Source organism: Notolepis coatsorum (assembly GCF_963971535.1).
Source record: "Notolepis coatsorum genome assembly, chromosome: 18".
Lineage (NCBI taxonomy): Eukaryota > Metazoa > Chordata > Actinopteri > Aulopiformes > Paralepididae > Notolepis > Notolepis coatsorum.
In genome coordinates this window covers 10,814,897-10,886,985 of record NC_140182.1, presented here as the reverse complement: position 1 = coordinate 10,886,985, position 72,089 = coordinate 10,814,897, and the positions used below count along the sequence as shown (strand labels likewise).

Here is a 72,089-nt window from a genome sequence, read left to right as displayed (position 1 = left end):
ACACCACATGTAAAATTGGATTGTTATTAACTTTGCAAAACATAGGTCTCCCGCAGCATTTGGCAGTAAAAAGGTTTAAAAGGACAAGACAGATGTTTGGCTAAAAACACTTTGACTCAGAACAACTTCCTTTACATCAAATGCCCATTGGGCCGTGGTCCTTAGAGATTAAATAAAGCTTGAATGAAGGTCACATAACCAAAGTACAAGTTCGGCTTCAAGGCATAGTGGCCTATGGGCTTTAGGAAGCGTACTGATCCTACTTTATTGGTGAAAAGGTTCCTTATCTTTCTTGGTCTAAAACATAAATAATAGTGTCATTAAAATGGGAAGAGGAATTTTTATGACTAGGAAATGTTCTGCTTTTATCACTCCCTCCATAATGAAATCTGTTATTCATTCTTTAGTTTTGCCTCATTTAGAATACTGCCCGCCTGTTATCTGGTCGTCGGCTACAAAATCGAATTTTAAAAAGTTGCAGGTTGCTCAGAATAAAGCCGCTCGTCTGGCACTAGGCTGTTCATACAGGACAAGTATTGGTTTTATGCATGAACATCTGGCATGGCTGATGGTTAAAAATAAAGTATCGATGAGTCCCCTTTTCCACTGCATGGTACCTACTCGACTCTACCCTACTCGCTTTAGGTACCTGGTACTTCGTTCCTTTTCCACTGCAGGTACTAAGTACTCAGTTTGTCTCCGTGTGGGGAGGCGGGGCCGCTGGTGTACAGCTGAGAGCTCCAGCATAGCTATGTCCGTGAGCTAGGCGCAAGCCAGAGTAAAACACTGTTTTCAATCAATCAACACAATAGTTGTGTCTATTCTGCTAACACTAACGTTACCTCTCATTGTGTCTATTCAACAAGCTTTAACGTTACCTAGGCTCTCGTGTCTATCTGCTAACGTTAACGTTAGCATTAGCATTAGGCTAACAACAAGCTGTAACGTTACCAGTCTCGCGTCTATCTGCTAACGTTAGCATTAGGTAATAACCGGTTTAAAATGGATGGTGATTACCTCACGTTGTGTCTATTCTACTAGCATTAACGTTACTAGTACAAACAATCAATAGAGAGTTATATTGATCACGCTATGTACGATAGCCATGCTAAAACGCTAGCATAACATTAGCACCTAACCTAACAACAAGCTTAACAAGTCAGCGATCTTTTTGTGAGACTAAACTCTCCGCTCGGTGGCAAATTGTGTTGATGTCGGTTTTGTTTCATCAATAAATGAGGCAGAATACACAGTGACTGTATCCTTTTTTGTTTATTGCACTTGTTCCTGCTGCAAATGAAATCCTACGCGAGACATTAAAGATGGCGGCTTTCTGTTTTTGTGGAGATGCTCCAACGAGTGACGCGTCTCTCTTCTGACCAATCAGTGGTCTGCAGTGTTTCACATGACTTTTCTGGTACCACTTCTACCCGCTTGGAACCTCGACAGAGCAGGGACTAAAAAAGTACCCAAAAAGTACCTGGTACCAGGTATTTTTGTAATGGAAAACCGAAAATGCCGAGTAGAGTCGAGTAGGTACCATGCAGTGGAAAAGGGGCATTATGCTACTGTGGAATATTATTAGCACTGGTAAGCCATCTAGCTTGGCTCATCAGTTAGAAATTACTTCTGAACATGGTTACAACACTAGAGGGGCCGCTTCTGGTAACATCAGAACAAAAACAGCACCAAAATCAAATTTTCTCAAACTCACTGGCATATATAGGTCAATAGTACTCTGGAATGCTCTGCCGAAAAACATCTCATCCACAATACATAATAAAATTACTTTAAAAAAAAATATTAAGAGATATCTTGCAAACTTGTCAATTATGTAACTGTTATCTGTGTATATATTTTTTTTGTTTGACTGGAATGTTAGATTTTATAATGTGAATTTGTATATTTGTATTAATTCTTCATTTATGTGTTTTGTTTTATTTTTTATTCGTATATATTTTTTTTTATCTACTTTTTCTCCCATTTTCTATTTTTCTCCCATCCCAATTTTGTATCGTCCAATTCTACCCTCCCCTGTCTCGAACGCTGTTAGGCCATGCCTCCCACAAGCCGGCTGCAATGTGGACGAAGCCTTACATCACGTGTCCCCTCCGGTAGTCGACTAGCAGCAGTCGCATCTTTTCACCTGCACAGCGCAATCTCTCAGCGTCGGGGGTCTGCGTGGGAGGGACACGCCGCCCCCGTCGCTTCCTGATTCTGCTGCGCAGGCGCACCAACCGACCTGTAGGAGTCGCTGTCCACAACGTCCGATCCCCACCCATCAGCTTCCCACCCCCTAACACTGCCAATTGTATTAGTATGAACGACCAGCCAAGCTGATAGCAATGCGGAGAGCTGGGCTCGAACCCAGCGTCTCCTGCATTGGTGGCGAGCGCCTTGCCCACTACACCACCTAGCCGCCCTCTTATTCGTATTTTTTGTTGTACATTTGTATTGTATTTGTTTTGTCCAGGACCCCAGGAAGACTAGAGGCTCTTTCATGTGTCTCTAAAGGGGAACCTTTAATAAACATAAACATAAAAGGAACGCTGTGTGGCACAGAGTACAGCCATCAGCCGCCCTGTACAATGCCTCACTGTGCCTCACTGAGAGTAAATCCCTGTATATCTTCCTGTACATTTACATTTTTCTATAGGCGTATACTTTCCTGGACATTTTAATTTGACATTTTACTGTATATTAGTGTATATTTTCAGACTGTATATTTCCGAATTTTAGAATGTATACATATTTTAGAATGTATATCTCTGACTGTGTATTATTATTTGTATTCTTATTCCTATTTGTGACTTTTGACTTCCTGAATGTTCATTGTGAGCGATCTGTGGTTCTGATGAATTTCCCTCGGGATCAATAAAGTACTTCTATTCTATTCTAGTGCAGCGCAGGGGTCGAGTCAAGTGCACGTGCTGCGACTCCATTGTCCAGCAGTCTCCTGGAGGATTAATGCTCCTCCTTACATTAGTCAAGTCAATTCAAGTCAGTTTTATTTGTATAGCACATTTCCAGGCAGCGGCAGCTGACACCAAAGTGCTTCACAAGCAAGTTGATAAAAACAAAATAGTGTGAGGCAAGGTATAAGATTAAAAGAAAGAAAAAAAACATAGCAAAGCAATGAAAGCAACAAAAACAAAACAATATGGTGCAAGATATAGGATTAAAAACATAATAAAGCAATGAAAGTAATAAAAACTGGTAGGACACAGTAAAACAAAGAGGATAGAAGGGCCAGGGGTCTAGTGGTGGTTAAGTAGGGGGGAAGGCCAAGGAGAACAGGTAGGTTTTCAAGAGTGATTTAAAAGCCTGTACGGTCTGGGCAGTCCGTACGCTGGGGGGGAGGCTGTTCCACAATCTAGGCGCTGCGGTGGAGAAAGCTCTGTCTCCCCTAGTCTTGAGCCTGGTTCTGGGTACCACCAATAGCATCTGGTCAGCTGATCTGAGGGATCGGTGGGGGGTGTGGCGGTGCAGGAGCTCGGACAGATAGGAGGGAGCCGTGCCATTTAGTGATTTAAAAACATTTAGTGCTAATTTAAAAATCGATCCTGAAGCTAACAGGCAGCCAGTGGAGCGAGGCCAAAACTGGGCTGATGTGTTCGTGTTTTCTTGTTTTGGTGAGGAGGAGGCGCGCGGCTGCGTTCTGCACCAGTTGTAGGCGGCGGAGGAGGGACTTGTCGATGCCCGTGTACAGAGCATTGCAGTAGTCGAGGCGGGTGGTGACAAAGGCATGTATCACCGTCTCTAGGTTACTTTGGGAGAGGTATGCATCTCTGCATTAACGCTCCTCCTTACATTAGACATCATGCCCTGTACAATCCCAGGATTAATGCTCCTCCTTACATTAGACATCATGCCCTGTACAATCCCAGGATTAATGCTCCTCCTTACATTAGACATCATGCCCTGTGTACAATCCCAGGATTAATGCTCCTCCTTACATTAGACATGCCCTGTACAATCCCAGGATTAATGCTCCTCCTTACATTAGACATCATGCCCTGTACAATCCCAGGATTAACGCTCCTCCTTACATTAGACATGCCCTGTACAATCCCAGGATTAATGCTCCTCCTTACATTAGACATCATGCCCTGTACAATCCCAGGATTAATGCCCCTCCTTACATTAGACATCATGCCCTGTACAATCCCAGGATTAATGCCCCTCCTTACAGTAGACCTGCCCTGTACAATCCCAGGATTAATGCTCCTCCTTACATTAGACATCATGCCCTGTACAACCCCAGGATTAATGCTCCTCCTTACATTAGACATCATGCCCTGTACAATCCCAGGATTAATGCTCCTCCTTACATTAGACATGCCCTGTACAATCCCAGGATTAATGCCCCTCCTTACAGTAGACATCATGCCCTGTACAATCCCAGGATTAATGCTCCTCCTTACATTAGACATCATGCCCTGTACAATCCCAGGATTAATGCTCCTCCTTACATTAGACATGCCCTGTACAATCCCAGGATTAATGCTCCTCCTTACAGTAGACATCATGCCCTGTACAATCCCAGGATTAATGCCCCTCCTTACAGTAGACATCATGCCCTGTACAATCCCAGGATTAATGCTCCTCTTACAGTAGACATGCCCTGTACAATCCCAGGATTAACGCTCCTCCTTACATTAGACATGCCCTGTACAATCCCAGGATTAATGCTCCTCCTTACATTAGACATCATGCCCTGTGTGCAATCCCAGGATTAATGCTCCTCCTTACAGTAGACATCATGCCCTGTACAATCCCAGGATTAATGCTCCTCCTTACAGTAGACATGCCCTGTACAACCCCAGGATTAATGCTCCTCCTTACAGTAGACATCATGCCCTGTACAACCCCAGGATTAATGCTCCTCCTTACATTAGACATCATGCCCTGTACAACCCCAGGATTAATGCTCCTCCTTACAGTAGACATCATGCCCTGTACAATCCCAGGAGTAACGCTCCTCCTTACATTAGACATGCCCTGTACAATCCCAGGCATACAGTCTGTTATAAATAGAGTTGTTCCGATACCGATACCAGTATCGGAAATGCCGCCGATACTGCCTAAAATGCTGGTATCGGTATCTGCGAGTACCCTCTAATGTTGCGCTCCGATACCATGACGTAATTTATCAACAACACTGCGGACGTTGGGCTCTGTAGATACTTTATATACTCATACTTCGCTGGGTGAGCATTATAAAACAAACGTGTGCTTAATCGACCGTGAATTAAAGTGTCAATTGCCATTAACAGCAGAGCAGATACTTTCTTAAAATGCCATTGTCCCGACAGCGCTGTTGACGGGGAGCTCTGATGAGTTCGCTTGGTGGCTGGTGTTATTAGCATTGAACAGCTAACCGAAAGCTAGCTTTGACGTTACCTTGGCTAAAGTTGGGGCTATTCACATAATCCAGCAATAATGGCTGCAGATCTGCAAGCAAAGTACAGCAAGTTGGCAAAGGAGTATTCCAAGTTAAATCACAATGTCACCGGCAGTAACGTTACAGTCTTTCCATATAGCGGTAGCTCATGCTAGCTAACATAGCTCACGGTAACGTTGTCATTGCACAATTGCACGTCGCGTACACAATTAATGACATGTTGCGGACAGCCATATCGGCGACAATGTTTAGCTTTTAGTGCCAAATGATAAGAGTCTGAGGCGGAGTCTCAAAAGAGAATGTTGAATATTTATTGTGCAAAAATCACAACAACAGAGCCTCTGGTACTAAACGGAGCCTTCTTGTGGAAGCAAGTGCAGCAACGAATAATGTCTGTGTGGAACTAATGTGCCAACAACCTTTCCGTGGGTGAACTCATTGAGATAGTTTTCAATTACTGATACTAATACTAATCTATACAATCACCTGTTGTTGAATAAATACCATAACTTTATAGTTATTACTAAAAAACAGTATATATAAAACAGTAGCTGTATTAAAAAAAAAAAACGTTTTATAATTTATATAATATTTTTTTATTTTTTTAATGTATGCACTGGTATCGGATAAGTATCGGTATCGGCCGATACCCAAAGCTTAGGTATCGGAATCGGATCGGAAAGGAAAAAATGGTATCGGAACATCTCTAGTTATAAAGCACCAGATCGGCATAGCATGGGTTTGTCGTCACCAAGGTAACCGTCAGCCAAACATCCCTCCTCTAGGCCAGTGGCTCTCAACCTTATTCCCGCCAAGGAGGACCCCCAAATAGGTATGTAATAGGTCATGGACCATCTGAGAAGATATTGTCTCGGGGACCCCCACCTGAGAGGATATTGTCTCGGGGACCCCCACCTGAGAGGATATGGTCTGAGGGACCCCCACCTGAGAGGATATGGTCTGAGGGACCCCCACCTGAGAGGATATTGTCTGAGGGACCCCCACCTGAGAGGATATTGTCTGAGGGACCCCCACCTGAGAAGATATGGTCTGAGGGACCCCCACCTGAGAGGATATGGTCTGAGGGACCCCCACCTGAGAGGATATTGTCTGAGGGACCCCCACCTGAGAGGATATTGTCTGAGGGACCCCCACCTGAGAAGATATTGTCTGAGGGACCCCCACCTGAGAGGATATTGTCTCTGGGACCCCCACCTGAGAAGATATTGTCTCGGGGACCCCCACCTGAGAGGATATTGTCTCGGGGACCCCCACCTGAGAGGATATGGTCTGAGGGACCCCCACCTGAGAGGATATTGTCTGAGGGACCCCCACCTGAGAGGATATTGTCTGAGGGACCCCCACCTGAGAGGATATTGTCTCTGGGACCCCCACCTGAGAAGATATTGTCTCGGGACCCCCACCTGAGAAGATATTGTCTCGGGGACCCCCACCTGAGAAGATATGGTCTCGGGGACCCCCACCTGAGAAGATATTGTCTCGGGACCCCCACCTGAGAGGATATTGTCTCGGGGACCCCCACCTGAGAAGATATTGTCTCGGGGACCCCCACCTGAGAGGATATTGTCTGAGGGACCCCCACCTGAGAAGATATGGTCTCGGGGACCCCCACCTGAGAGGATATTGTCTCTGGGACCCCCACCTGAGAGGATATGGTCTCAGGGACCCCCACCTGAGAGGATATTGTCTCTGGGACCCCCACCTGAGAGGATATGGTCTCAGGGACCCCCACCTGAGAGGATATTGTCTCTGGGACCCCCACCTGAGAGGATATTGTCTCTGGGACCCCCACCTGAGAAGATATGGTCTCGGGGACCCCCACCTGAGAAGATATTGTCTGAGGGACCCCCACCTGAGAAGATATTGTCTCTGGGACCCCCACCTGAGAAGATATGGTCTCGGGGACCCCCACCTGAGAAGATATTGTCTCTGGGACCCCCACCTGAGAGGATATTGTCTCTGGGACCCCCACCTGAGAGGATATTGTCTCGGGGACCCCCACCTGAGAAGATATTGTCTCGGGGACCCCCACCTGAGAAGATATTGTCTCTGGGACCCCCACCTGAGAAGATATTGTCTCTGGGACCCCCACCTGAGAGGATATTGTCTCGGGGACCCCCACCTGAGAAGATATTGTCTCTGGGACCCCCACCTGAGAAGATATTGTCTCGGGGACCCCCACCTGAGAGGATATTGTCTGAGGGGACCCCCACCTGAGAAGATATTGTCCCAGGGACCTCATGTAGGGCTGCAACAGTTAATCGAACTAATCAACAACTAATTCATTATAGAAATAGTTGGCAACCATTTTTTATTTTTTTTTACAATAGATTAGTTGGGTCTATAATTATGCTGCACCTCCATGGACTGTTGTTGAAGCCATTTGATGAAAAGCCTGTTAACACTTGTGTTTTTCTTTATTATTATTATTATTATTATTATTATTATTATTATTATTATTATTATTATTATTATTATTTAAACCATTCAGCTCCTTTCAAACTGAAGACTTAAACTGTTTGTTTTGAGAACAAATGTAAAAACACTTGCTGTGTGTGAACTCTATGTGCAACACACATTTGATTGCTTTTTGTTTTATAACCATCGATTTGCAAGTTGTTTGAACGAATGTACAAGAAGCTTTTATTTCTTTTTATCCGATTAGTCAAAGTAATAATCAGCAGATGAAGCGTTTGTGAAAAGAGTTGTTATGGTTGTTACTTTTTATGGGCGCCCTAGATCCATCGTCCTCAACGACCCCCTGGGGAGTCCCCGCACCGCACTTTGAGAACCACCACAAAGTAATCACAGAAATATAATTCCAAAGTTACACCGTCCACCACCAACTGTTAATATGGTACAACGTCCTTGCAGCCTTGCAACATTAAGATAATAATGTAAACTGTATTATACAACGGCATGCAAATTTCTCTATTCTGATTGGCTGAAACAGTCCATTTACACGTATGTATCCTTCATAATCCACGCTCCTGGTCCCAGGACCCGCCCACCACCGAATCACATCACTCCGCCGGATCACTCCGTCGGAAAAAACAAGATGGCGGACAATAATCTTTAACAAATGGATATGTTGATAGCGTCATAACGACTAAATATAAAGCGATTCTGTCAAGGGGAACGTGTTAGTATTTTAAACAATGTTGGATGATGTAATTGATGGGTCTTGACTCAATCTAGAACAAAAGAAAAATCGCGGATTGATTGATAGATTAATTGATTGATTTAAATTTCTTCCTTCCTACTTTCCGACTGCAGCGTTCTCTCTCACACTGTCCGACGCTGGCGTACCCACAAACACACACATACACACACACACACACACACACACACACACACACACACATACACACACACGCACACACACACTGTGACACACACACACACACACACACACACACACACGCACACACACACACACACACTCCTGTCTGCAACAGCGGGGGAGTCAGACTGAGAGAGAAGCAGCGCTGTTTTAAGTGAGCATGGTCTATTGAATTGATTGATTGGTTGATTGCTAATTTTATTACTGTACCCCTGGTTTCCAACTGGTTAAGTTTAGGCTAAAAGAAATAAATAAAAAAATAGGGCGAAGAAAACGTTTTTTTCCTATAGGGCAAAGAAAACGTTTTAATACATTTTCAATCAATCATTCCAATAATACACAGTTGGATGTGTTAGTTGGTTGGATGCACTTCAAGCTGCTTCCACATGAGGCAACTTCTCTCAATCATTCCAATAATACACAGTTGGATGTGTTAGTTTGGTTGGATGCACTTCAAGCTGCTTCCACATGGAGTTGTGGGAACTACTTTTTCTGGCGGATGGTTTTTTCAATAAATCTTCGATTAATGTGTGTTTATTGTATAGAAATAAGGTTGGATGAATCTGGCAGTTGTATAAAAGCTTTACACCACGTGCAGTCGTGATTTGTGACCAATAAACCATGCCTAGGGGGGTCTAACGACCCTCGGCTGCGCCTCGGGCCTAACAACCACCCCTAGGCATGGTTTATTGGTCACAAACCACTCCTGCGTGTGATGTAATGCTTAAATAATGTACAGTTTCTTCATCAAATGATACTATCTTTTTTAGACTCTTTGTATCACAAACAGTACTGTATTTGTAGATCTGGTATGTCATAAATGTCTCTAGATGCAACAGTACTGTCTATCTGTATGTCATGTGTGTCATATATGTTATGATGAATTGAAAATGGGGGACCCTGATGTAAACAAGACGAAAGTCTTTCTCTGGTCTGCATCCCCTTAACAATTGTGTGTATTGAGCCATACTGTATTGTACCCATTCTGAAATCTGGTAATAAAGTTTTCAATCAATCAATCAAAAGAAGCCAAGCACCTCGCATGTGTTACTGGAGGGTACAGTACAGGGGGGGGGGTGAAAAAGACAAAAAGCGTCACGTGACAGGTTTTCTTTTTGTTAGGGACTGCATGCTTTTGGAAATCTGTAGAAGGATCCGACTAGTCTAGTAGCACACAGTGAGATTCGAGAAGGAAGGAATGGTTGTATTGTGCGCCTGTGTCAAAGAATTAAGCCTATAATGATTACCCAAAACAAAAAAACAAGTTCTCATTTGTCCCACAAATGTATATAGGCTATGATGGTATTATTTACATGGTGCCAGTCATGGAGCGAGAGATGCGTGGGTGGGCTGTGTGACATCATCACCAGGTTGAGGAGACAGACATTCTTTATTCAGTGTTTACTTTATCTAATGGAAATGTGATTATTATTCCCTCGTGGACACGAGTTTGTAACCTGTCCAATATTATACTACAGGAAAACAATGAACACATCGCGTCAAGGCTCATGTGTCATGTGTCATAAATAATCACAGACACTAAACGTGAGGTTAGCGAGTTACCTAACAGTAGAACCTATTCGGACGAGATTCTGTCTTGAAAAAAAGCATTATAGTTTTGAGTCAGAAGAACACATCGTTAATAAACAGGTCGGCGTGTCTCTCTACTCACCACTGTCACCGGCGACACCATGTTTCCGAGCAGGTCTTGCTGACACCTGGGTTCTGCTACTGATGCTTTCTTGTTGTTGTTATATATTTATTATGTGTCTGTGATGTGGATTGTTTTTCTCCCTCAAACGCAGACGACAGTCTGAAAACACTACCATGATGTGGGCGGGGCCGCGAACCTTTTTGACCAATGAACGGGGCGGTTCGTGTTGATTGGGGGCGGGGCTCGGCGACAGGAACGCCCAGACGGGAGGAGGCCACGCCCACACAGGAGGAGGCCGCTGTGTTTACATGTCGGAGCAGATGGCTTCTATTTACATTCGAGAAAATTTGCTTTACTCTTTTTGTGTCACAAACAGTACTGTATTATTTGTAAATCTGGTATGTCGTAAATTTCTAGATGCAACAGTACTGTCTATCTGTATGTCATGTATGTCATATATGTTAAAGATTAATTGAAAATGGGGGACCCTGATGTAAACAAGACGAAAGTCTTTCTAGTGGTCTGCATAAAGTGTTAACAATTGTGTGTATTGAGCTGTACTGTACTGTACCCATTCTGCAATCTGTTAATAAAGTTTTCAATCAATCAATCAATAGTCGGTTATCATTTGAGCCGACGGATGATCGATGTATCGATCTTAGATTATTAGATTAAAATGTATTGTCACCATACAGCGCAAATACAATGCAAATGAGTTAAACCAGAGTGCAAATGTAACAGTAAAATGCAATAGTAATATTGATTGATTGATTGATTGATTGATTGATTGATTGATTGATTGATTGATTGATTGATTGAAAATTGTATTAACAGATTGCAGAATGGGTACAATACAGTACAGCTCAATACACACAATTGTTAAGGGGATGCAGACCAGAGAAAGACTTTCGTCTTGTTTACATCAGGGTCCCCCATTTTCAATTCATCAGTCATCATTCATCATAACATAACATATATGACATACATGACATATACAATGTTCAGGTGATTAAACTGGGTATAACATTAATTAGTACTACTGAGTAATAGTGCTAATCAGATGTATACAGAGTTGTAGTATTAATATGTACAGTGATACAGGTATAAAGACACTATGGTAGTAAGTCATACTGGTAGTATTAATATGTACAGTGATACAGGTATAAAGACACTATGGTAGTAAGTCATACTCATAGTATTAATATGTACAGTGATACAGGTATAAAGACTAGTGTCTGCTTTTAAATCACTGCTTCACTTGTGGCGTTTGTCTCAAAATGATTATAGTGGATGGTCCTGGGGGGTTCGGGGGTCCGAGTGGGGGAGGAATTGTTTTTTGTGGTGTCTATTGTGATGTATAAGTTGATTTTTCATGTTTTGTTCTGTGTTTATTATTTTTTGTTATTGCTAATGTCTTGTTTACATCAGGGTCCCCCATTTTCAATTCATCAAGACATTTATGACATACATGACATACAGATATACAGTACTGTTTCATCCTGACATTTATGACATACAAGATATACAAATATACAGTACTGTTTCATCCTGACATTTATGACATACAAGATATACAAATATACAGTACTGTTTATGAGAAAAAATATATATATACATTCGAGGGGGAAGAAACTGTACATTGGAGGGGGTTGGGTGGGGGGGGGGGGGGGTTGGACATTTACCGGGGCCAGTTTCTAAATGCAGCCACCCGTAGGTGCTCTTTGAGAGCGGTTTTGAAGGAGGGTAGGGATTCACATTACTTCATGGTTGTGGGTAGGGCGTTCCACATTGTTGTGGCATAGTTGCGAAACGTGTTTAGTCCCTTGTTTGAGCCGAATCTGGGTTGAACATGATTTGTGGAACTCCCTCTGGTGTTGTGATCGTGGTATTCACTGACCTTTGGGGAGTATTTCGACATGTACATGGGTATCTTAGTGGTGTAGTGTATCTTGTAGACCAGGCCCATTGCAAGTTGCTGTACTCTGTCGTCTACTCTAAGCCACCCTAGGTTGTCAAAATGGGCAGGGGTGAGGTGGGTTAGGAGTAAGGTCAAGCAGTAGTCTGGAAGCATACTAGGAGGACTGTTACTGTTCCTAATTTATGCAAATGACATGTCATCAGCTTGTGACTGCAACTTGTTCCTGTTCGAGGACGACTCAGCCCTGCTGGTCTCTGACAGGGACTTCACCAATGGATGCAAAGTAGGTATTGAATTTATCATAGAGATCCTGCTAAGACATAATTTGCAGGGTCAGGGAGCACTGATGGTATATTTATTTTTTATTGGAATACTGGTGAATTTGTGAAACTCGGTTTATTGGGAATTAACTATATGTTCTTGTGTATACTGTTTATTTTGGTTTTTATATTCAGAGTTAATTATATTGTGTTGTGGAAAATTATATTATCAAGTCCAGTGAGTTTACAGAAATTGAGATCGAGTCAAAGCTATTCCAAAGAAAGTAGTTTATTTCTGTGATCACAGAAGTTCAAAGTCAGAGAGCCCACATACAGAAGCGAGACAGAGAGTTGTGGTCAAGGACCGCTACTGTTCCTAATTTATGCAAATGACATGTCGTCAGCTTGTGACTGCAACTTGTTCCTGTTCGCGGACGACTCAGCCCTGCTGGTCTCTGACAAGAACAAGTTGCAGATTGAAAAAGCCCTCAGCTCAGAACTCGGCAGAATCTGCACCTGGCTCGTTGATAACAAACTATCATTACACCTGGGTAAAACAGAGTCCATTCTCTTTGGATCAAATAACAAACTCAGCAAGACCGACGGCTTCTCAGTTACAGTGGGTGACAATATTGTCACCAGGAAAGATGAAATTACATACCTGGGCTCCATCCTAGAGGCAAATCTGTCCTCTGACAAAATGGCAACCAATGTAATCAAAAAAGTCAACCAACAAACAAGATTCTTGTATCTCCTCTCTGGTAAACAAGAATACCCTAACAGGAGCACTCATTCAAGGGTACTGTGACTATGCTTGCACCTCATGGTACCAAAGCACCTCAAAGGCACTAAAAACAAGACTACAAACATCACAAAACAAACTGGTCAGACTACTGCTTGACCTTACTCCTAGAACCCACCTCACCCCTGCCCATCTTGACATCCTAGGAATCGCTTAGAGTAGACGACAGAGTACAGCAACTTGCAATGGGCCTGGTCTACAAGATACACTACTACACCATTAAGATACAAGATACAAGATACAAGAGTTTTATTTGTCACGGCATACAGGTATACAGTGAAATGCGGGGGGTCTCGCCCGCAACGATGTGCATAATACAAGTAATAATATAATATAAGAGTCCAACCAATAGAGCGACATAGTGCAATAACAAGTAAACAAAGTAGGCATATCGGTATCTGTACATTCTTAAAGTGATCTTTCCTTCTGTAAAGTGTCCGTAGTGTGAGCGTGTGCAGCATGAGTGTGTGTGTGCTCATACCCATGTACATGTCGAAATACTTCCCAAAGGTCAGTGATTTCCATGACCACAACACCAGAGGGAGTTCCACAAATCATGTTCAACCCAGATTCGGCTCAAACAAGGGACTAAACACGTTTAGCAATTATGCCACAACAATGTGGAACACCCTACCCACAGCAGTAAAATAATGTGAAACCCTACACACCTTCAAAACCGATCTTAAAGAGCACCTACGGGAGGCTGCAATTCGAAACTGGCCCCCGTAAATGTCCAACCCCCCCCCCCCCCCCCCCCCCCCCCCCCCCCCCATGTACAGTTTCCTCCCCCTCTAATGTATATATTTTCTGTTAGGATCTCTTGATTGATTGAAATTTGTATTAAGATTGCAGAATGGGTACAATACAGTACAGCTCAATACACACAATTGTTAAGGGGATGCAGACCAGAGAAAGACTTTCGTCTTGTTTACATCGGGTCCCCCATTTTCAATTCATCATTTTCAGTACTGTACATTTGTATATCTTGTATGTCATAAATGTAACAGTACTGTATATCTGTATGTCATGATATATATCTGTATATCTGTATGTCATAAATGTCATCATGAATTGAAAATGGGGGACCCCTGATGTAAACAAGACAAAAGTCTTTCTCTGGTCTGCATCCCCTTAACAATTGTGTGTATTGAGCCGTACTGTATTGTACCCATTCTGCAATCTGTTAATAACATTTTAACCATCCAATCAATCAATCAATCAATCAATCAATCAATCAATCAATCAATCAATCAATCAATCAATCAAACTTCAATGTGAATTCTACGTGGCTGTGGTCTGAGAGTAAAGGGCATCGCGCGACATCTCGTGGCAGAAGCTTCTCAGAGAAAATAAAGGAGCGGACGAAAAAAAGCAGAGGTTTTGCCTGCAGGATATGACGTTTACAAACAGGATGCCACGAGGGTTGACTCATCAATGCCGCGTGTGATGTCGGGAAAAACAGGAATGGAGCAGCAGAGAGGATTGGGACGCGACGCCAACTGATTTGACAGCTGCATTTGGAATTGATTGATTGATTGAAAAGTTTATTAACAGATTGCAGAATGGGTACAGTACAGTACAGCTCAATACATACAATTGTTAAGAGGATGCAGACCTGAGAAAGACTTTCGTCTTGTTTCCATCAGGGTCCCCCATTTTCAATTCATCATAAAGAGGAAGATAAGATCAGATATTCCTTTATTGATCCCCTGGGGGGAATTCGGGCATGGAGGAGGGAGAGGTGAGGTACAGGTATGGGCAGGGACCGCAGGGTAATAGTAGAAGTACATAAATATTGGCAAAATTAGATCTGAATATTAAAAAGAACACACACAATTTTTTTTTTAAATATGTATTATTGAAAAATCATATGTCCACCTTCTTACATTCTTTGTGCGTTATTTCTTGTACTATTAATTTACTCCAAAAACTGTTTACTGGGTATACATTCTCACAGAGCATGTTTTGTCTCCAACCAACTCACAAAACAATATATTATTAGCTAGCATCTTATCAGTATTTCCTCCCACGCTGCATCCTGTTCCATCCTATTGTATACATGTGGGTGTGGGCTCTCTGACTTTGAACTTCTGTGATCACAGAAATAAACGACTTTCTTTGGAATAGCTTTGACTCTATCTCAATTTCTGTAAACTCACTGGACTTGATAATAGAATTTTCCACAACACAATATAATTAACTCTGAATATAAAAACATGAGAAAAAATAAACTGTGTAAACTATATAATTAACTCTGAATATAAAAACCAAAAATAAACAGTAAAGGACATATAGTTAATTCCCAATAAACCGAGTTTCACAAATTCACCAGTATTCCAATGTATTAAATTAAATATACCATCAGTGCTCCCTGACCCTGCAAATATGTCTTAGCAGGATCTCTCTGATAAATGCAATACCTCCATTGGTGAAGACCTGGCGAATAAAATCAGCCATTCAGTGGTGGTGAAGGAGGCCATTTCCACCCTACATTGTGGGGAGCGCTTTGTCTATAGAAAAGTGTCTAGAAAAGTGCTATATAAAATGTAATGAATTCACCTAAATGCTTCAATGATGTATCAAGTTGTGTATAACATGAATCACAGACTGTCTGAGCTTGTCCCAGTCTGCCGTCCACTGCACATTCATAACAATAGGAATCTTATCTTTGGCAAGAGGAGAAAGCTCAAATGTGCCTAAGTATAGCATGCAGGGCCCCGCAGATCTGGAACGAGCTCGACGAGAGTCTGAAACAGTCAAAATCCATCTCCACCTTCAAAAAATCACTTAAAGAGGAACTGCTCAAATCTAATCGTGTATCTAAATAGTAACCATAGTTGGGAATATTATTTGTCTGTATTTATGTATCTGTTGTATGTATGTAAAAGTAGGTAGGTGTGTAAGCCTATATCCATGTTGTATGTTTTGTTTGCCTCTGTTTGTGATCAGGCTCCCTCCAAAAGCTTTAAATACCGTAGCTTCTTGGGAGACCTGGTACACGCACACAATTTTGATGATGATGATGATGATATTGTATTGTATTGTATTGTATTGTATTGTATTGTATTGTATCGTATCGTGTGTGTGTGTGTGTGTGTGTGTGTGCGTGCGTGCGTGCGTGCGTGCGTGCGTGCGTGCGTGCGTGCGTGCGTGCGTGCGTGCGTGCGTGCGTGCGTGCGTGCGTGTGTGTGTGAATAAATTCAAATTCAAATATGGCATGTTTGTTTATGTGTTTGTTTAAAAAAAAAATACAAAAAAATCATTACCCACAAAGAAGAAATAAAAACAAGGCTGGGTAAAAAAATAAAATCAAATATGGCAAGAAACGGCCCTGGTTGTAAGCATTTTATGCCTGCTGATGTAACAAGCTGTATGTATAAGCTCAAAGAATACAGAATCATAAAACAACTCCTGCTTTGTTTCTACCAGGCCATCATTCAAAGCATCCAAGTTTCAAGTTTCTTTAATAGTTGTCATACAGAAGTACAGAATACTTTCATACAAAATGCTTCTTACTGTTACGCATCCTCATCTTCTCCATAACAGTTTGGTACAGCAGTCTGGACATTCACTCCAAAAACAAACTGCAAAGAAGAATCAATAAATCCTCCAAAATAATCCGCACCCCCCTCCCATCACTCGAATCACTCCACCGCCAAAGTACAATAAGAAGAGCAAGAAAAATCATCTCTGACCCCACTCACCCAGCACACCGTGTCTTCCAGCTGCTGCCCTCCGGGAGACGCTACAGATCTCTGACCCCACTCACCCAGCACACCATGTCCTACAGATCCCTGACCACCAAAACATCCCGCTTTAAAAACAGCTTCTTCCCCACTGCCATACGGACACTGAACTCCATGTAGCAACCCCCCCCCCCCCTACCTCTGTTACTATGGACATGGACATAAACTGTGATATTGTGGTCTTTGTAATTATGTATTTATGTATTTAACTGCATGTAGTATGTTATGTATTGTAACAAGTGATGTTATATGTTCTATGTTGGAACAATGCTGTAACTGCACTGAAAACAAATTCCACCAGCCTGGCTGGGTGGTCATTAAAGAATATAATCTAATCTAAATGTTATCATTAATATTAAAAAAAAAAATAGTAAATACATTAGATTAGGGAGGCTGAATAGTGAGGCTGAGAGTAAATACATAAGATTAGATTAAAATGTATTGTCATCGCAGCTAGGTGGTGTAGTGGGCAAGGCGCTCGCCACCAATGCAGGAGACGCTGGGTTCGAGCCCAGCTCTCTGCATTGCTATCAGCTTGGCTGGTCGTTCACACTAACACAATTGGCAGTGTTAGGGGTGGGAAAGCTGGTGGGGTGGGTCCTGGTCGTTGTAAACAGCGACTCCTACAGTTCGGTCGGGGCGCCTGCTCAGCGAGGATAGGATCTAAGGGGGGTAGTGTGATCCTTCCACACGTTACACCCTCTCAGTGAGAGTCCGCGCTGCCAGGTGAAAAGAAGCGGTTGATTGGCTACACGTGTGTCGGAGGAAGCATGTGATAGCCTCCACTCTCCCAGACCGACTGTGGGGGGTATAGGTGCACAGCGACCAGGAAGGGGATTGGGAATTGGCATAACGACTAACATTGGGATGGGAGAAAAACTGAGGAAAAAGGAGGGGGGAAAAGATTTAAAAAAAAATTAAATGTATTGTCATCATCAATAAAGGAATATCTTATCTTATCTTATCATATCATGCAGCACAAGTACAGTACAACAAAAATAAGTTTGACGTCCAAACAGAGTGCAAATGTAACAGTAAAGTGCAGTAGTGATATACAATGTACAGGTGATTAAACAGGGTATAAAATATATGAATTAGTAGTACTGAGTAATAGTGCTAATCAGATGTATGCACAGAGATGTAGTATTAATATGTACAGTGATACAGGTATAAAGACACTATGGTAGTAAGTCATACTGGCCAGCAGCGTAACTAATAAGAGTAGGTAAGGGATACGTACAGATATAGATATAGTATACTATCTACAGATATGTATTGATTGATTGGTTGATTGAAAATGTTATTAACAGATTGCAGAATTGGGTACAATACAGTACAGCTCAATACATCCAATTGTTAAGGGGATGGAAACCAGATAAAAACCTTTGTCTTGTTTACATCAGGGTCCCCCATTTTCAATTCATCACAACATACATGACATACAGGCAGACAGTACTGTTGCATCTAGACATTTATGACATACCAGATTTACAAATACAGTACTGTTTGTGATACAAAAAGAGTCTAAAAAAGAGAGTATATACATTTGACGAAGAAACTGTACATTGGAGGAGGTTGGGTAGGTGGGGTGGAGGGGGGGTTGGGTAGGTGCGGTGGGATGGGGGGTTGGGTAGGTGGGGTGGGGGGGTAAAGTGCACATTGGAGGTGGTTGGGTGGGGTGGGGTAGGCGGGTGGGGGGGGGGGGGGTAACTGTACATTGGATTATCGACGAAACCTTACTTGGTCCCAAGAAGAGGGTCTTGTGTATTATTGGGTTAGGACATTTACTGTACATTGGAGGGGGTTGGGTTAGGACTGAATTGAATTGATTGATTGAAAACTTTATTAACAGATTGCAGAATGGGTACAGTACAGTACGGCTCAATACATACAATTGTTAAGGGGATGCAGACCAGAGAAAGACTTTCGTCTTGTTTACATCAGGCGCCAGTTTCGCCATATATCTGTAGATATATACACATCTACAGATATGAAAAAAGAATTATATGCAGGTAATGGTATGTACAGTCAGTGTACTATTATTATTCTCCATAAACCAGGTCAAAATCCAGTAGATGGCGGCAATGCAGCATTTTTGGATATCAACCAACCGCATCTAAAAAAAACAAGAAGAAGAAGCAGCAGCAGCAGAGGCAGCAGAAGAAGAAGAGAGTGCATTCCGCTCTTCCGGTCCGCAGGCTCCTGCCGACCATCCAGTCTGGAGAGATGGCTACTAACGTTAGACACCTTCTTTAACTTCAGTCTTTTTCAGTTACACTCACTCACTCAAAGCGTTGTTCGTTTGCCGTTTAGTTAGGGCAATTTGGTTCTAGTTTGCTGTTTTATATTCGCTTTACCTAACGTTAGAAGTTCGAACGTTGTCTCTTTCTGACGTGACGTTACAGTAACGTTGACGAGAACGGCAGCTCTCCGGCTAATGGTGGCTAGTTAGCTAAGCTAACGTGGCTAACTAGCATAACGTTAGCTTTACAAACCCCTGCCTTTTGCGAGTCAGCTAGCAGCTACATATGACATGGCCGATAATAATAACAACATACAACGCATTTAGCCCGGCTACTACACACGGATATATATCGGGTCTGTGTTTGCCTGGTAGCGTGCGGGTTGAAGAAGACTCTTAGCTTCACGTTAGCTGCTATTTTGGTCCCAAGTTTGTTTCACTGGAAGCAGCGACCAGCTGTGGCTCCACACCTGCTGCTCCACGATGGACTTTGACAACATCCTGGACATCGCCTTACAGAACCGGGTCGGGGGAGCCGTCGGCCAGTCGGTGAGTCAACAACGTTAATGTGTTAACAAACAAACGGTATCTTATCTCCCACTGAACGAGTTCACACTGAGCTGCTACTACTACTATGGCAACCTTAACGTTGGTGTTGAGGGGGAGAAGCCTTGATTGATTGATTGAAAACGCTATTAACAGATTGCAGAATGGGTACAGTACAGTACGGCTCAATACACACAATTAAGGGGATGCAGACCAGAGAAAGACTTTCGTCTTGTTTACATCAGGGTCCCCCATTTTCAATTCATCATAACATATATGACATACAGATAGACAGTACATGTATATATCGCACACCACGGAAAGCGTTAGGTCCAGAGATTGAAGGCAGTAGTTAGTAGATGCAATCTGTTTAGAGGAGGAGGCTATGGATTGTCAAGATTCCTGTACATTTGATCACTTTTTTTTATTCTGAATCCTGCCACTCACTACTGTTACTACTACTGTGTGTATGTCACAAATGTCACTATGAATTGAAAATGGGGGACCCTGATGTAAAGGGTCCCCCAAGACACGTCTCTCTCTGGTCTGCATCCCCTTATTAACAATTGTGTGTATTGAGCCGTACTGTATTGTACCCATTCTGCAATCTGTTAAATAACGTATTCATTCAATTATCATTACTACTTGCACTTGCACTGTTATATCTTCCATTACAAATAAGACGGTTCAATTACGTTATCTAAATCCAATCAATATTCCTAATGCCGTTTCAATGTAAGGTTATAAAAATAAACATAAAATTTCATATAATAATACAATAACCTAAATATACAGCTAAGCCCCATTGTATTCTGAAATGTAGACTTTAACAGTGTAGGCAACTAAGCCAATATAAATAAGGTATAACTCATGAGTGCTTTGGCTCCTATAGGAGTCCTTGAGCTTTTAGTTTGTTTTAGTATTACGCTACATTTAATAATGTCATTTATCAGCTCTGTGACCTGCAAGAAGAATCACATATTAGTTGTTTCACTTTCTCATGAGTGGGATTCATCCAAAAACTGAGATAAGAGTGTTCTTCATTACTGGAAGAGATTCACTCGCAGGCCCTTTAACAATGGATCACTAGAAGGCTTGCCAGGGGCAAGGTCATCTCTTTAGACTGAGGAATTTAATACCAATACTTCAGTTGCTTGAAGGTATGTGAACCCCCCCCCGTCATGATCAGTCATAACGTTTAGGATCATGTACAGTTGAAATTTTTAATATAGCGTGTATTGCCAACAAACGGCATTTGACAATCTATATATGCGTTTATGCCTATATCTCACGTTCTAGGAATTACTGCAGAAAACGATAAACATATTTATATTCTAGACAGTATTTTCGTATGAACCTGTGAATGAAAAAGTAAAACGTTCCTACATCCTGAACGATAGATAATCGATGTTGAATGGGCCATGGTAATAATGTCAATTTAGCAATACAATTTAAAAAGTTATAGCCCTGTAAAGAAGGTAAACATCTCCATAGGCTTAGACTGGTGGCAGTGATCAAACATTGATGGATATAAGCGTGGCAGGGAATGTGTTAAGGCCATGGGTAGGTAGGGAATTTATTTTATTTTATTTTTTATTTTATTCTTTCTAGGGATGCTCGATATTGGCTTTTTTACCGATACCGATATTCCGATATTGTCCAACTCTTAATTTCGATACCGATACCGATATCAACCGATACCGATATATGCAGGGTTTCCCCCCAAAAAAACTGAATAATTTCAGGTAATTAATAATTTCACTGGATGCATTCAAAAGGCTTTCTAAATGTAAGCATTATCTGTGCAAAATATGATAATTAAAAAAGTAAAAATTAACATTACATATCTCTTGTTGTTGAATTAAACCAACATGCATACTTTTGACAATAAATAAAATAAGAATTGGTTCTTACTTGCTTGCCTGGGTAAATAAAGGCTAAATAAATGTAAAAAAATTTTTTTTTTTTTTTTTTTTACCGATACCGATATTTTCCGATATCACATTTTACTACCGATATCGGCCGATAATATCGGTCGGCCGATAATATCGGACATCCCTAATTCTTTCCCATGGCGACTATGGATAGGGAATTTCTTTATTTAATTAAAATGTTACAACAACATGGATGCATGTACTCTGCCAGCATGTTTAATATCCATAATACTAAAGGTTTGACTAAGATTTCTATGAAACTTTAATATTTTTTATAATTTTTTTTACTCATAAAATATATTGGGTCGCACCTAAATCGGCAGGGTCGGTCGGCAACCGGAAACAAACCATTATTTTTTTTAGGCCTTATTATTCTACCTGTACCATCTTCCTCTTTTACTTACTTTTTATTTTACTGTATGAAGTACATTCTCAGGGGCTCATACAGAACCAAGCATTTCACTGTAATGTACATGCACTTTATACGTGACAAATAAAAGCAAACTTTAAACTTACCCCCCCCCCCCCCATGTTTCATTGACACTTGAATTTCCCCGTGGGGATTGTTGATAAAGGAACTTGACTTGACTCTGAAGTACCACTGTTTGTCAATACAACACAGGCGCATTGGTTGTTCATGGGACGTGACGTGACAATACCTCTGCTTTTCAAAATATACAGACTTGAGCCAAGTTGATACTACTGTAACTAAGTGCTTGTGCTCCTGTTATTAATCAGTCTCTCTTGCTTCACCACATATAGGCTACCTTGCTTCACCACATATAGGCTACCTTGCTTCACCACATATAGGCTACCTTGCTTCACCACATATAGCTGTAGCCTATCAAAAAAAGTCCTTCCTACGGTCGCCTCCTAGCTCTCCAAACTGAGTTCCTCCTACAGTAGCCTCCTAGCTCTCCAGAGTCTCTTCTACGGTCGCCTCCTAGCTCGCCAAACTGAGTTCCTCCTACAGTAGCCTCCTAGCTCTCCAGAGTCTCTTCTACGGTCGCCTCCTAGCTCTCCAGAGTCTCTTCTACGGTCGCCTCCTAGCTCTCCAAACTGAGTCCCTCCTACAGTAGCCTCCTAGCTCTCCAGAGTCTCTTCTACGGTCGCCTCCTAGCTCTCCAAACTGTGCAATTTATAATACGGTAACCCATAGGAACAAACAACTCCATCATAAGGCACAAACAACTGAGTATATTCTAACTAACAGAACAATCACCAACTGAGGAGGTTTAGTTAAGGTTTAAGCTAACGGAACACATTGTATTCATTCACACAATGTGACTTAACAAGCCGCAGATAACATTAATACGTTGTTTCAGATGTGAAAAAGGCAGTCAGGGATAAGTTCTATATGCACTGAACAGTACACAGACATATAGTTCTATGTACTGACAGTGACGACTAGTACCACAGACATGTAGGATAGTTCTATGTACTGACCACAGACCTGTTAGTCTTTTATATTATCATCTTAACCCTTTTGAATTATGGATAATAACAAGACACAGATTAATTTCGACTAGTACTTTGCGTATCCCTACCTCATGCAGAATGATCCCTTCTTATTCAAGTTTTGTTTTGTCACATATAAGGTACGTCACGTGTACATTACAGTGAAATGCTTGGTTCTGTAGGATCCTTCTGAAATTGTGCTTCATACAGTAAAAAGTAAAAGAATAAAGACCAAACACTATACAAAGCTAAAAATGTACAAAATGCCAAAATGAAGTTTGTTTATGTGTTGTGGCGCCTCTCTCTGCAGAAGAGGTACAGCCTGGAAGCTGGACCGGCCAAGAAGGAACTGAAGAGCAAAAAAGGTGTGAATACTGCTGCTGTGCAGAGCTTTCTGAAGAAGCAGGCGGTGCAATGCAAAAACAAAGGTAATAAACATCATAATAAATACAATAATAAACACTTTGCACACATATATATTTTTTGATTATTATTATTATCTATATTTTTTTATATTACCCAGGGACAATGCACATCAACACTTTCCGTTTCCACATCAATATAAATGTGCCAGAGTTAGCTAATGAGCTCGTTTTTATCCGTAATCCCTGCCTAACATGCATGACTGTCTTTTGGTTATTATTATTATTATTATTATTATTATTATTAATTATTATTATTATTATTATTATTATTATTATTATTCAAAACATATAGGAAACACCAGGGCAACACTTTTTCTTATGATTGTAATTAGTAATTATTGTATGATCATGTAAAGTATTTCACTATTTATTACGTGCTCATTTTAATGAATGTATTTTTGGTTATAATGATATCATAATAAGCACTTTTAAGTAGAAAAGCCTAACCAGGGACAGGGGTTGCAAATTAGACTTGGCTAGATATTCTACATGCAATACATCTGTATCTTGCTATTGTAACTTGTTGCAATGTTTTCTTTTGCATTGTCCCTGACAAATAAACAACTAAATAAATAATATACTGACTATTAGGAATGTCTGACCACTAAGTGTGTCTGACTCTTGACCACCAAAACCTGCACGCACTATAACATATGACGGATATTATGCCAGTTAGCACAAAAGGATGACCCTTATGCATTGCAAATTTGCATCAAATTCAAAACAGAGTGATGCACAAAATAACTTAAAAGAAAATAATAATTTAAAACGATGAATAAAGTGTGCATGAAATAATAGGGGAAAGAAAACGTTAGGAACTTGTTACATTCACCCACACAAGGGCTGATTAATCACACACCCCCTCTCTCTCTCACACACACTCTCCCAGCTCTCTTTCTCTCTTGCCCCTTCCTCATCTCTCTCACCCCCCTCTCTCTCTATATAAGTTTATACGTTTATTAGCCACAGCAGTGCTGGGACTATTCTTCCTGGGGTCCATAACACATAAAATACAGTTACAGACTTATACACTCACAACATTTACATGTCATACAGACAATTAAAACAACAATATCACACACACACACACACACACACACACACACACACACACACACACACACACACACACACACACACACACACACACACACACTTCAGAAACAAACATAGTATCAATGAGAGTATCAATAATACACCGAGTGAAGTAAAAAAAAAAAAAAAAAATAATAATAAAAAAAATTCTTAAAAGTTAAACGTGGGCTAAAAAAAATAGTGGCGTCAATAGAATCGGGCGATAATGCGTTAATACCGCGTTAACTTTGACAGCCTTAGTTTTTATATTCAGGTACAATCTTATTGCCTATATTTGTCTTTCTACTATTTCCCTGCCCATACCCCCCCCCCCCCCCATGCTGCTATGAGCCTGAACCTTCCCAAGGGGATCAATAAAGGAATAACTTAACTCTTATTGTGTGTTTTCATTAGCATTGGAGAAGAAAAAAGAGAAAGAGGAACTCCTAGCGAAGAGGGTCGAGCTGAAGTCTGACCGCAAGGCGCGCGCGATGGCGTCCAGAACCAAGGACAACTTCAGAGGCTACAACGGCATCCCGGTGGTGGAGGAGCCCAAGAAGCCCAGGAGGCCCAGGGGGGAGCGGGGGGAGCGGGATGAAGAGAAGAGGCCCGACGACACGTTCGACCCGGACGACGCGGACAACTATGTCTATCAGTCCTCGGAGTCGGAGCCCGAGTCGGAACCGGAGACGTTCAGGCCGAGCAAGGCGCCGAGTTATAATAATAATAATAACAACAAGCCGTCTTTCAAGAAGCCCGGCGGACCGCCCAAGGCCGCTCCGCCGCCCATGAACTTCACAGAGCTGCTGAAGCTGGCGCAGAAGAAACAGTTCGAGCCCGTGGAGCTCAAGGCCAAGCCGGCCAAGGACGACCGAAGACTCCGCACGGCCGACGAGATACGGGAGCTGGAGTTGGAGCGCAAGGTCAAGAGGCTGGAGGCGGGGGGGAGGGACGTCAGGCCGGAGAGGGAGAAGGACCGGGAGAAACCCCAGTCCAGCTCGGACCACAGAAACGGGAAGCCACAACATAAGAGCTCCTCGGAAAGGCCCCCGGTGCAAAATGTGTCAAAGAAACCAAGACTGTCTTCGTCTAGCGATAGGGGCCCCAGTTCCTCCAGACCCTCTCACAGTGACAAAGATAGCGATAGGGGCCCCAGTTCCTCCAGACCCTCTCACAGCGACAAAAATAGTGATAGGGGCCCCAGTTCCTCCAGACCCTCTCACAGTGACAAAGATAGCGATAGGGGCCCCAGTTCCTCCAGACCCTCTCACAGTGACAAAGATAGCGATAGGGGCCCCAGTTCCTCCAGACCCTCTCACAGTGACAAAGATAGACCCAAGACAAGCTCGTCGAGCTCCTCAGGTGCCTTAAGCAGTAGAGCCCCTCCTAAGGGGGCATCCTCTCAGGTCTCAGCCAAACAACCAGCCCCCAGGCCCACGGCAGCTCCCAGGCCGGCGTCGGCTCCTAGGCCCGCATCGGGTCACAAGCCCGACACCACACGTGACCTTAACTCCAAGAAGGGGAACTCGACGACGCTACCTCAAGGAAGACCTGGAGGCGGTTCGGGGACACAGCCAACGAGGACGTCTGGGGGGGGGCAAAAACCTCTGCAGGGTAGCTCGGGACCTCCCCGGCCCAGCCAGGGTAGCTCGGGACCACCCAGGCCCAGCCAGGGTAGCTCGGGACCGCCCAGGCCCAGCCAGGGTAGCTCGGGACCGCCCAGGCCCGGCCAGGGTAGCTCGGGACCGCCCAGGCCCGGCCACGGTAGCTCGGGACCGCCCAGGCCCGGCCAGGGTAGCTCGGGACCGCCACGGCCCGGCCAGGGGAGCTCGGGACCGCCCCGACCCAAGCCTGGAAAAGGAGAGCCACAGAGACCTGGAGGTAATTCCACCGTGAAATCGGGTAATAATGGACAGATGAGACCTTCATCGGGTGCCCCTCCCAGCAAAGTAGGGGGGCAACCTCAAGCAAGACCCGGTGGTCCCCCTCAGGCCAGGCCCGGTGGGAGTAGTCTGCAGGCTCGCCCTGCGGCTGGAGGCGTCAGGCCTCCGGGGGGTGGACCCAGTCGACCTGGAGGAGGCGGGGCGGCAGCGGTGCCTGGACGCCCTGGAGGCAGCATGAACTCTGGGCCTGGGAGGCCCCAGTGCACCGTGGTGGCTGAGACCATCTCCTCTAAGAGCCTTGGAGGCAGAGCAGGGGGCCCGCCCCGGCCAGGCGGCCCACAGAGACCAGGAGCGCCGCCCCGGCCAGGCCCGCCACAGAGACCTGGGATGGGTCCTAGACCTGGCATGCAACAGAGACCGCCAGGTAAGAGCCCGTGGATAATGACGTTTCGGAAATTTGAATATAGAATGTGGCTCTTTTATAGTCTCCTCTATGTCCTTCACGGTTTCTCATTGAGTCGTGTTAGTTATGCATTTTCTATTAAAACGTGAGATCTCATACTATTCATTTTGTTTGGTTGACCGTAGGACTGGGTGTCGCCACTGATTTCCCAATTTTAACGTGTTATTAGCGTAATATGAGTTTATAAATAATCTCTGTGCATTGAGTCGGAAACCGGATGATTAAGACGCGAGGACAGGAAGTCGTTGTAGTCCTAAAAGTCCAGTCATTATAGGCCAGAATTAGGCTAAACCTAGGACAAATTGCAACATTAGCAAACTCAACTGATTTTGTATCCTCAATATGTCTTTAGTGAGAGAAAAAAAGTCCCAAGGAATCCCATCATGGGAAATGTGTTTTTTTTCAATGTACTTGATTGCTGGCAGGATCACTGACGACACTGTCTTTCAGAGATTGTGACACGTTCAAATTTTGAGGTAGCTCAAAAGTAAAGATACCATTTGATTCTAGACAACCTCGGGTTTCCAATGAGACCAACCATGTCATGTTACCTCATTGGAAAGGGGGCTACATACCTAATTATTCAAAGTTGAGACGATTTTTTGGGGAGGGAAATATGGCCATCACCATTTTTCAAATGGTCCCTTGGCCTTCTACCTCAATATATGTTAATGGAAATGGGTTACATGGTTACCTACAAGCCTCCCCTATACAGACATACCAAATTTATGTTAAGCCCATGTAGTTTTGTGCAAGAATCATGTAGTGTTTTGCATGCTGTACAAATATGTAATTTCCGCCTATTATAAAAAACCCCATCTCCATGGACCTATCCCCACGGACATAAACCCTTGAGCCCCATCCTCGTGGACTGAGCTCCACAGAGCCTATCTACTAATATTCCAAGAAGAAAAAAATTTCTTTATCAAATGTTTTGATTAGTTCTGGCGTGTATGCTAATTGGTGCATATCAAATAAGATAATGTGTGATTTGCATGAGTAAACAGAATAATTCAATGAAGTTGTGATTGACTTTTTTTCTTGTCTTTGTGTGTGTAATCAGCTTGTGAGTTTTTATAGTGATATCTAAAAGTAAAATTTTCACCACTATGTTATAACAGGCATTTTTCGATATGAATATATATAGGTCGTTTTCAAAACTTTCCCATGATGGGATTCCTTGGGACTTTTTTTCCCTCACTAAGGACATAATGAGGATACAAAATCAGTTGAGTTTGCTACTGTTGCAATTTGTCCTAGGTTTTTTCATATAATGACTGGACTATAAGAAAGAGGAGACCCAGGGCTTTCGATGGACGGCTAAATTTCATAAAACTACACTACCCAGGCCAGCTCACTCCAGCCGCAGACAAAGGATGGCCAACCATTTCTTTCTTACAAATATTGACGTGAATGACGTGTTATATCCTACGGGTCGAATAAACCTCAACATTATTGCCATAAAATACAACGTATATTCTTTCTTTAACTTTCTGTGAACGTCTAGGGGAAAAACGTGTGTCAATCCGGTAAAAAATGGCGGCGCTATGGACATTATACAAAAGTAACTGTACTTACAGTCTATTTCATTCACGGTCTTTGCTGCCCTTTATCGGGTGCCTGGTGATACTAAATCCAGATTTAACTCTGCCATTGGAAAGAGGAAATTTGTCCCGATCCATAGCTGTATGGCCATAATAAGGTCATTTATAGGCCTGATATTCTATATTCATATTTTATATACGTTGGCTAAATTCAGTACTATATCTATACAAAAAAACCTATAAATCATCTGCCGTTTGTTCATTTGCTTAGATTCTTAGTACACTTGATCTCAAGCAGGAGCTGAATGAGCTCAGTTGCATCTTTTCGCTTTTGGTCAATGTTAGCATGGTGTTATTCACCATTTATATAAAAAAAAAAGAGAAAAATAAATGATAATAATAATTTATATTTTCCTTTTGGTTCATTACAATTGATTGACTCAAGCCTAGTAACGGACACAATCTGTTTGACACTGGGAATACATTCCCTGAGGTCCATAGATGTCCCTACTAGATACCAAGAACATGCAAATGGCCTTGTAGAAGTGGAGCAATCTTCCATTTACTTGGGTGTGTACTTTAGTCGAATTTTCTGAAAATATGGCTATAAGAGGCTGTTCTGGGATTTTTCTGAATCGATATTGGATTATTCAAATGAGGCCTAACAAAATTAATAGTTGGTTTCAGGTTGGTTGTCAGTTTGGCCATGGGTAGGTAGGGATTTTTTATTCTTTCCCACGGCGACTATGGATAGGGAATTTCTTTATTTAATTAAAATGTTCACAACAACATGGATGCATGTACTCTGCCAGCATGTTTAATATCCATAATACTAAATGTTTGACTAAGATTTCTATGAAACTTTATTAAATTTTTTTTTTCTTTTTTTTTTTTAATATTTTTTTTTAAAAACTCATAAAATATATTGGGTCGCACCTAAATCGGCAGGGTCGGTCGGCAACCTGAAACCAACTATTAATTTTGTTAGGCCTGAGATGGATTTAGAGTTGATGCTGTTTGCTTTGCAAGTAGCCCGATGTGGCACTGACCGGCCAATCAGGACAGAGCTGATGTTTGCCAGACTGATGTAATAATGTGTCAGCAATACAGCAGCTTGGTCACATTACTGCGTCTCTTCCAACTGGACCAAGCTTTATATTCAGATGACCAAAGTGGAATTTCAGTATCTAATAACATTCTAGGTTGCTTTGGTAGACATTATATAACGGATGGATCTTGCATTTACCTTTATTCATGTTCCTAAACAACTTAACAACACATACCATTTACCTTCATTCATCTTCCTAAACAACACATATCAAATGATTTACCTTCATTCATCTTCCTAAACAACACATATCTATATCATTTACCTTCATTAATCTTCCTAAACAACACATATCTATATCATTTACCTTCATTCATCTTTCTAAACAACACATATCTATATAATTTACCTTCATTCATTTTCCTAAACAACACATTATCTCCATTGTGTTCATGACGTCACAAAGGGCCACATTCATCCGTCACTCATCCTCCAGGTCCACCGCTGCCTCCCATCACCTCGGCTTACAAGCGGAGATACGACGACGATGATGACGAGGTGGACTCGGACATGGAAGACTTCATCGACAACGAAGATGGCGAGGGAGGGGGCGAGGAAGAGATGGACTATTCCAAAGAGATCGGGGCGATCTTCAAGTATGACCGGAACAAGTAAGTATCGCCACTGTGCCGTTATACGTCTTAACCCCTTAACAGGCACCCAGAAAAGTGGCCTTTTTTTAAATGTATTTTTTACTTGAACTTGAGGACTGCATACCTTTTTTGCAAAGCTTATCTTTATACTTAAAGCACGTGCATGAGCCTGGTCTCTTTTGAAAGATAGCATTCTGAAGTTACTAATGCAAAAAAGGAAAATCACTTTTAGTGCTAATGAAATGGAGTAACATAGGTCTAAACTTGAGTTGAACTTGAACTTGTGTAGTGGTTGCAATACCCTTCCCCCACTTATTCTCTTCATCTCCGATACAAAGAAGAGAGTGACTATGCATTAAGGTCCATGGAAACTATGTGATAACTTATTCTCTTCATCTCCGATACAAAGAAGAGAGTGACTATGCATTAAGGTCCATGGAAACTATGTGATACCTTGTTCTCTTCATCTCAGATACAAAGAAGAGTGGCTGTGTATTATGGTCCATGGAAACTATGTGATAACTTGTTCTCTTCATCTCAGATACAAAGAAGAGAGTGACTATGCATTAAGGTTCATGGAAACTATGTGATAACTTGTTCTCTTCATCTCCGATACAAAGAAGAGAGTGACTATGCATTAAGGTCCATGGAAACTGTGATACCTTGTTCTCTTCATCTCAGATACAAAGAAGAGAGTGGCTGTGTATTATGGTCCATGGAAACGATGTGATAACTTGTTCTCTTCATCTCAGATACAAAGAAGAGAGTGACTATGCATTAAGGTTCATGGAAACTATGTGATAACTTGTTCTCTTCATCTCAGATACAAAGAAGAGAGTGACTATGCATTAAGGTTCATGGATAGCAGCTGGAAAGACGTGCAGAAGGAGGAGGCCAGAACGTAAGATGGGGGGGTTGGGGGGACGGGGTGGGGTAGGGTAGGGTAGGGTGGACGTAGAAGAAACCCTCTGGACATGATCTGTTATTGTGATCATCTAGTCCAGGGGTTCTCAAACTCTTTCATACCGTGACCCCATTTTATTTAGGATTTTTTTTGGGGACCCCACACTTAATGTATCGCGTCATTTCAACATGGAATTGAGGATTATCAAAATAAAACCACACGTTGTTGAACATGATCATTTGAGAACCGCTGCTCTGAGACATTCTCTAGATAGAGAGAGACTTATTCTCTAGAGAGAGACACTTATTCTCTAGAGAGAGACACTTATTCTCTAGAGAGAGACACACTTATTCTCTAGAGAGAGACACTTATTCTCTAGAGTGAGACACTTATTCTCTAGAGTGAGACACTTATGAGACACTTATTCTCTAGAGAGAGACACTTATTCTCTAGAGAGAGACACTTATTCTCTAGAGTGAGACACTTATGAGACACTTATTCTCTAGAGAGAGACACTTATTCTCTAGAGAGAGACACTTATTCTCTAGAGTGAGACACTTATTCTCTAGAGTGAGACACTTATTCTCTAGAGAGAGAGGCGTATTATCTAGAGAGAGGGACACTTATTTTCTAGTGAGAGAGAGAGACACATTCTCTATAGAGGGAGAGAGACACTTATTCTCTAGAGTGAGACACTTATTCTCTAGAGAGAGAGGTGTATTATCTAGAGAGACTTATTATCTAGAGCGAGGGACACTTATTTTCTAGTGAGAGAGACATTCTCTATAGAGAGAGAGAGACGCACTTATTCTCTATAGATATTGGCCACATTAAAAAAAAAATTGAACAGCAGAAGAAAGAAAATCTGATCTGAGGCAATAAATGAGAATTAAACACTAAGGCCTGCAGTGTGAACGTGGCCACCGTGTTGTGATTGGCATTTATTATTGGCCTGTTTCTTAAATGCCATATCTTTTGGTGTGTGTGTGTGTGTGTGTGTGTGTGTGTGTGTGTGTGTGTGTGTGTGTGCACGCTCCTAGTCTGAGGATGGCCGTACAGGAGGACCTTGAGGAGGAGAAGCGAGATGAGGAGGATCTGAAGAGAAAGAACGGCAGCAGAAAGAAATGAAGTGAAGCAGCGAGCAGAGAAACGTAACAGAAACCCTGGACAGAGACATCATGAAGCATGCAGGCCCCACCAGGCCTGAACGCTCTCCTCTGCATCTTTCGTTTCCTCTCTGCCTCTCTCGGTCTCTCGTGATTGGGTTGTTGATGAGCAACGCGTCAGATTGGAGGAAGAGGATGCTGGGAAGAGGAAACCCAGCAATGGAAACGAAACGGATAAAAGGCAAATAAAAAAACACAAATGGCATTCAGGCGTTCTGCAGGAAGACATGTAGGGACACATCATCATCAGTTCTCACTTTTTCCCTTGTTAACACTTATTTATTTCAACCCTATTGGCGCTTTTCACCGATGTAGACTGCAGTGTGTCTCTTAGGTGAGCCAGTGTGTCGACTGTCTCCGAGCCTCGATCCAGCAGGTCCACTGGGGACGTCGTCGGCCATGTTTACCCCGTCGGCCATGTTTACCCCGTTGGGGTCCGTTGACCGTATGCTATGGCCATGCTATGTTTGCACTATAGTCCTCATCTTTTAAGAAACCGACAAAGAGAAAGATATTTATGGCACGAATGATGAAAATTATCGGATGAAAACAAGATGCGTTATGGGAGTGTGGGAGGTATGTATGGAGAGAAGGGGCAGGGGGGAGGGGGGTGTAATTGAACCATAGGTTCAATATATATAATATAACTTGTTCTGTTCTGATCCGTTTGTGGAGAGCTGGGGGGGGGGTAGCGGGGGTTTTATAGGAGTGTTATGTGGGTAGTGTGTGTGACGTCTGTGTGCGTTTTGCAAGGAGGGAGGGGGAGAGAAAAGACAGTATATATAAATATATTGGATGATTGGTATAATGCAGTGTAGTTGCTTCTGGGTGAGAGAGGAACCAGCCACCCAGGGTCCAGGCAGCACGCCGTGCTCTCAGCCTGTCCTAGTCGTTTGGCAGAGGGTGTATCGGTCGTATACATAGTGGGGACAAACGATGGAGGGGAGGGGCCGAGGGGCGCTCTGACCCGCCCCGGCTGTGACGGCGCTCCGAGACAAGAGGAACTCTCCTGTAAGCAGTTTTGGGTTCAGTGTGGAGGTCGAGGGCGCTCGGGTCGGGCTGGTAGGCAGGGGGCGCTGTAGAGCCGGCACCAACAACCCTCCGGTCCGGCTGGTAGGCAGGGGGCGCTGTAGAGCCGGCACCAACAACCCTCCGGTCCGGCTGGTAGGCAGGGGGCGCTGTAGAGCCGGCACCAACAACCCTCCGGTCAGCCTGGTAGGCAGGGGGCGCTGTAGAGCCGGCACCAACAACCCTCCGGTCGGGCTGGTAGGCAGGGGGCGCTGTAGAGCCAGCACCAACAACCCTCCGGTCTGGCTGGTAGGCAGGGGGCGCTGTAGAGCCGGCACCAACAACCCTCCGGTCGGGCTGGTAGGCAGGGGGCGCTGTAGAGCCGGCACCAACAACCCTCCGGTCTGGCTGGTAGGCAGGGGGCGCTGTAGAGCCAGCACCAACAACCCTCCGGTCTGGCTGGTAGGCAGGGGGCGCTGTAGAGCCAGCACCAACAACCCTCCGGTTAGGCTGCGTCAATACTTTTACCAACGGATTTCCAGTTCCGCGTGCGCGTTCTGCGATCTGATTGGCCACTGACATTTCTGGTCGTGTGACATGTGCGGCCAATCGTGTGACGCCTGTTTCTTTCACCGGTTAAGCTTAGGCACTCTTTTGAAGTTGGTTAAGGTTAGAGTTTGTCTTAGAGCATGGCGATAGAACGCCAGCCCTGATTCCAAACTCTAACCATAACCAACTTCGAAAGAGTCGCCTAAGCTTAACCAGTGATAAACTAGGCGTTAGGTAGTTTGCATGCAGTTCGAGGCGGAAATGGGCAAAGACGCAGGCGTCACGCGATTGGGCGCACATGTCGCATGACCAGAAACGTCAGTGGCCAATCGGATCGCACCAGAAACGTCAGTGGCCAGTCAGATTGCAGAACGCGGAACTTGAAATCCGTTGGTAAAAAAATAGACGCGGTCAGGCTGGTAGGCAGGGGGCGCTGTAGAGCCAGCAACAACAACCCTCCGGTCGCCTGTAGAAGTTCAAGTTCTTTAACACGTTCAAGTTCAAGTTCAAGTTCTTTAACACGTTTAAGTTCAAGTTCTTTAAGACGTTCAAGTTCTTTAACACGTTTAAGTTCTTTAAGACGTTCAAGTTCTTTAACACGTTCAAGTTCTTTAAGACGTTACCGTGTTTAAAACGCTGACATACCAGAAATGTCTTCTGAAGCTAAACGGAAACCCGACAATCTTAAGTTTTATTGGTTTATAATTTGAAATAATTTATTTCACATCTGATGTTCTGATTCTGTTTGCCCCTTTAAAAGGATTGGACAGAACTCGTTGGCTAATAGTTTTTATTTGCTTGTCATGGTCCTTATTTTTTATCAACAATGTCTTATGTTATCTCAGACTATTGCAGTATTATGACAATTTTTTTTGATTGGAATAAATGGAAACTAGCGTGCACAACTAAATGTGTGTGAATTTGAGTAATATTGAATTGCAGGTGTATGGCCTTAATCCAGGGTGATGTCTGTCTTACTTGGGACAGATGACAGGAACTTGCATAACCGATGCCCAAGGTGGTTTCTTTTATGACTCCATTTATGTTCTCATGAGAGGACATGGGACATATTATCCACCAGGACACGAGTTGGAGCAGGACGAGAGGTAACCTACGCATTTAAGGTCACGGAAATACTCAAAGTTAGGGAATTTCTAAAATGTTTTGAAAAATTACTAAATAGCCACAAACCTTTTGGGGAAAAAGTTGTGGGAATTTAATATTAACTACGTTTTTTATTTATTTGTGAAATTGAAAATATATAGTTCTAAGGTGAGTGTTTTTATTCCGATCTCTAGTGACGGTAAAACTTTCATAACAAGTTAAAGGTGAACACCACTCAAATGAAAAATGCTAATGTTATTTCCATGGCCTAAAATCAATCAATATGTGTGAACATGAGCTACTCTCTCAAAGCCAGAAACCAGAGAAGTAAGACTCAAACTTGTGATGTCATCAGGTTTAACTCTTTCACGGCACAGCACGACATAACCACACCACAGAAGGTTAACCCTTTCATTACCACACTACGGTTAACCGTCTAGTGGTAGTGAAAGGGTTAAAGTATATATATATTGTATCCAGACGAGCTATATTTTTATAGTAGTGGTCTCTGTTCTGAAACAAAATTGTACCTATGAACTCATCTATAAAACATTTCCCAATGAATTGTCTATGGAGCAGCTTCAGACTTTATATTTGAGGACATCACAGCATTTAGTTTTAGCGCACTCGTTTTTGTATTTGGGAGAGTTGCTTATTTCCACTGTCTTTAGACCAGAGGAATAACATGATGTATGACTTTTGAAATTGCGCGTAGTTTCCCTTTAACAAAACCCTAGCATTTCAAGTAAAGTTCCATTATTGCAGAATAAGCCATGGTAGTAAGTAAGCTGTTATGAAGACATGGAAGAGTCCTGGGAAGCTTTTGTATGTAATTTATTCTACGTAATGTCCTGTCTTTTATCTGGACCCGTCTGGAATAAAATTTGATTGAAGTCTGGTTCCTAAGACATCACATTTAGCTTAAGCGTAACATTTATCACATTGATAAATGAAACGAATTGACTTTTCAAATCTAGTCTGAGAAAAGACTGCTAACGAATGTCACGTGTCTGGGGGATTTCCAGTGGGCGGGGCTATGACGTTTTAGTAGGAGGGAGGGGGGGTTCTACAGTCACCGAAAATCTTATTAAAAAAAATCGGTGGTAGTCAATATTTATTTTGTGAGCTGGTTTACAACATAAAAAAATATCGAAACGTTCGTTTTTAGTGGTGACATCAAGAAATACTTGTGTTACAGTTATTACTTCCTGTAACGTAACCACTTGTCTGGAAAACTGCATTTTGAGATTTTGAGCCTCGGAGTTTTGTAGCGCGAGAACGAGATCATTGTATATAGCAATCAATTGATCAATCAAGCGTCAGCGTTTCCCCGGAGACATGCCCCTTCTCTAGCAGCGTCATCTGACCACGGGTGACACGCCCCTTCTCCACACGGGTTGCGGAAGTGTCTCCTGCTGTCAAAATCACATCTGTAAAAACTCACAGCAGTTCGTCGGCCTCCCGTTGTTTCGTATAACATATGTTAAACCATGGACCTCAGCTCGGAGACAACACAGAGGATACTCTCCAAGGTTGGTCGTTCATTGAACAATCTAGCGAAGGTTTAGGTTTGGAAATGAACGTTACAGCAGCTGTTTATCTGATTATCTTAGTTATGATGGTTGTTAGCTCAAGCGTGTCGTTGGTCACCTAACTTACATGCCAGCAGGAGAAACGGGTTGGACCAGTTCTTCAAAGATACCAGATACTTGTGAAGGAGCGAATCAGGTTTTCCAGGCTGTTCCTTAGGATACTCTTTTTGTATCACCAACAGTACTGTATTTGTAGATCTGGTATGTCATAAATGTATAGATGTAGCAGTACTGTCTATCTGTATGTATGTCATATATGTTATGATAGTAATTGAAAATGGGGGACCCTGATGTAAACAAGACGAAAGTCTTTCTCTGGTCTGCATCCCCTTAACAATTGTGTGTATTGAGCTGTACTGTACTGTACCCATTCTGCAATCTGTTAATACAATTATCAATCAATACTGGTAGAGCCTCAACAATTGATTGATTGAAAAGTTTATTAACAGATTGCAGAATGGGTACAGTACAGTACAGCTCAATACATACAATTGTTAAGGGGATGCAGACCTGAGAAAGACTTTCGTCTTGTTTCCATCAGGGTCCCCCATTTTCAATTCATCATAACCACACCTGGTTGCTGCTAATGTTGCAGCACAAACCCACGTCTGCTCTGTTAACTAGTGTCCTAGTTGAACGTTAGTTTACATGTCGTCTGTTTCTGCTCTCCATCCACAATATTGCCAAAGCAATGTAATATACAAACCATCGTATAGGATTAGATTAAAAAATGTATTATCATTGCAGCACAAGTACAGTACAATGAAACGAGAGACAAGTGCAAATGTAACAGTAAAGTGCAATAGTAATATACAATGTACAGGTGATTAAACTGGGTATAAAATATATAAATTAGTACTACTGAGTAATAGTGCTAATCAGACGTGTGTACAGAGTTGTGGTGTTAATATGTACAGTGATACAGGTATAAAGGGACTATAGTCGAGTCATACTGGCCAGCAGCAGTAATGGTATAGGCCTAATGCAGGTGACTTGGCTGGCTGTCATTCTGTTGTTAAGTTTTTCTTCTTCTACTGTTATGTGATATCAGTACAAATTCCACGTTGTCGCTGTTGAAGAGCTGGAGAAGATCCATCGTATTTACCCTGGGATGAAGCCGGTCACGGGCACATACAGTAAGTACATCTACAGCACATACAGTAAGCCTCCGCAACACGTCACAGTGTTTACATCTACAGCACATACAGTAAGCCTCCGCAACACGTCACAGTGTTTACATCTACAGCACATACAGTAAGCCTCCGCAACACGTCTCAATGTTTACATCTACAGCACATACAGTAACACGTCTCAATGTTTACATCTACAGCACATACAGTAACACGTCTCAATGTTTACATCTACGGCACATACAGTAAGCCTCCGCAACACGTCACAGTGTTTACATCTACCCTGGGTTCAGGCACATGTGGCACATTTTAAATATGCTGCTCCTTCATCCTGGAACAAGATACAGGAGGACCTAAAATTACCAGGACTGGTCACCCTCTGAGAATTTAAAGCCATTTTAAAATCCTACTAATTCAGTTCCCTCGGACAGTGCAACTGTGTTTGGTAACTTGCCTGTTTGATAACTTTCCTGAAATTGGAGCTTGCTGTCTGTATTTTATTGTGATGTTCTTTTTTTTTATGTTGAAACTGTCTGCTGCCTTGCTTGGCCAGATCGCTCTTGAAAAAGATATTTTAATCTCAATGATGCTTATCTGGTTAAATAAAGGATTTGATGATTGATTGACATGCAGTAAGCTTCCGCAACACGTCCCAGTGTTTAGATGAGTATTGGAGCTCATTTAGAACTCTGGACCTGACTGACCCACGCCTGTTGTTGGTTGTTTCAGCTTTCAGTGACGGTTCCCAGAAAGCTCTCCTGAAGTTGATCGGTAACCTACCGGTCAATTATGAAGGTAAGCCGGACCAAAAACACAGTCGTGATTTTTTTATTTTATTTTTTTTATTGGTCTTTTTCCCCCTCCATTTCCTCCGATTTTCTCCCATCCCAATGTTAGTCGTATGCCAATTCCCAGTCCCTTCCTGGTCGCTGCGCACTTACCCCCCACAGTCAGATCATCTGGGAGAGTGGAGGCTACCACGTGCTTCCTCCGACACACGTCCAGCCAATCACCGCTTCTTTTCACCTGGCAGCGCGGATTCTCATTGAGAGGGCGTAGCGTGTGGGAGGACCACACTATCCCCCTCAAGTCCAATCCGCGCTTAGCAGGCGCCCCGACCGAACTGTAGGAGTCGCTGTTTACAACGACCCGGACCCACCCCGCCAGCTTCTCCCACCCTCTAATACAGCCAATTGTATTAGTGCAGACGGCCAGCCAAGCTGGTGACAACCCCGGAGCTGTGAGCCGGATTCGAACAGGCGAATCCAGCTCACAGCTCCGGGGCTGGTGACGAACGCAATCTCCGCTCGGCCACCTAACCGCCCTAGAGTCGTGATTTTCTAATGCTGGCACTAGACATGTCCTCTTGGCGACTCATCTGTCACTGTAATGTTTTTATTTTCTTATGACTCATAGAACTGCATGATAGCATGTACAATAACTGTATATACCGTATATATACATTTATATATTCTGCATATATATTATAATCCTTCTATAAACCTACTTATAGACCTGTATATCACCCTGTATGATAGCATGTACAATAATGCTGAATGAATGAAAATAAACTTCATTCATTCATGCTGTATATATATATATATTTATTCTTACCATATATATATATTTATATATATATCTACGCACATCTGTCTGTACATACCTACATATAATCCTTGTTACATATCTGTAGATATTATATCTATACTATATCTGTACATATCCCTTACCTACTCTTACTAGTTACGCTGCTGGCCAGTATGACTTACTACCATAGTGTCTTTATACCTGTATCACTGTACATATTAATACTACAACTCTGTACATACATCTGATTAGCACTATTACTCAGTAGTACTAATTTATATATTTTATACCCAGTTTAATTACCTGTACATTGTATATCACTATTGCACTTTACTGTTACATTTGCACTCTGGTTGGTTGGACGTCAAACTTATTTTCGTTGTACTGTTACTTGTGCTGCAATGATGACGATACATTTTAATCTGATCTGAGGTCAGTGTAACGCTGCTGTGCTGATCCGAGGTCAGTGTAATGCTGCTGTTCTGACCATGACCTCTGACCTCTGACCTCCAGGCCGCTCCTACAACCTGCCCATTCAGCTGTGGCTGATGGACTCGTTCCCCTTCGCTCCCCCCATCTGCCTGCTGAGACCCACGAACACCATGGCCATCAGGGTGGGCCGGCACGTCGACGCCCGGGGACGCATCCACCTGCCTGGGCTACACAACTGGGACCACGTAAGCCTCTCTCACCATGAAGCCCCTTTCGTGACCGTGATGCACCGAGTGAATCCACAGTCACTTCCTAGTCCGTAGCAAACCAACCTATGTTGACCATGAAGGACTGGTTCTGCCCGAACCATTCGTTATACAAGTATCACAGAGAAAGTTCAAAGGTACTCACAGTTGCACGAGGGTTTCGGACAGAGATACGTGATGGTTTGAAAGCTCGGCGTTGCTAATAAACATTTAAAATATTTTTCATAAAAGTGTAAACATCACATTTTACTGCCCATACCTGTACCCCCCCTTCCCCCTCCCCCAATGCTGCTACGATGCCTGATTTTCCACCAAGGGGATCAATAAAGTAATATCTTATCTTATTTGAAGTCAGTCGGTCAGCATTGTAAGCTTGCATCACATCAGTCAGCGTTTTCTTACGTCTCTGCTGTTGTTTTGACAGCCCAAGTCGTCTGTGATCACTCAAGATTTCAAGATTTCAAGAGGTTTATTTATCACATACATACCAGGGCATACAGTGAAATGCGGGTGGCCATGCCCCCTTCGATTGTGCAAGAATACAATAGTAAATAAAATAAGTAGAACATGATAAAATAGACATGTTAAAAGTCCTGAGATAAATGCAATACGATGTTAGCTATGAATTAAAGGCATACACTACTATACAATACAGTTTTACTCTATGTCCCTATGCTATACTTGCTATTACTAACCATACTATCCAAGAACCACACAACAGTTCTTTCCTTTAAAGTGACCTATTTTTTTTCTCCTTCCTTTAAAAGTGTCCTTTTCTTATGTGTTTAAAGTGACCTGTCGTGCGTTTGTGTGTGAGCGAGTGCAGAATGTGTGTTGTGTGTGTGTCTTCATGTGTGCTTGTGTGTGTGTGTGGAGAGATCAGTGTTCAAACTCTGCTGTTGTTTCCACAGCCCAAGTCCTCTGTGATCTCGCTGCTGTCTGAGATGATCTCACAGTTTGAGGAGGAACCTCCGCTCTCGTCAAAAAGCACCGGAGAGATCAAAGACCCCCAGGAGCTGCTGGCCCTGGTCAACAACCTTCAGATGAACGACGGTACGACATGTTCAGATTAACAGCTGTTTTTTAACGATGAAGGAAGCCTGTACCTTTTACCTAGTCTGTCTACCAATATCTGAAATGAAAAAAATAAAATCTAACCCTAACTAACCTTACTGTCATGCACTTGTCCTAATAAACTAACCTACACTGTAGCACTCAACACTTTGATGAACATTGTTACTCAGCTGATAGAGTTGTGCCCTTCCTGATGACTTGTTGTACAGAACTTGTACGTCGCTTTGGATAAACGCGTCAGCTAAATTACTCCAATGTAAATGTAAAATGTAAATGTACCATGTACCTGACATATAGTCTATCTACCATGTACCTGACACATAGAGTCTGTCTACCATGTACCTGACACATAGCATGTGTCAGGTACATGGTAGATAGACAGAGATGAGTACTTATTGGTGTTCTATTATATACAGTCGAGTACTTCTTAGTGTTCTACTATGTAGAGTTGAGTACTTCTTAGTGTTCTACTATGTAGAGTTGAGTACTTCTTAGTGTTCTATGTAGAGTTTAGTACTGTACTTCTTGTGTTGTACTCTTTTGCTTAAACCTGAGTGGTTTTCTAAAGGAGTACTCCGACTCCAACTTGAGTCAAATTGAACTGAAGTAACAGTACTTCCACTTGAGTAATGCATAACAAATATCACTGCTATTTCCACCTCTGTATGTAACGGTATGATGGTTTATCAGCAGTTGAGTAATCTCTGTCTAAATCTCATTTTAACTTTAGGCGGAGTTCGACATCACGATCAACCGACAAACAAAGTCTCAGTTATTGGAGGAGGAGACTTAGGGATGGCAACCGTGATGAGCATCTTGGCCAAGGTTCATAACTTTATCATCACATACAGTAGCTGTTAGAACATAGTACATTCAAATACATTGATATAACAAGGTTCATAACTTTATCCTCACATAGCTGTTTGAACATAGTACATTAAAATACATTGATATAACAAGGTTCATAACTTTATCCTCACATACAGTAGCTGTTTGAACATAGTACATTAAAATACATTGATAAGGTTCATAACTTTATCATCACATAGCTGTTTGAACATAGTACATTAAATTACATTGATAAGGTTCATAACTTTATCCTCACATAGCTGTTTGAACATAGTACATAAAAATACATTGATATAACAAGGTTCATAACTTTATCATCACATAGCTGTTTGAACATAGTACATTAAAATACATTGAGGTTCATAACGTTATCATCACATAGCTGTTTGAACATAGTACATAAAAATACATTGATATAACAAGGTTCATAACTTTATCATCCCATAGCTGTTTGAACATAGTATGTTAAAAATTACATTGATATAACAAGAAATGTACATTTCCTTCTGTTAACGTGATTAAGTTGAATAATTGTATGTCTCATCACTGCAGGGCAAAGTGGATCAACTTGTTTTCATAGACGTAGCTGATGCAAAATGTGTAACTAAAGGTGGAGCTGGTGATCTAGAGATCTTCAAACTGCCCAAGGTTCAAGTAGCAAAAGGTATTTGTCTGTCGGTCTTATGATAACGGGTCACACAGTATTGATTAATCATAGGTTGTATAACATAACATTGTAGTTATGATCTATTTCATTCTGGTTACTGTTAACTTCCTCCCCTCTCCCCTCTTCTCTCTTCTCCCCTCCCCCTCTCCCCTCCTCTAGATCTGTCTGCCTCTGCCGGTTCCAGGGTTGTCGTGGTGACGGCGAACGCGTGGAGCAGCGAGTCTTCCTACGTGAGCGTGGTCCAGTCCAACGTAGACCTGTACCGAGGCCTCATCCCCAGCCTCGTCCACCTCAGCCCAGAGGCCGTGCTGCTCATCGCCTCCCAGCCAGGTGAGAACTCTGCAGGCTAGCATGTATAATAATAGTGCTGTATATACACATCTATATATTTATATTTACCACATATATATACAGTATATATATATATCTGTCTGAATAAACCTGCATAACCCATAGAACTCTGTATGGTAGCATGTACAATAGGGCTGTATATACACATTTATATATTTACCACACATATATACAGTATATATATCTGTCTGAATAAACCTGCATAACTCATAGGATTCCCCAAAAAACTTTGAATACACAAATGTGGCTGGGGGAACTGATTCACTCAGCATGAATGGACTATAGGTCAATAAAAACAATACACACACAAAAAACAAAGAATTTTTTTTTCTTTAGATTATAATCGATTCTAACATTTTCAAATCGATGCAGTTGAAACGTCACATTAGAATCGATGCATTTCGATTAATCGATGCATCGTTACACCCCTAGTAGATACTATATCTACAGTAGATCTGTACACATCCCTTACCTGTACATTGTATATCACTGTTGCACTTTACTGCTACATTTGCACTCTGGTTGGATGCCAAACTTCTTTTCGTTATACTGTACTTGTGCTGCATGATGACAATACATTTGAATCTAATCTAATTCACTCACTCATTCACGATCAAACAAACACGTGTGTTCCTTCAGTGCCTCTCGCCGCTGTCAAGCAAAAAACATTGATCTCCAATTTTGATTTAAAATCTTGTCTTATGTTGTAAGTAAGTTCCTACGGACCGTGACACCCATTAAATCCCCAGTGTAGAACTTCAAACATAACGGCGACAGTGTCTCAGGAGGTAGAGCGGTCGTCTGGTAATCCGGAGGTTCCCGGTTCAATTCCCGCTCTAGATTCACAGAGTGAATGGGTAAAATGTGACGAAACAAAATTGTAAAGCGCTTTGGATAAAAAGCTGCTATATATAAATTAGGGCTGCACGATTAATCGTTTTTTAATCGAAATCGCGATTTGGAATGATGCAATTATCAAATCGCCAAGCCTGCAAAAAAAAAAAAAAAAATTTTTTTTTTAAATATATTTAACCAGGAAGTCCCATTGAGATACAAGATCTCCTTTGCAAGGTAGACCTGGCCAAGATGACAGCAATAACATTTGCAATACATCACACAGCAATAAAATGTGTGATACATCACACAAGAACATAATAAATGTGCATGTATACAATACATCACATGTAAACACAAAGCAGAATAGTCTACATGATAGTAAAAGTGTATAATACAGGGTAATACAGTAATTTTGCAGTTGGGACCCGACTACAGAAAGCAGCAACATGCTTCTTGTAATTTTTTTTTTAAATATGTTATAATCGCATCGCAAATCGCAATCGCAATATCTGTCAGAATAATCGCAATTAGATTATTTCCCAAAATCGTGCAGCCCTAATATAAATGCAGCCATTTACCATCGACCATAACATGCGTCAGCCTGAATGAGATCCATTCCAGAAAAGTGTCTCTTTCGGAGATCTGTATTGTACGTTATATCATATTACATTATATAATCGTATTATAATTAATTTGTATATTATATTAAACTATATATATACTATTATATTATGGTACTATATTATATTGTATATATCATGTACTATATATCTCATATCACATTATATATGTGTTGTATACACTATTATATACTGCAGGTATACTATACTGTAATGTGTACTATATGTATGTAAATAAATGTAAAGACCTAAGTCTTCAGGGGGAGGGCCCGACAAGCCTAGTGCTTCTCCCTTCAGCCCTTTTCGGACAATTGGACAATGCTGCAATAGCAGCTGGTAAAACGTTGCCGATTTATGGGATGACCGTTGTTATGTGTCCAAAACCCGAAATAAAAAATAACTGAACTGAACTGAACTAAATTGAGGTAATTCCTCTGGACAGCGGATTGGTCTCCAGCCGTCGTCACAACGTCTCTGTCTGTCCCTCTGTCCCTCCCTCCCCCAGTGGACGTCATGACCCACGTGGCCTGGAGACAGAGCGGCCTGCCCCCCGCGCGGGTCATCGGGACGGGCTGTAACCTGGACACGGAGAGACTCTGTCACGTCCTGGACATCAACCTGAACATCCACAAGCAGGCCTGGGTCATAGGGGAGCTCTCTGACAATAAAGGTAAACGGTGACCCCTCCCCCTCTGGAAGGGTCTCCACTGCCTGCACCCTAGGCCCTAGTTACCCAGACTGTACGAACTTTGAACTCTGTTGCCTAGACTCAATTCATACATCATCATCATCATCATCAAACCTTTATTTGAATAGGCAGGTTAGTTAAGAACAAGTTCTTATTTTCAATAACGGCCTATTTGGCGGGTAAAAAGCCCCCTAGGGGAAAGGGGATCAAGTCAAGTCAAGTCAAGTCAAGAGTTTTAATTGTCACGGCATACAGGTATACAATGAAATGCGGGTGGTCTTGCCCGCAACGATGTGCAATACAGTGGTACATATAATAGAATCAAAAGAAGAAAACAACATTGTGCAGTAACAGGTAGCAGGTAACATGGAGTGACATCTCGGTATTAAATAAAAATAAAACACAAAGGAACATTAATAAAAAGGCAGGACATGCATACAGAGCAACAACAACGGACAGACAACAATACAGTACCTACCTACTGCTTTTCACTGTCTACAACTGTCCTACACTGTAACCATAGTAGGGCTGTCCCCGACTAAGGATTTGGATGGTCGACTATGATTGGCCAAAATGTGCCGTTAGTCACATATTGGTCGACAAAAAAAATATATATATATATAATTTGTTTTTTCTTTTTTTGTATCATTCCATTTGGGCTGTGGGGGTGCTTAATGTCTGAAGGAGTCGACGGAAGGCTTCCTGTCCTCTGCAAAAGCATGCAATTGGTCCACTGATGGATACATCTTGATATTTGTCTAGTCTAGTGTGTTCATTAGATGGGTGAAATCCTCTTTCAGTGCCTCCTGTGCCTGTTTTCGTAGGCAGTTAGCCTCTGGTATGCGTGCCATTAGCGTTAGCCACGCTTCTAGACCTCTTTTCTTTTGGAAAGAATGATAAAAATAATAAATATATATATATTTTTTAATATATTCGACTAAGAGGTTGGCCAGTCGACTACGGCTCCTTTCGACCGATTAGTCGACTAATAGGGGTCAGCCCTAAACCATAGTAATCATAACTACCTACCTCATACTATAATAATCTAACCTGACCTCTCGACCTGTAACCAGGTCCACTGTTAGTGTTGTTAACCTGAGGAACGTCTGTTAACCTGAGGAACGTCTATTAACCTGAGGAACCTCACGTCTTGCCGCTGTTTCAGTTGCGGTGATGAGCAACATCGGAACCCAACACCCAGAGCTGGCCTCAGGCTCCACCTCCAAGCCCCTGCTGGACAGGTAGAGAACTACAGCTTCACAGACACACTTATTTAATGGAATGATTTATATCACATTATGTTCATATTTTTATATTCAGATCAAATTTGATTGCCTATATGTATTATGTCTTTCTTCTATTATCCTGCACCCCCCCCCCCTGTGCTGCTATGATGCCTGAATTTCCCCCCAAGATCTTTATGTCAGATCTGCTGTTGTTGGAGATCATTTAATCTGCACAGAATTACGACAGGTGTTGTTTGATTGTAAGAATGATAAAGAGCCTGATCATCATATCAGTACGTTGGACTTAAGAGAAACCTTTTAATGTCGACAGGGAATTAGTTTTTCAGCATAAAAGCACAATTTAAACTGCATTCAATAGCAGAATGAATCTATAGTAACAGCATTACAATAACCCCATACTTGAGAGTGGTAGTAGTGCAGGAGAACAGAGTGAAGTGGAGTGTTGCCAGGAGAATGACGACAGTTCAGGAGTTCTTCCAACATGGAAGTCGAGGTCCTTTCAAACAGCTCCGTTTCCTATTGTCATGATTACTGGAGCACAGTACTGTATATAGAAGTGGTGTTGAGAGAAACCGTTTCAAACCCTGTTGATGATGTTTTATTAAAGCTTTTATTTAACTAAGAAAGTCACATTGAGATTAAAACCTCTTTTTACAATTGAGACCTGGTCGAAGCAGATCAGATCAGAACACAATCACAAAGATGAGACGAGACTTGCAGCAGCATTTCTGACTGTAGAATGTTGAGCAATGAACATGAGGTAGTAATGTTACATCCAAAATGGATCTATTGTTTTTTTCTGAACAACATTCCTTCATTTGTGTTTGTGCAGAGGGCTTGAGATGATGAAGCATCAGGGTCAGAGGTCGTGGTCTGTAGGGCTGTCAGTCGCTGACATCACCTACAGCATCCTGACGGACATGAAGAAGATCCACTCCGTCTCTACCCTAGCTCAGGTAAACTAGATCCACTCCGTCTCTACCCTAGCTCAGGTAAACTAGATCCACTCTGTCTCTACCCTAGCTCAGGTAAACTAGATCCACTCCGTCTCTACCCTAGGGGTGGGACGATACATCGATCCAGATCGATACATCGATGTAATTATCAACAATCGAATCGGATCGATGCGATGTAATAAGATCGATTCATATCGATACTCTTATTTTGAAAATCCTGTGGCGAGTCTCATATCCGCCCAAGAACAACAGCAGTAGCTCCGTGTGTGTAGACGTTACAGCATAGCATTCTCCCTTTCTGTGTGTGTGTGTGTGCGCGTCTTTGGAAAGACCAGATGAGGTCAGAGGAGTTTGATGTTTAAATGTTATTTAAACATAAACAATATAATACATAATAAATGTAGGCCTATACATTTACATTTACATATACATATACATGATCATGCAACATCAACAAATTGTTGTAGGAACGGTTTGGGAGAGGGAGGTTGTGAGTTTTGAGTTCCAAAAAATTTAGCTTAAAGTTTAAAGCTCAATATATAAAAACGTGGCACTTTACAGTGAACAGGAGGTCTATTTGTATTAAAAACAATAGATTGATTTTCCTTTAAATGTCTGGAAGAGCTCAAAAATACAAATGTCAAATGATATTTTCATTACCTTTTTTTTGTTGATCTAAATGTTACTGATTGTGTTAAATGGGCATATGATATCATCTCATATCGATCGCAGGCACCTGAATCTAATCGTATCGTATTGTATCGTGAGAGACTTTGTGATATCGGCAAATATCGTATCGTTGTCCAAAGAATCGATATCGTATCGTATCATGATGAAACTGGTGATTCCCACCCCTACTCTACCCTAGCTCAGGTAAACTAGATCCACTCTGTCTCTACCCTAGCTCAGGTAAACTAGATCCACTCTGTCTCTACCCTAGCTCAGGTAAACTAGATCCACTGTGTCTCTACCCTAGCTCAGGTAAACTAGATCCACTCTGTCTCTACCCTAGCTCAGGTAAACTAGATCCACTCTGTCTCTACCCTAGCTCAGGTAAACTAGATCCACTCTGTCTCTACCCTAGCTCAGATAAACTAGATCCACTCTGTCTCTACCCTAGCTCAGGTAAACTTAGATCCACTCTGTCTCTACCCTAGCTCAGGTAAACTAGATCCACTCTGTATCTACCCTAGCTCAGGTAAACTAGATCCACTCTGTATCTACCCTAGCTCAGGTAAACTAGATCCACTCTGTCTCTACCCTAGCTCAGGTAAACTAGATCCACTGTCTCTACCCTAGCTCAGGTAAACTAGATCCACTCTGTCTCTACTCTAGCTCAGGTAAACTAGATCCACTCTGTCTCTACCCTAGTGCAGGTAAACTAGATCCACTCTGTCTCTACCCTAGCTCAGGTAAACTAGATCCACTCTGTCTCTACCCTAGCTCAGGTAAACTAGATCCACTCTGTCTCTACCCTAGCTCAGGTAAACTAGATCCACTCTGTCTCTACCCTAGCTCAGGTAAACTAGATCCGCTCTGTCTCTACCCTAGCTCAGGTAAACTAGATCCACTCTGTCTCTACCCTAGCTCAGGTAAACTAGATCCACTCTGTATCTACCCTAGCTCAGGTAAACTAGATCCACTCTGTCTGTCTCTACCCTAGCTCAGGTAAACTAGATCCACTCTGTCTCTACCCTAGCTCAGGTAAACTAGATCCACTCTGTCTCTACCCTAGCTCAGGTAAACTAGATCCACCCTGTCTCTACCCTAGCTCAGGTAAACTAGATCCACTCTGTCTCTACCCTAGCTCAGGTAAACTAGATCCACTCTGTCTCTACCCTAGCTCAGGTAAACTAGATCCACTCTGTCTCTACCCTAGCTCAGGTAAACTAGATCCACTGTGTCTCTACCCTAGCTCAGGTAAACTAGATCCACTCTGTATCTACCCTAGCTCAGGTAAACTAGATCCACTCTGTCTCTACCCTAGCTCAGGTAAACTAGATCCACTCTGTCTCTACCCTAGTGCAGGTAAACTAGATCCACTCTGTATCTACCCTAGCTCAGGTAAACTAGATCCACTCTGTCTCTACCCTAGCTCAGGTAAACTAGATCCACTCTGTATCTACCCTAGCTCAGGTAAACTAGATCCACTCTGTCTCTACCCTAGCTCAGGTAAACTAGATCCACTCTGTCTCTACCCTAGCTCAGGTAAACTAGATCCACTCTGTCTCTACCCTAGCTCAGGTAAACTAGATCCACTCTGTATCTACCCTAGCTCAGGTAAACTAGATCCACTCTGTCTCTACCCTAGCTCAGGTAAACTAGATCCACTCTGTCTCTACCCTAGCTCAGGTAAACTAGATCCACTCTGTCTCTACCCTAGCTCAGGTAAACTAGATCCACTGTGTCTCTACCCTAGCTCAGGTAAACTAGATCCACTGTGTCTCTACCCTAGCTCAGGTAAACTAGATCCACTCTGTCTCTACCCTAGCTCAGGTAAACTAGATCAACTCTCTACCCTAGCTCAGGTAAACTAGATCCACTCTGTCTCTACCCTAGCTCAGGTAAACTAGATCCACTCTGTCTCTACCCTAGCTCAGGTAAACTAGATCCACTCTGTCTCTACCCTAGCTCAGGTAAACTAGATCCACTCTGTCTCTACCCTAGCTCAGGTAAACTAGATCCACTCTGTCTCTACCCTAGCTCAGGTAAACTAGATCCACTCTGTCTCTACCCTAGCTCAGGTAAACTAGATCCACTCTGTCTCTACCCTAGTGCAGGTAAACTAGATCCACTCTGTATCTACCCTAGCTCAGGTAAACTAGATCCACTCTGTATCTACCCTAGCTCAGGTAAACTAGATCCACTCTGTATCTACCCTAGCTCAGGTAAACTAGATCCACTCTGTCTCTACCCTAGCTCAGGTAAACTAGATCCACTCTGTCTCTACCCTAGTGCAGGTAAACTAGATCCACTCTGTATCTACCCTAGCTCAGGTAAACTAGATCCACTCTGTATCTACCCTAGCTCAGGTAAACTAGATCCACTCTGTCTCTACCCTAGCTCAGGTAAACTAGATCCACTCTGTCTCTACCCTAGCTCAGGTAAACTAGATCCACTCTGTCTCTACCCTAGCTCAGGTAAACTAGATCCACTCTGTCTCTACCCTAGCTCAGGTAAACTAGATCCGCTCTGTCTCTACCCTAGCTCAGGTAAACTAGATCCACTGTCTCTACCCTAGCTCAGGTAAACTAGATCCACTCTGTCTCTACCCTAGCTCAGGTAAACTAGATCCACTGTCTCTACCCTAGCTCAGGTAAACTAGATCCACTCTGTCTCTACCCTAGCTCAGGTAAACTAGATCCACTCTGTCTCTACCCTAGCTCAGGTAAACTAGATCCACCCTGTCTCTACCCTAGCTCAGGTAAACTAGATCCACTCTGTCTCTACCCTAGCTCAGGTAAACTAGATCCACTCTGTCTCTACCCTAGCTCAGGTCAACTAGATCCACTCTGTCTCTACCCTAGCTCAGGTAAACTAGATCCACTCTGTCTCTACCCTAGCTCAGGTAAACTAGATCCACTCTGTCTCTACTCTAGCTCAGGTCAACTAGATCCACTCTGTCTCTACCCTAGCTCAGGTAAACTAGATCCACTCTGTCTCTACCCTAGCTCAGGTCAACTAGATCCACTCTGTCTCTACCCTAGCTCAGGTCAACTAGATCCACTCTCTCTACCCTAGCTCAGGTCAACTAGATCCACTCTGTCTCTACCCTAGCTCAGGTCAACTAGATCCACTCTGTCTCTACCCTAGCTCAGGTAAACTAGATCCACTCTGTCTCTACTCTAGCTCAGGTAAATTAGATCCACTCTGTCTCTACTCTAGCTCAGGTAAACTAGATCCACTCTGTCTCTACCCTAGCTCAGGTAAACTAGATCCACTCTGTCTCTACCCTAGCTCAGGTAAAACTAGATCCACTCTGTCTCTACCCTAGCTCAGGTAAACTAGATCCACTCTGTATCTACCCTAGCTCAGGTAAACTAGATCCACTCTGTCTCTACCCTAGCTCAGGTAAACTAGATACACTCTGTCTCTACCCTAGCTCAGGTAAACTAGATCCGCTCTGTCTCTACCCTAGCTCAGGTAAACTAGATCCACTCTGTCTCTACCCTAGCTCAGGTAAACTAGATCCGCTCTGTCTCTACCCTAGCTCAGGTCAACTAGATCCACTCTGTCTCTACCCTAGCTCAGGTAAACTAGATCCACTCTGTCTGTCTCTACCCTAGCTCAGGTAAACTAGATCCACTCTGTCTCTACCCTAGCTCAGGTAAACTAGATCCACTGTGTCTCTACCCTAGCTCAGGTAAACTAGATCCACTCTGTCTCTACCCTAGCTCAGGTAAACTAGATCCACTCTGTCTCTACCCTAGCTCAGGTAAACTAGATCCACTCTGTCTCTACCCTAGCTCAGGTAAACTAGATCCACTCTGTCTCTACCCTAGCTCAGGTAAACTAGATCCACTCTGTCTCTACCCTAGCTCAGGTAAACTAAATCCACTCTGTCTCTACCCTAGCTCAGGTAAACTAGATCCGCTCTGTCTCTACCCTAGCTCAGGTAAACTGGATCCACTGTCTCTACCCTAGCTCAGGTAAACTAGATCCACTCTCTCTACCCTAGCTCAGGTAAACTGGATCCACACTGTCTCTACCCTAGCTCAGGTAAACTAGATCCACTCTGTCTCTACCCTAGCTCAGGTAAACTAGATCCACTGTGTCTCTACCCTAGCTCAGGTAAACTAGATCAACTCTCTACCCTAGCTCAGGTAAACTAGATCCACTCTGTCTCTACCCTAGCTCAGGTAAACTAGATCCACTCTGTCTCTACCCTAGCTCAGGTAAACTAGATCCACTCTGTCTCTACCCTAGCTCAGGTAAACTAGATCCACTCTGTCTCTACCCTAGCTCAGGTAAACTAGATCCACTCTGTCTCTACCCTAGCTCAGGTAAACTAGATCAACTCTCTACCCTAGCTCAGGTAAACTAGATCCACTCTGTCTCTACCCTAGCTCAGGTAAACTAGATCCACTCTGTCTCTACCCTAGCTCAGGTAAACTAGATCCACTCTGTCTCTACCCTAGCTCAGGTAAACTAGATCCACTCTGTCTCTACCCTAGCTCAGGTAAACTAGATCCACTCTGTCTCTACCCTAGCTCAGGTAAACTAGATCCACTCTGTCTCTACCCTAGCTCAGGTAAACTACATCCTCTACTCTGTCTGTGTTCTAGGGTTGGGGGGGCATCGGCTCCGAGGTGTTCCTCAGTCTCCCCTGCATGCTGGGGGCGGCCGGCTCCATCCGTCTAGCGGGAGTGTCTCTGGGACAAGAGGACGACTCCAAACTGAAGGACAGTGTCTCCTCCCTCTCCGGCCTGATGACCAAGCTCCGGTTGTGACTCCTCCCTCTCCGGCCAAGCTCCGGTTGTGACTCCTCCCTCTCCGGCCTGATGGCCAAGCTCCGGTTGTGACTCCTCCCTCTCCGGTTGTGACTCCTCCTCCTCCTGCTCTGGATACAAACAACTGAACTCACCTGAAGAAACGCCGCCCACTTGACTTGACAAGGTTGTCCTCCAATCAGCAGGATGGTTATGATATAAAGTTAGGGTTATGGTGAGCTTATCAGAAAGGTATGCGTCTCCCATGTGAGCGTCCTGGGTTTGTTTCCCAGCAGGGGAACTCAAATGTTTTCTGAAAACGTTAAGTTTAAAATATATATATATATATGTACTTATTTGTAAATACATCAATATATTACTTATGGCTAAAACATAACGTACATAAACATGGTACCGTTACAATAATTGCTCAAATGTTAATACGCCATGCAGTAGGGGTGTAACGGTACACAGAAGCCACGGTACGGTACGGTACGTACCTCGGTTTTGAAGTCACGGTTCGGTACGGTACGGGTTTTCGGTACAGTGGGGGAAAGTTTGGCTTTCCATGTTCCACTCGGGGGTGATGTAGTGTGCAGTAACTAATTGTACTTGTAGGGCTGTCAAGTGTCAACGAATATTCTATATTGAAAGAAATTAATAATCGACTTGTAAATTTTTTTTAAATAATTATATTAGATTGTGAAAAAAACAGCCCCTGGTGGGCGGTCGTTAGTGGTTAACATACCGTTGTATTCGTTCGGTACACTACACAGCCGTTTGGTACAGTACGGTACACACTGAAACGGTTCGGTACAGATACATGTACCTTTACACCCCTACCACGCAGTGATGTTGAGGCTTGTGATCTCATCTTCTAACACGCAGACACTCCAGTCACCAAAACAGGAAACCGCTTTTCTTTTGTAGCAAGAAATCAAAAAAAAATTATTTACTCCCAATTTTCTTTTTCGTTTGCCAAAGATCTATCCATGTGTTTATGATTACGCATTTACCTGTGATATGTAGATTTTGCAACTTTGCACAGACTCATCTTTACCCAAAAATATCTGCCCTAAATTAAGGTGTGGATTAAATAATGCAGCTTAGAGCAGGACTGCTGCTCCGTGATGCAGGGTGCCGTAGCTGACATTCAGGGTGCCATAAATATTCAGGGTGCCATAGATGACATTCAGGGTGCCGTAGATAACATTCAGGGTGCCATAGATGATATTCAGGGTGCCATAGATAACATTCAGGGTGCCAGAGATGATATCCAGGGTGCCGTAGATGACATTCAGGGTGCCATAGATAACATTCAGGGTGCCAGAGATGATATTCAGGGTGCCGTAGATGATATTCAGGGTGCCGTAGATGACATTCAGGGTGCCATAGATAACATTCAGGGTGCCAGAGATGATATTCAGGGTGCCGTAGATGACATTCAGGGTGCCGTAGATAACATTCAGGGTGCCAGAGATGACATTCAGGGTGCCAGAGATAATATGCAGGGTGCCAGAGATAATATGCAGGGTGCCAGAGATAACATTCAGGGTGCCGTAGATAACATTCAGGGTGCCGTAGATAACATTCAGGGTGCCAGAGATGATATCCTTGAAAGGTGGAGGCCTGATCATATACCTTAATGCTATTTGCACTTTTATACTTACCAAATAAAACATAGCTATTAAAGTGCCTTATTTAACATGCCTTTGCTGTTATGGAGTTTATTTTGATGTCTTTTATTTGTATGTCTTTAAAAGGACAATGCACACTAACGGCTGGGACTGTGATTCATGTAAGATACTAATGTGTGTGTGTGTGGGGAATAAATATTTGATTGTAGTGTTTTTCTTGTGTTTATGTGGAAGAAAGATCACAGATGATCATGGCTTGTCTTTTATAAAAGTAGATACGGCAGTAGAACCGGTGGTCTCAGTCTTAAGCAACACCGAATGGAAGCAGACTCTACATGAAGACTTAAGAGTAGAGGTACTGTAACTGAGGGGTACAATTCCCTGACTGTATTAATCAAGTACTGATATCATTAATCACTACAGTCTATGTACTCCTGGCCAATACTGTACATAAGTATTATTAGATTAGAACACTCCAACAATAACACGGTTTTCCACACAAAATACTCGGTTAGAATATTTATTACATCAAAGGGAATATTGTTACATTACTTAGTTGCGCTTATAAGGCAAATAGAATGTGCATAGGCGAGTCAATAGTGAATATTAAGTAATTATCTAGGGATCTTCTGGGAAAGGGTGTACTACCGGTTGTAAGCCAGCAGAGGGGGCCAAAGCTCTATGCAAGTCCAGGGTTCAAGGAGGCGATGTCACCCCTGGGTGGTCAGCGGGGAGAGGCAGCCTGATCCCAGGGTGCGCGCCTTGCAGGTGAAGGTAGAAGCCGTGGAGCCTCTGGTTCGACAGAGACTGGCTTGAGTGTTGTCCCCACGGGCACGTGGATCCCACAGCAGTGGGTGTAGTCGGTTCTCTGCTTCCAGCGGCTTAGTGAAGAATGAAGAATAATAATCCTTGCCGGAGAGGTGGCACTGCGGGCGGGGTGTAAATCCCCTGTGGTGCTGCTGCTCCGGTGTAAATCCTCCGGTGCGGTAATGCACGGTTAAACTTGACGTTACTATACTATTAGCACGGGCAATAAGTGCTCTATGTCGACGCACAATTACTCACTCCACGTGGTCTTTGACTCGTAATGAAGGTTTACTAATGGATAGCGAACGATACGACAAACAGACGTATTAGGATAACACGAGACTATCTTGGGGCGATGCGAGCCCTGCTCTGCCCACGTTGCGTAGTGGGTGAGACGTTGCTTGGATAACTGAACCAGACTGAACTGAAGGTGAACTGAAGAGGAACTGCAAGGGGGGTTCTGTATTCGCCGCGCTATATTTATATGTGCAGGGGGTAAACGATGGTGCCAGCCTGCTCACTGTCTCGTAGCCTTGGGCGAAAGCGGGCATGTTTGGGCAAGTCCTGGCGGTAGCTTTCAAGTCAGCTCGAGGGGGGGTATGGCGCTGGCGCCTAGGGGTCGCTTCCAATAGGAGAACGAATATTATGGTCTGTCCTGTAGACTAAAGGGATATTCAGTGCATATTGTACAAGGAATATACAGGGGATATCAAACGATATGCAGATATTATACATGGGATCTCAGGCAATAAATATATATATTCGGTTTAATCTGACCCTTTGTAACAGCCGCCCCCTAATTAGTCCCACCTAATTAGCTAAGCAGGGACAGATTAACCGCACGGTCCACTACTCAATGTCTGTGAGGGGTCGGTCAGTTCACAAAGTCAGGGGTCATGGTCGTCATTAGGCGAGTCGGGGAGCCTTGGCGACTCGATCAGCCTCGCCACGGGTCGGTTGTAGATCCGCCCTTGGCCGAGCACTTCTGCCACTCTGACCTTTCCGTCGGCACCAGTGGTCACTTTGCTTACGCGGCCGGCCGGCCACGCAGCTCGGGGTGGTGACTGGTCTATGGTCATGACGACTGGACGGGATGAAGGGGGGCTTAGGAGGAAGCGGGCCTGAGACTGCTTTGATCTGGGCTTGGCTGTGCTTTCTCCTCCTCCGTCTGTTTCTCTTGTTCGCTCTGTGCCCCGTGTGAGGAGGGGCCGGTCCCGGCCGCCCCGTCAAGGAGTCGCTTGGGGTGCTGGGTTCGAGGTCAGCTACGTCTGAAGCGCAGCTGAGGGGGGTGGAGTTCCGAACTCCCTCTGGTACCCACGGTTCTCTCACGGGCCTTTCGCTTAATGTCAATAGCCTCTGCTGTATGGGGGAGAGGCCGGTGTCTTCTTCTGTCTCTCTGGAGTGGAGGCAGTTAGTGGTTGCTGTTCGGTTGAGAGATTTAGCGAGGGGGCCTTGCAATGTCCATCCTAGGCGGGTCTCGACTGCTGCAGGACAGCCTCGGGGGCCTGTATGGACCCGATCAATCGGGACTATGAGTTCTGCATGGTCGGAGCCTATCAACAGGGTCGGGGTGGCGCCGTCTATGAGCGGGATAGGTAGTTGACGCAGGTGCACGTATTTGTCCATCAGCTGTGGGATGGGGTAGGTGCACTGTGATAGTCCTATTTCTTGGCTGGTGAAAGCATTTGTAATCCTATACCGTCGCTCTGGCTGCCCGCTTGCTGCGATAGTGAAGGAGACATTCTCGCCCTTTATCGTCTTTAAATCTCTTCTTATTGTCCGAATCGTCATTTGGTTCTCGCTCCCCCGCAGTCCCAGCTGGGCCGCAGCGGACGCGAGAAGAAGGGTCTTCTCTGACCCGTCATCAAGGACGGCGTAAGTGTCCATGACTTTGTCCCCGTGGCTCAGGAGCACTCTGACCACTTTGAGGAGCACACGGGGGGTCTCGCTGTGCTGGTCAATGTGGAGCACTCCTGTTGGTCGGCTGTCTTGGACCTTCTGGTGGGCTTCGCACCGTGCTGCGCGGTAAGCGGCGCCCGCCTGGGCCGCCTCACGCCACCGGTCCACCCGGACGGGGTCCCGCGTCCTACATTCGGCGCACTGTGCCAGCCAGTGTCCGCCGCCGCAGTAGGTACAGTAGGGAGCGGTCTGGGGGCTCTTCGGTGCTGGTGCCACCACCTCGGCATGGTACAGTACCGCGACGGGCCCACTCTGTTGTCCTGGGTGACGCTTGTTGATGTCGTGCAGGACCTCCAGGTGGGTGCCACCGCACCTGCTGCACCTTTTCTTCAGGTGGCACTCAGCTGCTAGGTGGCTGCGCGCGCAGCGGAAGCAGCGGCGGTGGTCCTTGACCCACTGGCTCACATCATCCGTGGTCAGCTTCTTGAAGTCTTCGCACTGATGGAGCCGATGTTCTCCCTCACAGTACTGGCACTCAATCTTCCACTGGTCCTCTTTCGTCGAGGGGGTGTTGTGGTTGGAGTGCTGCGGTACTGACTCTGATTGGTGCATGACAGTCACCGATCTTCTTCCATCATTTATTCTCCTGGGTCCCTCTCTGGAGCTTGGCGTGCTCCGCCCGAAGGTGTCCAGTCGTAAGCTGCTGACCTCTCTCGCCAGGAAGTCGGCCAGATCAAGGAGGGATGGCTCGGGGCCGTCGGGGTCGCGGTAGTCCCTCTGCCGCCGAAAGCGCTCCTGTCTTGCAGGTGGCAGCTTCTCCAAAATCCTCTCAACGTTAGAGTTGGCGTATAGCTCATGCCTGCCCTTCTCCCGTTGCGCTCCCAGCATCCCCACCAGGGACTGCACTTTGATTGACAGGTCGTCTAGTGAGCGATTGTCTGTGGCTGGGGGTAGGCGGTCAATATGCCTCATCTCTTCTATTACGTAATCCCATATACGTCCATATCTCTGGTCCAGCGCCGCTAGGGCCGCTGTGTATGGTGTCGAAGAGGTGGCATAGGCCAGCGCTATATTGTGCGCCCGCGGTACTTTCAGGTGCTGCAGTAATATTGCATACTTGTGGCGTTCATCAGCGACATCCACCATCATTGTCTCTAGGCACATCCGGAGCTCCGTGTACTGTGCTCGAGTCTCGTAGGCGAAGTCGGGAAATGACGGCGTGGCAATGTATGATGTCATGGATGACTGGCCCATCGGTGAGCGTTGGGGGAGAGGCCTCCTAGGCGAGTCTCCTCTTGTGTGTCGTCTTGGGCTGGTACTTGGTGGGTACCGAAGGTCGGGTACCCAGGTGCTGTTCCTCGGGGCTGACGGTGCGTCAAACTCACCCGTGAGTTGAGTCGGGGGTTTGTAGCGCAGGGCCTCAGGGCTGACTTCTGGGCTGTACTGGACCTCCTGGTCCTGAGTACGTTGCTGCGGGTCGGGGCTGTACTGGGCCTCCTGGGCCAGAGCACGTTGCTGCTGGTCGGCTTGACACCCCTCCTCTTCCTCCTCCTCTGCTAGGACCTGGAGTCGTCTGTTCAGTCTCTGGGCGTGGTTCGGTTCTGTACCCCGGTTGCTAGGTCTCGTATGGACCGGCTGGGGAGGGGGTTCAGAGGCGTGGACAGGCTCCTCCTGTAGGCGGGGTCCCGGGTTGCTTCGTCGGGTAGGGGAATGTGTCCTAGACCCATGTCTTGACGACCTCTGGGAGCTCCGTGCGGAGTGAGGGGGTGTCGCCATGGCAACCAGTTTGTCCATCAGCTCCGCCTGCAGCCGGTCGCGCTCTGCCTCGCGCCGGGCATGGGCTGCGTCGCGCGCGGCTTCGCGCTGGGCATTGGCGATGTCGCGCTGCGCATTGGCGCTGGCCTGGGCAGCGTCGCGCTGTGCGTTGGCGACGTCGCGCTGGGCATTGGCGCTGGCATGGGCGGCGTGGAGCTGTGCATTTGCGACGTCGGCGCGGCTTCGCTCGATGTTCTCTTCTGTCTGGAGGCGTCTGGTCTCCAGCCTTATGCGGTCGTCTTCGCTCCTTTGTTGCGCCTGGAAGCGCTCTCGCTCACCTGCGTAATGTTCGCGCTCGCACGTCTGTTGCGCTTGAAGTCGATCGCGTTCGGTGGAGGCTGCCAGGGTGGCGATGAGTGCTTGCGCCAGCATCTTGTCCGCCTCGCTGGGGGAAGACGCCGTTCGGGGCGATCGGCTCCCGGCAGTACTTGTTGGAGATCCGTTCTCCTGTTGCGTACCGAGGAGATCCGTCTCCTGGGTGCGCGTCTCTTTAGGGTTGTCTTCCTCCCGGGGCTGATCGGGGGCTATTTCTTCGGTATTGTCTGGGGGTAAAGTCGTGTCAGTTCCCTCCTGGTCCCCACCGTGAGCTTGGTCAGTTACATTAGAACCTACTAGGGCCTCTGTGGTCGGGGTAACCTGGTCGTTAAGGTCAGACATAATTTTACTTTCTACTTTTTCCGCGTGTAACTTCCCTTTAAAGCTAGGTATTGGACTGACAGAGTATGCCTCTAGGTAGGGAGGTGGCTGTCGTCTGCGCTGCGGGCGATCTAGCTTAGGAGAACCGTTTGTGGAGTGTTCGTCATCGGCCATGTCAATATTAATATTATATTAATATTACGCTAATTATTATCTCCGGCTCGAAGGACCAATTGTAACTGAGGGGTACAATTCCCTGACTGTATTAATCAAGTACTGATATCATTAATCACTACCGTCTATGTACTCCTGGCCAATACTGTACATAAGTATTATTAGATTAGAACACTCCAACAATAACACGGTTTTCCACACAAAATACTCGGTTAGAATATTTATTACATCAAAGGGAATATTGTTACATTACTTAGTTGCGCTTATAAGGCAAATAGAATGTGCATAGGCGAGTCAATAGTGAATATTAAGTAATTATCTAGGGATCTTCTGGGAAAGGGTGTACTACCGGTTGTAAGCCAGCAGAGGGGGCCAAAGCTCTATGCAAGTCCAGGGTTCAAGGAGGCGATGTCACCCCTGGGTGGTCAGCGGGGAGAGGCAGCCTGATCCCAGGGTGCGCGCCTTGCAGGTGAAGGTAGAAGCCGTGGAGCCTCTGGTTCGACAGAGACTGGCTTGAGTGTTGTCCCCACGGGCACGTGGATCCCACAGCAGTGGGTGTAGTCGGTTCTCTGCTTCCAGCGGCTTAGTGAAGAATGAAGAATAATAATCCTTGCCGGAGAGGTGGCACTGCGGGCGGGGTGTAAATCCCCCGTGGTGCTGCTGCTCCGGTGTAAATCCTCCGGTGCGGTAATGCACGGTTAAACTTGACGTTACTATACTATTAGCACGGGCAATAAGTGCTCTATGTCGACGCACAATTACTCACTCCACGTGGTCTTTGACTCGTAATGAAGGTTTACTAATAGATAGCGAACGATACGACAAACAGACGTATTAGGATAACACGAGACTATCTTGGGGCGATGCGAGCCCTGCTCTGCCCACGTTGCGTAGTGGGTGAGACGTTGCTTGGATAACTGAACCAGACTGAACTGAAGGTGAACTGAAGAGGAACTGCAAGGGGGGTTCTGTATTCGCCGCGCTATATTTATATGTGCGGGGGGTAAACGATGGTGCCAGCCTGCTCACTGTCTCGTAGCCTTGGGCGAAAGCGGGCATGTTTGGGCAAGTCCTGGCGGTAGCTTTCAAGTCAGCTCGAGGGGGGGTATGGCGCTGGCGCCTAGGGGTCGCTTCCAATAGGAGAACGAATATTATGGTCTGTCCTGTAGACTAAAGGGATATTCAGTGCATATTGTACAAGGAATATACAGGGGATATCAAACGATATGCAGATATTATACATGGGATCTCAGGCAATAAATATATATATTCGGTTTAATCTGACCCTTTGTAACAGGTACTGATCTACATCTGAGGACCGGGTCATGTCTATTCTTTTACCAACGGATTTCCAGTTCCGCGTTTGCGATCTGATTGGCCACTGACGTTTCTGGTGCGATCTGATTGGCCACTGACGTTTCTGGTCATGTGACATGTGCGGCCAATCGTATGACGCGGCCATTTCCGCCTCGAACAGCAGCAAACTACCTAACGCCTAGTTTATCACTGGTTAAGCTTAGGCGACTCTTTCGCAGTTGGTTAAGGTTAGAGTTTGGAATCAGGGCTGGTGTTCTATCGCCCTGCTCTAAGACAAACTCTAACCTTAACCAACTTCGAGTGCCTAAGCTTAACCAGTGATAGAAACAGGCGTCACACGATTGGCGCGACCAGAAACGTCAGTGGCCAATCAGAACGCGGAACTGGAAATCCGTTGGTAAAAGTATTCAGGCGACCGGGTCACGTGACCGCTGGGATTAAACTGGTCTGAGATCAGCACGCCTACGAGACTTCACGCCTAACGGGGGAGTCCTCTGTGCAGACAAACCTTCATGAACAAACCGTGACAACATCTGTGACATCACTCCCAAAGCAGCCTACAAGGAACACACAGTAGCTGGTGACAAAAACACAACTGCTTTATATTAATACAAGTGAGTGCAAAACACAAAACAATGTGATGTTCATACATGGTAACAGGAGCAGTAACGTTTCAATAAAGATCCTTACTGTACATTATGGCTCAACTTCCTTTCTATCTTGACTGCAGACTGAGTGCGGAGTATAAACGGGTGAATTAAGTGAACTCTATAACCTCAGTACGACTCGCCAAAGTAGGAGGGGGGGGGGGGGGCCATACAGCAATATTTTGTGCAGATATTATAAAAAAATATATATTTTCATTGCTTGGATCCCATTTTATTGCAATAAAAATTATTGGAATGCGGTGAACAGACTGAAAACATTAGATAAAAACATATATTTTTTTTATTGCAGATGGTAACAAGGTTTTCTGTTGGAGACATAATTAATAATGAAAGTTGTGGTCGGTGTGTGTTAAAGAGGCACTATGCAAGTTGTTGTACATTGTTTCAGGTACAATTGGCCAGTTTGATGCACAGTAAATAATCTGATATGTGTTTATGTCATTTCTGTGAATAAATACATAATTCCTGCTTTTTGCCTTTTTATGGGTCTTTTTTCTTTCAGTTACACAGATATCGTGATTCGTGACCTATCATGATGACATTTCTCACATATCGATTATCGCAGATATTGTGTATCGTTATGGTGAGTTACTGGTATCGTCCTGCTCTAATGTGTGTATGACAATGTGCTCCTCTCGTCCTTTTCTGGAGAATTCTCTGGAAAAAAGTAAAGAATTCGATATGGCAACTGATCCTTAGTGACTCAGTCAGTAGAGGTCACTCAGAGGTCGGTCAGTCGGTACAGAACATGGAGCCAACAGCTCTTTGTTAGAACAGGCAGCATCTTGGTGTTTATGCTTTTAAGACTCAAAATGACTCCATACTCCACTCAGTAAGCGCTCCACTGGCAATACTGTCATTGGCCACCAGATGGAGCCACCTTTTCATAGATATGTTTTAGATTCCCTCTCTTGCTCATTTCTGAATACGGTATTCTGGCTGCTCAGTCAGGATAACCCTGCAGTCTTCAAATCCTGTTATCATCCTTAGACTTCCATCTCCTTTAGTCTTTGTACATTAGGTTTACATAAACCTTAATAAAAATATATACAATACATTATTGCTGCAAGTAGTAACAAAACAAAAGTAACAAAAACAACACTGAGGAACAACGCTAGAAAATACAGTTCATTCACAAATGAATTAAAGAGTAACACAATCCACAAACGCACACAAACACTTCCAAGCCAAATGAAACTAGACCCCAGTCTCATCAATTGCACCAATGACATATCACGCCATGACTTCATGAAAGAAGGCTTGCCTGCTGGTCACGGTAACCATGACAACAAACTCACTGAAAAGTCAGCTGGTCAACGGTAACCATGACAACAAACTCACTGAAAAGTCAGCTGGTCAACGGTAACCATGACAACAAACTCACTGAAAAGTCAGCTGGTCAACGGTAACCATGACAACAAACTCACTGAAAAGTCAGCTGGTCAACGGTAACCATGACAACAAACTCACTGAAAAGCCTGCTGGTCAACGGTAACCATGACAACAAACTCACTGAAAAGTCAGCTGGTCAACGGTAACCATGACAACAAACTCACTGAAAAGTCAGCTGGTCAACGGTAACCATGACAACAAACTCACTGAAAAGTCAGCTGGTCAATGGTAACCATGACAACAAACTCACTGAAAAGTCAGCTGGTCAACGGTAACCATGACAACAAACTCACTGAAAAGCCTGCTGGTCAACGGTAACCATGACAACAAACTCACTGAAAAAAGCCTGCTGGTCAATGGTAACCATGACAACAAACTCACTGAAAAGTCAGCTGGTCAACGGTAACCACAGTTACCCAGAATGCAGTATTGGTATATAAGGTACACTACTACAGGCAGACCACGACGACCTGGAAAGCCCTGGAGTGTTACAGCTGCTGTCCTCAGGGCAGCGAGGGGTTAAGACACTGTGTTGTAACAGAGTGACGGTGGAAACACTGGCTGCTTCACTCATGTGGAAATATATACCATCCATTCATTCACTTGGAATAACACATCTGGATTCACACGCACACGCACACACACACACACACACACACACACACACACACACACACACACACACACACACACACACACACACATACACACACACACACACGCCATTCATGCAGCAAAAAACAGTAACAAAGACAGCAGTAATTTAAATAGTCCAAGTGAACATTTACAAAAAAGGTTAAACTGCCCTTAGAAAAAGGTGCAAACATCCCAAAAATCTGTACAAGTCCATGGAAGAAAAAAAAGGTCTCTCAGACTAGTCTCACCACCACGAGATCTACTGGCCGCCGCGCTGAAGGCTTCCGCTCTTCATTTAAACGATGGGCTACCAGTAATAATCATCATCAAGCATATTGGGAAAAGCTCCATCTTCCTTTTAACACAATTCCTATCCTCAATAATTAAATTCTCCATAATGTCCGTGAGCTCAGAAGGTGACGGACTTGGGCAGCTGCTGGCTCCCCGGATGCATCCGGTAAAAGAAGTCTGGGCCGGACAGGGCCGGGGGGGGCGCCGCCGAGGGGGGGCCCGAGGGGTGGCCCGAGGGGGGCCTGGGGTGGCCCCCCTGGGGGGAGTAGCCAGAGCCGGGGGGGGACGATCCTGGGTACAGCAGGGGCGCCGGGAAGGCGGCGTGGCCCCGGGGGGCCCTGGTGAAGTGGCCCCCCTGGGGGGAGTAGCCAGAGCCGGGGGGGGACGACGAGGTGGTGGTGGTCCTGTGTGTGGTGCCCGGGGGGGGGCTACTCTGGAAGGGGGTGAGTCTGTCCGCGAAGCAGGGCGGGGGCGGGGGGATGATGGAGTCCTCCACCCAGCTGTCCCCCCCTCGACACTCTGGCTCCCGGGGCAAGCTGGAGAGAGAGGGGGAGGGGGGGAGGAACACGGGGGAGGGGGGGAGGAACATGGCGGGTGGCGGCGGGAGGGGGTACAGAGCGGGGTCGTATTCCCTGTGTGCTCCGGGCACCGGGGGGGGCAGGCCGTACTGAGGAGAGGAGGAGCCCAGGGGCCCGGGGGGGCTCTGGGGCGGCAGGGTAGCAGCCGCCACCTCCAGCAGCCTCTCCAGGTAACGGTCCTCCTCCTCGCCCTCGGAGAGGTTGTCGTACTGGGACGTGTTGGAGGGCCGCCGGGCTCCTCCCGCGCTCACGGGGACGCCGAGGGAGACGGGGAACTTGGTGGGTTTGGGGGGAGGAGGGCCTTTGGTGGGAGACGGGGCGAGGAGGGGGAGGGGGAGAGGGAGAGGGGGACGGAGGGTGGAAGAAGGGGTCTCCTCGCGGACGAGCTGCAGGGAGGCGGGCGGCCGCTGCTGCTTGGGAAGGCGGGTGGGAGGGTGGGAGTCCGGAGGCGTCAGACCGTTCTGGTCGGCGTAGCAGCAGGGAGGAGGAGGCAGGTCCGGCAGCTCCTCCTCCTCCTCCTCGGTCTGCAGCGCGGCGGGAGCGTCCAGGGCGGGAGGCAGGTAGGGAGGAGGCCAGTCGCTCACACCTCCCTGGGGCTCGGGGCTGTGGTTCTCCTCCGGACACGTCTGCACCTCCTGCAGACTGGGCTTATCGGACGCCTTTGGCGGTAAAGGAGGCACTCCACTTGAATCTAGACATCTCTCCGTTTCACTCTTGACCACCTGGACCTCTGGACGTGGTTTGACCTGTGGTTTGACCTGTGGACATGGTTTGACCTCTGGACGTGGTTCAACCTCTGGTTTGACCTCTGGTTTGACCTCTGGACGTGGTTCAACCTCTGGTTTGACCTCTGGACGGACCTCTGGACGTGGTTCAACCTCTGGTTTGACCTCTGGACATGGTTCGACCTCTGGACGCGGTTTGTCGAAGGCCTTCGGCGGTAAGGGGGGCAGCGGCCGTGGCTTTCTCCCCTCCGGGGAGGACAGCTCCTGGTTGTAAACAACCACCGGGTCCGGAGAGGGCACGGGAACCACCCGGGAGTCCCGGGGGGGTCCGGGAGGAGGGGTCCGCTCCGGGGAGATGGCGGCAGGGTCTGGCCGTGGGCTCGGGGGCTGGAGACTGACCTTGACCTCCGCGGGGGGACAGTCGGGCTGAAGGGGGAGCAGGAGGACCGGCCTCTCCTGACCCAGAGGCTTCATGGGCAGCTCGTCAGCAGACTTGGCTGCAGAGGCAGAACAGAGACAAGTTCATCAGCAAGAGATACAGTAACTACTGAGACAGTACTTCAAACTGGGGGTTGTTCTCCCACTGCTTTTAGAACCAGAAAAACCACAGGAAATGAGTCATTGGTCAGAATGCAGAATGAAATCTCTCTCAAAACATGAATCCTACTTTCAATTACACTGAAAAGAGCGATATTTCTACATCTGTCCCTCACTGCATCACTGAGCACAGAGTGACAGTACCATCTTCCTGGACTTTTACATTTAAAACAACATTGTCAATATTACACTTACTGTACACTTAACACATTCACGGCCATTAGAATTCCCCATCTAGCTATAGCTGGGCCAGCTTTCCATTACACACTTTCACTGTGCGTCATGTTGTTTGTAGAGATAAATCTATATTTTATATTATAGCTATGGATACAATATCATGGTCATTTGACAGTAAGAACCTTCCGTTCAAGATGCAAAAAAGAAAAAGAAATTCCATCCATACGTTCCCGTTTTATACCGTGGTGAATATGAGTGTTATTTTGGAATGATCGGGGCTAATTCCTGTGAGGCTATTTATAAGCCGCAACATGTATTATACCAAATCCATTGGCGTTTTGTCCCTACACACGCTACAATAAAAAAATCAAATGCATATGATAGGTATTATGTTTCATCATGAATGCATGAAAGGGGGAGGGGGTCGTTAATTGATTAATTAATTAATTAATTGATCGTCCATAACGGCATTCGTTATTACCACAACATACGCTGATCAGGGCGATTGCTATGAAAACAATGCACGATCAAGCTGAAATTGACGTCAGATTGTTCTTACCTGTGGCCGGTGGGATTCCAAAAAGAATATTCCAATTATTTGATTGCCATCTGGTAGATCATATGTCCATTTGGCCCACGACATAACCCACCACAGCATAATGGTTCGGGGGTCCCGAAAACGATTCAATGCGATCGGGTGAAGCCCCAGGTTCAGGTTAGTAGAAAAGAGCCCCTGGAGTGTGGCACCGGGTCTGGAACTGCATTATCGATACAGCGCTACTAGCAGGATCTGGCCGGTACTGCACCTTCGGAGTCCAGGGCCCTCATTCATCAATGTGTGCGTAGAATATGTTCTATTTCCACACGTAAGCACGGAATGTAGAACCAGTGTACGCACAGGGAAGTCGGGATTCATCACACGTGCGTACGCAGGCTCTATGCTCCTCCGTGTTGATGAATACCACTTTGTTCTACCGTCAATGCTCGTGCATGATTATCCATATATGGTCATGAAAGTGAGGAAACACCCCCCATGGGATGTGAAATAATGGACTGACCCGAGCGGAACTCTGAGAAACTCCACGGAGATTGTTCACTGCTGTCGAACCAAGAAGACACTATCGCGTATTATGGGATAAATAAAAGGCGGATTTGTAAACGGTGATGTCAGATATCAACGGCTCCCTAAGACCATTGCTGCAATTCTGCCTGGACAGCTCAAAATACTAATAAAGACCGTTCGTTGACCACTGTTTGGCGTTGGTTGTGTGTCATTATAACCGTGCTGTAATATGAATGCCTTTATTAGTTGTGTTCGATTGGCTATATGATTTTTAGAGGCATCTATTTAGTTGTCGGCTAATAAAGACCGCGCTGGAATATGACTGCCTTTTCCCGTGTTGTTTGATTAATACCCAGGGATTAAAGTTCTCCTCAATTTTATTCCAAATCGCGATGGATCTCCCGTCAATTTTCTACCTGCTGCATATGATTTCTAGAGGCATACTACAATCTATTTTGATGTCAGTATTGGGTAGCCTATATAAACAATAATACGAGAGCATATACAAGAACAATGAATCTCACTGCATGTATAATGTAGCCTGCCTTTCAATACATGAACTTGAATCCCATCATATACATAGTCTGTCCACTATCTGGTGTCATTGCAATGCGTTTTCTATTCTTTCTTATACAGTAAAAAGGGGGAAGAACACTATATTCATATGACTTGTATTCTGCTTACAGCTTCGAAATTCCACTTATTTCGTTTAACGTAAAGCCTTTTAAATATAATCAAAGCGTTCCCGTGTTTCTGCGGTCTGCGCGCAAAATAATAACGAGTTGAGCTTTATGATTTATGATTAATTGAAAATGGGGGACCCTGATGTAAACAAGACGAAAGTCTTTCTCTGGTCTGCATCCCCTTAACAATTGTATGTACTGAGCTGTACTGTACTGTACCATTCTGCAATCTGTTAATAAACTTTTCAATCAATCAATCAATCAAGCTACGCGGAGCGCAGTCAGTCAGTAGCCTACACCCCGTATATTCCGATAACGCTATATAAACCATGCTGCATTCATTCTGAGAGGAAGATCTATTATTCCAAATGCTATTTATAGGGTTTTGACCATAATTACACTACTGTTGCTATTTTACAATGAACTATAATGAACTACGGTTCATACAGAACATGCAGTGTTATTATGCACAGAAGCTCATTTCCTTGTTGTAATAATATATTCTACCACTGGGCGTCAGCTAAGTGTGGTCCGAGCTGTGCGTAAATATAAGCACAGAGTCAAGTTCAAGTTGAAATTGATGAATCCCACTCTTTGCTTAGAAATGATCGTACGCACAGGGTAAGCACAAATCTGTGCGTAGAACACGTTGATGAATGAGGGCCCAGGTATGGCTTAATGTGAGCGATTTGTAGTGCCAAATTTCCCTCGGGATGATTCAAGTATTTCTATTCTATTCAAACCACTGTTTTTTTTTAAACTTAAATTTGTATTAACATTTATAGACAAACAACACTTACACAAAAATGGAACCCATAATACAACATTGTTAAACAGACATAAATAATAAAGTACAAAAAATATAATACAATTGTAATACCCAAAAAAATAAAAAATAAAATCAGAAAATGCTAACTAAGTCAAAAGTGTGTGACATGGGTTCAGAGACCCTCCTTGAACCTCTTTCCTCCTTTACCCTTCGCCCTCTTGCATTTGGTTCTTCCTCTGTGATGTCGTTTTCGTTCCCCTTGTAATCCTCCCACTTTCCCCATCTTTCTCCAAATTTCTCTTCCTGTAACCTCAGCATGTGTGTTATCCTCTCCATATCCTGTATCTCCTCCACTATTCCTACCCATTGTGCTATTGTCGGTGGGTCTTCTTTGTACCACAGTCTTGTTATTGCTTTTCTGGCCGCTATCAACATTATCTTTATTAAATATTTGTCCCCCCCTTGTATTCCCTCGTGTGTCAGGTCTCCTAAGTAAAGCACCAGTCCTGTTTGTGGTAACCCGTATCCTAATATTCTGATCATTGCCTCCCCTATCTCCTCCCAATACCCCTTCAGCTTCTGACATCCCCAGAATATGTGTGTGTGATTTGCCCCCTCCTTCCCACACATCCTCCAGCATGCTCTTTGTGTTGGTGCATATTTTCCCTTCAGCTCTGGGGTTATAAAGAATCTGATTATGTTTTTCCATCCAAACTCTTTCCATATCCTCGATCCTGTTGTTGAATGTTGCACCTCGCATATGTTCCCCCATTCCTTCCCTGTTATTCCTATCTCTAGTTCTCTCTCCCATTTATCCCTTATATAATCGGTCGTGTGTCCCTTGCTGGTCATTATAGCCCGGTACAGTGCTGATATTACCCTTCCTTTCCCTCCTTCATATGCCCTTACTATCATCCTAATTATTCCATTCTGTTCTTCTTCCTTGTCCCCTCTTATTTCTTTATTATAGTCATCTCTAATCTGTAGATATCTGAAGTGGTCCCTGTTATCTAGTCCAAAGTTCTCCTTAAATTTTTTTAGTGCTTGCATTTCCCCCTTCGCTATCATTTTGCATATCGCTGTTGCCCCCCCCCTCTCCCACCTCCTGAATCCATGGTCCAGCCTCCCTGGTTTGAATCTCTTGTCATGTGCTATCCATCTCAGAACCCTCAAACCACTGTTTGCATGATATTCTTCTTCCTCCAGACCGTCACTCACCCGGAGGAGGCAGGTCCAGCTTCCGGCCGCGCAGCTCGGCCATGGCCACCTGGAGGTGCTCCACCACCACGTCGTCAGGCAGGAAGTAGGAGCCGGACAGGTCCTCCTGGAGGAACTCCCTCAGGTCCTCCAGCGGAAGCTTCAGCAGCCGCTCTGCTCGGACACACAGGAGGTCAGGGTTAGAGAGAGTGTCTCAGGAGGTCAGGGTTAGAGAGCGGCTCAGGAGGTAGAGCGGCCGTCTGGTAATCTGAAGGTTAGGGTTAGACAGCGGCTCAGGAGGTCAGGGCTAGAGAGCGGCTCAGGGGGTAGAGCGGTCGTCTGGTAATCAGGAGGTTAGGGTTAGAGAGCGGCTCAGGAGGTCAGGGTTCGAGAGCGGCTCAGGAGGTAGAGCGGTCGTCTGGTAATCAGGAGGTTAGGGTTAGACAGCGGCTCAGGAGGTCAGGGTTGGGTACCTCATTTGAACCGATACCGGTACCTGTGAATCGATAACGGTACCTTTTTTCTGTACTTTAGTCTCTAAAAATGTAATCTACCTACCTCAGTTGTAAGACCTCACTACTATTATTTATTATTTATATATACATATATAACTGCTCCCCATGGATTTTAATATATCATGCTTTAATTACTGTAGTTTTAATGTAGTTGGTGTTTTTTTTTTATTTATATATATAGTGGTCTTTGTAAAAAAAAATATAAATTAAAAACTTCTAATAATTTATTGTAATTATTATTTATTTAGAACAATTTGTTAATATATATATAATATATAATATTGCAGCGAGCGTTGTCTGCATGTAGCTTTGTAAAGTGTAACCATGCCTTCTCTATTTGAATGACCACATCAAACAAGAGGTGGACGCAGGCAAATACTGCGGCATGGTCATGCTGGACCTACAAAAGGCCTTTGACACGGTCAATCACTCCATTCTGATTGACAAGCTAAAAGCAATTGGTTTTGATAGTCTATCAGTGAGCTGGATGCAATCCTACTTTGAGGGGAGGGAACAGATGGTGGAGGTAAACGGTACCCTATCCCCCCCCCCCCTCACAGTGAGCTGTGGTGTTCCACAAGGAAGCATACTAGGACCGCTACTGTTCCTAATTTATGCAAATGACATGTTGTCAGCTTGTGACTGCAACTTGTTCCTGTTTGCGGACGACTCAGCCCTGCTGGTCTCTGACAAGAACAAGTTTTACAGGTTGAAAAAACCCTCAGCTCGGAACTAGGCAGAATCTGCATATGGCTCGCTGATAACAAACTATCATTACACATGGGCAAAACAGAGTCCATTCTCTTCGGTTCAAATAACAAACTCAGCAAGACCGACGGCTTCTCAGTTACAGTGGGTGACAATATTGTAACAAGGAAAGATGAAATTACCTACCTGGGTTCCATCCTAGAGGCTAATCTCTCCTGTGACAAAATGGCATCCAATGTAATAAAAAAAGTCAACCAACGAACTCGATTCTTGTACCGGATCTCCTCTCTGGTAAACAAGAATACCCTGAAGACTCTGGCAGGAGCACTCATTCAGGGGTACTACGACTATGCTTGCACCTCATGGTACCAAAGCACCTCAAAGGCGCTAAAAACAAAATTACAAACATCTCAAAACAAACTGGTCAGACTACTGCTTGACCTTACTCCTAGAACCCACCTCACCCCTGCCCACTTTGACAACCTAGGATGGCTTAGAGTAGACGACAGAGTACAGCAACTTGCAATGGGCCTGGTCTACAAGATACACTACACGACCAAGGTACCCATGTACATGTCAAAATACTTCCCAAAGGTCAGTGAATACCACGATCACAACACCAGAGGGAGCTCCACAAATCATGTTAAACCCAGATTCGGCTCAAATAAGGGACTAAACACGTTTCGCAATTATGCCACATCAATGTGGAACGCCCTACCCAAAGCTGTAAAGGAATGTGGATCACTACCCACTTTCAAAACCTCTCTCAAGGGACACCTACGGGAGACTGCAATTCAACACTGGCCCCTGTAAATATCCTAACCCAACCCCCTCCAATGTACAGTCATTTAACTAGTATGGTTTTGTCAATAGTCCAATGTACAATTTTGTTTGTTTGTACAGTGTCTCCCCCCCCCCCCTCAATGTACAG

The 72,089-nt window shown here is 44.3% G+C and overlaps 4 protein-coding genes across 5 annotated transcripts in view; 2 read left to right on the top strand and 2 right to left on the bottom strand.

Annotated features, from left to right (window-relative positions):
• tmem86a (transmembrane protein 86A) overlaps positions 1 to 10,516 on the bottom strand; it is a 24,475-nt gene extending 13,959 nt beyond the window's left edge. Inside the window, exon 1 of the mRNA XM_084334780.1 lies at positions 10,441 to 10,516. Coding sequence (XP_084190906.1) covers positions 10,441 to 10,461 — 21 coding nt within the window. The 5' untranslated portion in view covers positions 10,462 to 10,516. The remainder of the gene's footprint in view (positions 1 to 10,440) is intronic.
• Positions 10,517 to 19,349: 8,833 nt separating this feature from the next.
• On the top strand, positions 19,350 to 33,074 carry spty2d1 (SPT2 chromatin protein domain containing 1). Of its 2 annotated transcripts, none has more exons than XM_084334789.1 (6): positions 19,350 to 19,939; positions 23,642 to 23,756; positions 25,242 to 27,134; positions 30,262 to 30,436; positions 31,242 to 31,319; positions 32,363 to 33,074. In XM_084334789.1, exons 1-6 carry the CDS (start codon positions 19,874 to 19,876, stop codon positions 32,448 to 32,450), a joined length of 2,415 nt encoding a protein of 804 aa, XP_084190915.1. In that variant the 5' UTR covers positions 19,350 to 19,873; the 3' UTR covers positions 32,451 to 33,074. The 2 variants fall into 2 exon arrangements, with proteins under 2 accessions (XP_084190915.1, XP_084190914.1); XM_084334788.1 differs by having other exon boundaries at positions 23,639 to 23,756.
• A 3,480-nt stretch (positions 33,075 to 36,554) lies between these two features.
• On the top strand, positions 36,555 to 54,719 carry uevld (UEV and lactate/malate dehyrogenase domains). Its single transcript, XM_084334356.1, has 12 exons — positions 36,555 to 36,681; positions 37,793 to 37,877; positions 38,601 to 38,666; positions 39,972 to 40,135; positions 41,068 to 41,209; positions 41,961 to 42,055; positions 42,632 to 42,743; positions 42,906 to 43,076; positions 45,060 to 45,224; positions 46,408 to 46,483; positions 47,322 to 47,445; positions 52,731 to 54,719. The coding sequence occupies exons 1-12, from the start codon at positions 36,640 to 36,642 to the stop codon at positions 52,893 to 52,895; spliced, it is 1,407 nt and encodes a 468-aa protein (XP_084190482.1). The 5' UTR covers positions 36,555 to 36,639; the 3' UTR covers positions 52,896 to 54,719.
• Positions 54,720 to 64,264: 9,545 nt separating this feature from the next.
• The window catches only part of LOC311244827 (uncharacterized protein), a gene marked incomplete at its 3' end in the record, with an annotated part of 93,425 nt that continues 85,600 nt past the window's right edge, over positions 64,265 to 72,089 (bottom strand). The window contains exons 13-14 of the mRNA XM_084334510.1: positions 69,957 to 70,109; positions 64,265 to 65,946 (exon numbers count right to left, since the gene is read on the bottom strand). Coding sequence (XP_084190636.1) covers positions 64,265 to 65,946; positions 69,957 to 70,109 — 1,835 coding nt within the window. The remainder of the gene's footprint in view (positions 65,947 to 69,956; positions 70,110 to 72,089) is intronic.

What these genes read in the sequence shown, in the direction of transcription:
- spty2d1 (XM_084334788.1), top strand. Translation starts at nt 19,874, where the DNA reads ATGGACTTTGACAACATCCTGGACATCGCCTTACAGAACCGGGTCGGG. An exon ending in GGTGCAATGCAAAAACAAAG is followed by an intron (nt 23,757 to 25,241) that starts GTAATAAACATC and finishes TGTTTTCATTAG; the next exon opens with CATTGGAGAAGAAAAAAGAG. An exon ending in CAGAAGGAGGAGGCCAGAAC is followed by an intron (nt 31,320 to 32,362) that starts GTAAGATGGGGG and finishes GCACGCTCCTAG; the next exon opens with TCTGAGGATGGCCGTACAGG.
- uevld (XM_084334356.1), top strand. Translation starts at nt 36,640, where the DNA reads ATGGACCTCAGCTCGGAGACAACACAGAGGATACTCTCCAAG. An exon ending in CACAGAGGATACTCTCCAAG is followed by an intron (nt 36,682 to 37,792) that starts GTTGGTCGTTCA and finishes ATGTGATATCAG; the next exon opens with TACAAATTCCACGTTGTCGC. An exon ending in TCCAAGCCCCTGCTGGACAG is followed by an intron (nt 46,484 to 47,321) that starts GTAGAGAACTAC and finishes GTGTTTGTGCAG; the next exon opens with AGGGCTTGAGATGATGAAGC.